This window comes from Euphorbia lathyris, chromosome 2 (assembly GCF_963576675.1).
Source record: "Euphorbia lathyris chromosome 2, ddEupLath1.1, whole genome shotgun sequence".
Lineage (NCBI taxonomy): Eukaryota > Viridiplantae > Streptophyta > Magnoliopsida > Malpighiales > Euphorbiaceae > Euphorbia > Euphorbia lathyris.
Genome location: NC_088911.1, coordinates 8717623 through 8789711, shown reverse-complemented (window position 1 = coordinate 8789711; position 72089 = coordinate 8717623). Strand labels below are relative to the sequence as shown.

The following is a 72089-nucleotide window of genomic DNA, read 5'->3' as shown; positions in this document are numbered from 1 at the left end:
GCTTACCTTTACATGAGCAAAACCAGTCCCAAACAGCGTGTGAACCATATATTTTTGTCAAAATCAACCATCAAGACAAGTCAATACCGCACGTCACCCATCCACACATCGTGTGACCCCCTAAATTTAGCACTTCTTGTGTGAACGAATGTAAGATGAATGTAATTTATGATTGTGCCCCGAGCTTGCTTTTTGTGTAAATAGGGGTGTTTGTCACCTAATTAGATATTCAGATTTTATGCAATAAAAGCACTACACCGAGATCTTGGTTATATCAAAATTCCTCCATCATCCTAACAAAGTTAAGGTTCCATCCTCTTTCCCCAAGCTTGAAAGTTCCACCTCTGAATCTAAAGAAACGACTTTGAGTTTGGTTAGCTAGTTCTAAGGGCTAAATCTTCTTCCCTTTTACCTTGTTAACTAGTTTGTACTTTTTCTATGTGCTAGATCCGGCTGTATTCCGCTTAAACTCTTTTCATATTTTCAATATATAATTTACGATTTTCATTTTCATTATACTCGTTGATATTTATTCCTTGCTTTGATTCTCATAATTGATTATTGTGCAGGTTGATTACAAACTTTGAAATCCATTAAGATTCATATAGGTGTTGCCTCACTGGAACCCTAAAACCGCAGGAATTGACAAGCCATGTCACTTACAGGCCATAGTTTATGAATTTATTAGAATTAGCTTCGCCTTAAGAGGGAATCACGATCTAAGTACTTACTGGAGTTGGTCGATTTATTCATAATCGTCTTTGCAAGAGTAAAATATTACTTATGTATAATCTGAATTATTGTCTGTTATGTATCTTAACTTAACATAATCTGTATCATCCCATAAGGGCTTGTACGCTAAAATTTGTCTCACATGTAGCGAGAAGTAGTTTATAATAATTACAACACACCATACTAAAGTAATCACCGCCTAGATAATGTTGTATACCCGAATAGTTTGATAGTTGTGTGTATAAATCATGTACATTCGATACCTGGACGTAACCAGATTTATTGCTTGATTAACGATGGGGTACACTTATCCATTGGTTGAGCGTCTTGAGATATAGCTCGGGACTTCTCTCATTAGTTAAGAGAGAGACTAATGAATATTGTCTTTTTTAAGAGATAGAGATTAGAGAATGTAATTTGTAGTCAATCGAAAGATTGATTGTGATTGATATCAATAAAATCTCATTATGCCACTTGATCGATTCACTATGATGTTATTTGACTTGTAGCTGTTGAAACACAATTTCCATGAGTTTTTGATTCTGAAAAGATAAGTTATAAGGAAATTAGATCCCCAAAATATTTAATTCAAGAATTAAATTAAGTTTAATTTAGGCTAATGAGTTTGTTGATGATGATTATGACTTTAGCATTTAAATTAAACACAAGGAAAAAAGACCTTAGAAAGATAAAGGCCCAAGCCTTAAATCCGGCGTAGAAATCAGAAGCCCAAATCCAGAAGTCCATAAGCACTTGTGGAACAAAATAGGTATTGACATTGAGTCACATCACGTCGTTCCCAATATGGCAAAAAGGACAAGCTACATAAGCCATGTCCCCTCAACGACTCTCTTTTGTTACCAGAAGTAGAAAGTTTGCAGACCGTAAGTCTGCCACATCAGAAGATAGAAGAATGCAGCTCAAGATAAAGAGCCCATCATTCGACAACAGTAACCTTTTTGGACTGCAAGCACAGAAGTCAGAAGCGGATGTTCACAAAAGTCGTTTCCCTTGTTGAGCGATTTCCGCAAGTGCACGGTATACGCTTGTAGTAATAAAAGATATCGATCCCACAGGGAACGTTTTTCAAACAAAACTTATTTATAATCGGTTAAATTTACTTTTAAGGTTTATAATATGGAAAATCGTTTAATCGGTTTTGGTTTTGAAATTGCTAGAATGAGAATTAGATTAAAGTATGAAAATGTTAGAAAATATTCTGATTTAAGAATGAATTTGCAAGACAGGAACATTTAGTACTTTTTAGAAAAGTAAACAAATGTATTTGTTTGCATTAAGCAAAGAAAACAACTTTAAACTTTGTATGAATTATAAAGATGAAATAAATGACGGAACCTCTAATTATTAGGCTTTGAACATGACAAAACCCTATCCGGGATAATTGCCCTTAATCAAATTAAAACTCTTTCGAGATAATAATTTGCCTAAGTGTTCAACAAAGTTTCCTTGTAAAGATTTTGAATTAAATACGTTTTAATGAAAACACCAGCATCCACTTCGGATCCTTTACCAAAGTGCTGCATAAAAATCTATCGAATAGAACAGACTTTATTAGATGAAATATAAATTGATACAAGTTTACAGAGAACATGGAGCATGGAAACATTCGACGGCTTGCAAGTGAACGGGTTGTCAATCCTTTCCTTGGGTTTCGTTAGAGTTTGTCAGGCTCAGGGGCGGATCCTCTACTCAATCTTCTCGTTGAATCTTCGTAATAGAGACGTCGGTCTACTACCAAAATGAAAACTAAATTGGAACAATGTCTAAACGCTACTAAACTTGTTATTATTGAATAAACAATGTGTGTACATCATATTGTTTTGAACAAAAATGAAATCTAATCTCTAACTCATTTCTGAGTCAGAGTTTCTGCATGAACTCTGCACTAATCTTCTCTTCTAACTCTTTCATCATTCATGTTTCAACTCTCAATCAACTCTTTATTTATAAATGTTGAAGAGTCGTGATTGAAGTGTCATGTCCGTTGCGAAGAGACGTTCCTATCCACCCGAACGAACGCGTTTCTTGGATTTTAAACATGTGTTTATTGTGCTTGGCAGAATTTCTGCTCTTACCGAGAATGGAAATTCTCTGCCGAGAATGGGGAATTGATTTTTCAGCCTTCGGACGAAAGGGGGAAGGTGACTGGCGACGCGTGTCGCGACCGAGAATTTGGGATTCTCGGTCGCGGCCCCAAATTCTCTACCGAGAATTTTGGATTTTTCTCTGTTTCTGACTTCGTCTTTGTCCTCGTTTTGGTGTAATTGATCTTTGTCTTTTTTGACTCCTTTTGTAGAGTTTTTCTTCTGTTTTTGAGCTCTTTTTGTTCCTATTTGGATTTTACCAAATATTTATGTACCTTGCATAAAAGAAACATATTCGAGAGTAAAAGCTTTCTAAACAGATATAAATAGCACAAATTCGTAGCAATATTGATGTAATTATTGATGATATTTTAGGTATATTTTAGGCTTAACAAATCTCCACACTTAATCTTTTGCTAGTCCCGAGCAAAATTTCTCTGAATTTATTCTTTAGCTAATCTCTTTATGAAAATAAAACATATATCTTGGTATTACCTTTTAAATTAGTTAAGCCGAAAAGACTAGCTTCGCATGGCAAATTTATACGCAAAATATCAAACTACCTTAGTATAATATACAATATATCATTCATCTTGTATTTCCAATTTTGAATTGAAGCATTCGGGACGATATAAGCACGCATGTTATTGAGTCTTTCGTCTCAAGGCATTTCAAAGCACAAAATTTCCTTTCCCAAACCTAAACTAATATATGAGATATATTAAATGAGTAAGTACTTGGGTTAATCTTATTTGCTTAGTTACGCTCGAGATAAGGGTGGTCTTGATCGTAACTTATACGTATGTTATTGCTTAGTGTTTACTTAAGAGGTACCGACTATGCCATGTGTGGACGCAATCGTTACTTTATACTTAAACACGCTTATTTTTTGCTTTTAACGTTCCTTCCATACCGCAATTGTGATAAGGTTGGTCTCAATCGTGGCCAAAAGTAAACGGTACTTAATTTTCTTCCCTTTCATACCTCGATTGTGATAAGGTTGGTCTCAATCGTGGCCAAAAGTTAAGAATTCAACTAATTGATTAATTAATATGAATTTAAAATTAAAATTGGGAAAAAGAAAGATAGCACATTCATCCTATATTGACTTAAAATTCAACATGTATTATGGCTAAAGTTTTCTTAAAAACTTCAATTGGTGTTAATGTAAGACGAAATCAAACCGAGCGAAAAATTTGTTAGTTCAATTTAATGCCTATAAACCTAATTGAAAATTTAAAATAAGATTTATTGTATCATGAATTTCATGATATAAAATAGAGATTTAAAATAAAGAATTTATTACTTAAATACATTCACTCGAGACAATTTTACTTAAAATCGTATCGAAGATTTGTGAAAAATTTGAAAAACTATGCCCGTATAGAAATATTATTTCTAACGATAATGATAACCTAAAAAAATAATCATTTAAACATATAAAAATGTAACGTTATGAAAAATAATGTTTAATAAATTGTGTTGCAATATATGTTGCATTTGCATAAAATAAGTGTTGCATTTATAAATATTGCTTAAAAATTATTCGTTGCATTTATTCGTACTAAAAATAAAATGATATATGTAATATCTCCTCCCACACTTAAATTGGACCATGTCCTCATTGGTGCAAAAATTGATAAAACACGAAAAATTTGTACGAAATAAAGCAAAATTGTACGAAAAGAGATGAATATGAAATGGATTGTTGCCAACATAAATAAAAATTGGAAGTGGACCAAACTTAATCAAAAATAACATAAAAATAAATGAGTTGAGAAAAGATAAGATAAAACCTATTCTTGTGAAGGGAACCCGGTGGAGATGGTGCGGTCACTACGTTTTGATGACGGAAAAATGATAATAACTGGCGGCATGGTGATGTGTGCTCGCTTCTCAAAGTATGGATATTGGCATCCACCGCGTAAATTCTAGAACTCATTTCTTGATTGTTTTCAACAATATCATCTAACCGCAAATTCATTTGACGGTTTGGTGCATTCATATGGTTCAAAATTTGTTCGCAAATGAACTTGATCAACACTGTGCTCATCACCAACATGTCCTTGTGCTTGTGTGTGTGGCTCAACATGCTCCGCTTCCTCACCTGCTTCATCCTTTTCATCCTCATGCCCACCAAAATGTGTGTGCGCATGATCATCCTTATGAATATCATTACCATGTGAACTTGAAGTACCAACATCGAACTTGCAAAACTAGCCAACAGTGGCTAACCACCGTAATCAAAGTACGCAAATGAACGTGCTTATTGGTGGAAACGGAAACATGGACTCAATTGTCAAAAGGTAATCCAATTTAATCTATCACTAAAACCAACGATCTTTAATAAGTGTGCTAGTAGCATTCTTGGGATTAAATCCATCCAAACTAGTCAAAGTATGTCCAAACCGGATTGGATGGAAAATGGATAGCTTAACAATAAATTATTTTTGTATGATATCCAAACCAAATACTCATCTTGTCATCCCCAACTTCATAAAATCAACCGAAATCCTAAATGTAATCCGCTCATTCTTTTTAGAGTAGGAAAGAGTAACCAATACAATAATGTCTGTTTCACTACGCACTATGTCCATAATAGTGCTTGTATCACTACCCGTCCCCATCTGAAATAATGTTGAATGGAGGTAGAGGAAACCTGATGAGTAACCTTCTTATGTTTAGCCATGGTGTGGAAAAAGGGTTAGGATATGGAGGTGGTGTAAGGTTTGTGTAAGGATTAGGTATATATAGGCATGAATATAGGTGTTTAGGAGTTTATTGTAGGAATAGAAAAAGGTTGGAAAATTGGATAAATTTGTGCCTATACCCGTCCTACAGGGCGCGTGTCGCGAATAAAAACTCCGTTTTGATAAAATTCATGTGCAAATATGTCCTATAAATGAAAACATGTATACCTGAAACTTAAAAACACAAAATAAAACATTAAATGCAAGGAAAACCAAAGGTTTAGCCTTGATAAATACTGAATTGACGAATCAATTAATGACCGAACTGAATTAAATGAATCATAAATGATCATTAACACTGTTAGTGAATTGAACTTAAACATGAATGTGCATTAATTCACATAAGTTTAAATGAAGAAGCAGTGAATGGAAATTAATCTTCTAAGAGATAATGAACGTAAGTATATGTAGGTATTTATTCATGCTTAAAACTTAATCATGAAACTTATTCAAATTAAATCAGCAGTCAAATAATGAAACATTAACTGTATTTTATCTGATACAGATTCATATGAAAAATTTGTAGGCTTTATTTTAATAAGTTCATACTGATATATTAAACAATCAACATGATAAAAGTTCATAATTTCATAATTAAAATTAAACTCAATGATTGCATGAAAATGAAAATTGATTATCATGTTTAATAGTTAATAATGATTATAACTTATTAGCATTGAAGATATATATGAACAGATTCATTTGCGAATAGTTTATAAATTTTAACAGACATAAACCAGAGCATAAGATTAAAGTATGAAATGAATTTGAATTCTTATTGCATAACACATATTTGTATGAATGAAAATTAACATATTTACAAGAAAAATTAAAAATGATCCTATATACAAAAACAAACAAATGAATAATTAAACAAATCAAATTATTAATCACTTATTCACAAATGAACAAGAACATAAATGAACAAGGAACGTTTAGGCAAATCTGAATGCTTCAGATTAATGAAATGATAGACAGATTCATGTTAACATCATATACACATTTATGGTGAAGGTTATACTGTTCCATATGAACATATATATAGATTCATTCTAATAACTTGCACAGATAACATTTACTAATAAAAAATAAACAAAGAATCAAACTTGATATGCTATCAAAATTTAAAAACATATGTACAGAATAAAACTTAGAATTATCATATAAAATGTATGTTCATGAACTTGTTTCAATGGTTATTAATGATTATACTGTATTAGTATGTAATATATATGAAAAGTCAGATGTTTAGAAACATTTCTGAAATGAATACAGAGTCATTAAAAATAATTACAGATTCATGTTAAAAGTTAAACTATTTCATGTAAACTTAGATTCAGATGTATTCGTATAACTTGTATGGTTAACGTATGTTTAAGCAAAAAGAATCAAAGAATTAAACTTGATAGTGTTATTAAAATTATAAGACATATATACAAGTTACAGAAAGAACAGACACAAAACAAACCTATATACAGACTATACAACAAATAGTTTTATAATATCTTCGTTCTTCATTATGTGTGTAAATGGGAAAAGGTGCATCATAGCATTCTGAAAAATCAGGACGCTTGTTGCGTGCAGCAGTAATCTTCTTGGAAGATTGATGCTTGGTAGTCATGTGTTTGGGTTTAGAAGAAAAAGTTTCTGTAACTTTTTGAAAGGTTGAATAATTGGAGAAGAATATCAGATTTTGTCTGAAAGAGATGAAAAGTATTGAAATCTGATCTTCTCTAATTATTTATAATGATGTTAGGATGAAATAAAGAGAAATCAGATTCTGTCTGATAGAGATGAATAAAAAAATGTAAGAACAGAAGTCTGAACTTTGTCAATTACTTTATAATCAATCCAGGACAATTCAAGGTGTCTGTTGGGATTAAAAAGGTGTAAATTCACACCATTTGAACATGAAGAAGCTTAATTTTTCGAAATGGTGCATGAACTGAAGAAGAAAGAAAAGATAAAGGTCTGATAGACGCCCGTGTCGCGACCGTGAATGGCGATTCGCGGTCGTGGCAAAGTTTTTTTTTTTTAAACTCGCTGAAGTTACCGAGAATTTTAAATTCTCGGCAGAGAATTTCGATTCTCGGTAAGTTCAGAAATTTTTTTTTTCTTCCTTTCCCTTGAAATTTTGAAAATTCTGAATTCTCTGCTGAGAATTCACATTCTCAGTAAGTTCAGAAATTTATAAGGCAGAGAAAGTAAAATTCTCAACTGATTCTCAGTAAGTTCAGAAATTTTCAAAACATCAAACAAAAGTTACAGTAGAGATTTTAATTATGAAACTTAAATTTTGTGTAACTTTTAATTCAATATCGTTTAATGATCACAAATTTTTTATTTCTAATCTCACCATTATTACTAAACTAAAGACTAATGTATAAACTGAACTAAAATGACATGTAAGAATTAAAAATATGAAAAACTAAAAACTAAAAAATGTGATAATCTTTAAGAATTTTCAAGGAGAATCAAAATCATGGACATAATCAATTACTTAGACCGGTTTTAAATAATGGTCCTGTCCATTTAACTTACCTGGAACAAGATGTTTTTTTTTAACGTTTTCTCAATTTAAGGATCTACTGATTGCGGTTGAATGCCCGAACTTCTAGTTTTGTGCACGAACTGGAACTACGCACATGAACCGAAACTTTCAAAACTATATTAAAAGTATACAATTCCTTCTTGGCGGATAAAGTAATTTCATCCTACTTCTGATATATCTTGTCTGAGAAGATGTAGGCGTTTAAGGTAGAGATAAAAAATGGAAATTATTTGGGTTTAGTGTAGGAATTGGATAAATTGTTTTTACAAAGAGATATGATGTTTTGGCGAAGGGTTAAGTGTATAGAAAAGATTTAAAGTTGTTTCGGAAGAGATTATTCGAATTTCCCTTCTATGATGTATCTGCTAGCTGAATTTCTTTTCTGTAGACTCCTTCTGTGAATTTCATTGATAATCAAATCTCCAGGTTATCTGTGAAAAAACTTGAAATTTTTTATCTGCAAACATCTAATTGCAAACGTTAAATAACAAAGAGGATTTAGTCCTAGTGACCATCCTCAATAAATAAAATAAAACTAGAAAATAAATAAATAAATGTATTATAAACCAAGGTTCGAAATAAAACAAGAAAAATCTAAGTTTTTGTTAAAAAATTTGGCGTTCCCCGGCAACTGTCACGACCCAAACCAGGCCATGACCGGCGCATAAATTAAGTAATCTTTAATCTATGCTAGCCTTAATTCTGAACTAATAAAAAATTCCAAAATTTACTAACAGAATATCAAAGTCACCTCAATTACATCAATAAACCTTAAAAGAATCAAACTATTCAAGTCAAATCTTAATCATCAAAAGTCTCCAAAAATAAGATAAAGCTAAATCATTAAGCAGTCTCCTTCAACATCAATCCAAGGGTTACCTCACGAACATGGACCTTAATCTGAAAAAGAAATATTCAACGTGGTATGAGATTTTCGTCTATACGAGCGAAAACCTCAGTGAGCAGTAGCTATAGCACACAGCAGAAGGGAACAGGCAGACAGGCTGATACTTTTTAAATTTTGACAAATATAGTTTCAAATATAGTATTCAAAATCAGTTAAACAAAATGGTCAATATTAGATAATCAAATCAAAGTACTGGAAATCAATTGTCAAAAATAATACTGAAGCCTTTCAAAATATCAGCTATTAGAATAATCAGAAAATAAGACAAAAGCTTTAAAACACATGGTACAGTGTAACAGAGTGGTAATACTGCACACCACCAGGGCCAGATAAATGGTAAGTGCTACCAATAACAGATACAGATAACAGATAATCGCCTTCACCGATCTTATGCATGATTCTAATGCTGACACAACTGACGACAAACTCACAACTGACAACCTGACTCAAAGACAAATGCAAGGACCTAATGTTATGAAGATCGGTGAGAGGCCAGATAACAGATACAGATATACTGAGCACTTGTACCAGTTTGAAAACATATAATATACATATATAGGTCAGAAAATCATAACTAATTGAACAAATTATCAGATTTCTAAAATAAAAGTAATAGTTGCGATCAATCGCGTATCAAAAAGTACAGATCATATCAAATCAAATTTTAATATTTTCATTGTAACTGATAATAGAACAAATAAAATATAAGGGCCTGTTCCAAGAATGTAGGCTCTAATACTAAGGATATTTAGCAAATCGAAGGTTCAAAATCTACACTTTTACAAAAGGAAACATATAATCAAATATCAATTTTCGTAAACAGTTTAAAGTCTAATATTTCAATCAAATAGCGTCGTGTACTATAATTACCACTCACCTTATGTTTAGGCAATGCTAAGTCTAAAATATCTCGACAGCTCACAACGCTCTATCACCCGGAGGAACACTGTTATCTCCTATTAAATTAAGTAGGAGAAAAATGTTAATAATTGATCTAATGCTAGAACTAAAACTTAGTTAATCCGAATTAATCAATGGTCTAAGAATATATCAAAGCATTAATAAAAAAAAATGCCAAGTATAGTAATTAGAAAAACTAATGTTGATTAAGGAAAATAGAAAAATTTAGATCAACAGCACCTAAAATGGTGTGAACCCAAGTTTTTGAATTTCACATTTTTTTCCCATCCATTTTTAATCAAAATGAATCAAAATTAACCTTTGAACTTAACGGGTAATCAATTAACATATGGGACAAAAACAGGGGAAGGAAAACAAAAGGATAGTAAAACTCAATTTCTATCTAGAAGCTACGAATTCCAAGTGGGTATTTACAAAGAAAACAAATTTTGTACAGATTAAGCAATGATGTCCATAATTAATAGCATCTATGGCTAAAAGAAATGAAATAAGTAGGTGATCTGTTACCTGGTTTTCAAGAACGAAAATCTATATGGACGAAGGTTTGCGATCGACGTTGTGGAAGAAAGAAGTTTGCGGCTGACCCAAATACAGTTTTGTTTTTCTTTTAATAATATATATATATATATATATATATTAGGTATTCTCAAATAATAAGTTATTATAAAATCACTTAAAGAAAAATTATATATATTTAAGATAGAATAATATTATATAACAAATAATATTTCAAAGTACTTGTAAAAATATTGGTTTAACGCATAATACCAGCGAAAATAGTAAAAGACGATAAATTTGAGGGTAAAAATAATTAGGGATATTACATTCTTCCCCCCTAAAAGAAATTCGGTCCCCGAATTTAAGTATTAGATACTAACCTGGCACATCAAATAAATGAGGATATCTAACTCGCATCTCGGATTCCGTCTCCCAAGTGGCTTCCCTACTAGAGTGGTTTTGCCAAAGAACTTTAACTAACGGAATTTCTTTTGAACGTAGCTTCCGAACTTGGTTGTCTAAGATGCCAATGGGTTGCTCTTCATAGGTCAGATCATCTCTAACTTGTATAGTTTGAGGTTGCAAAACATGGGAAGCATCGAGAATGTATTTCCTAAGCATCGATATATGGAATACAGGGTGAACCTTAGAGAAATCGGGTGGAAGAGCTAACCGATATGCAACTGCACCAATCCTTTCAAGAATCTCGAATGGACCTACATAACGCGGACTCAATTTTCCTTTTTTGCCAAACCGCATGATTCCTTTCATCGGAGAGACCTTCAAGAACACATGATCGCCAATCTGAAATTCTACATGCTTGCGCCTTGGATCAACATAACTCTTTTGCCTACTTTGAGCTGTCAGTAGTCTTTCACGGATAACTCGAACTTTGTCTGAAGTCAACTGTATCAACTCGGGTCTAGTGAGTCTCCTTTCTCCGACCTCATCCCAACAAATTGGCGACCGACACTTACGACCATACAAGGCTTCATAAGGTGCCATCTCAATGCTAGCTTGATAGCTGTTGTTATAGGCAAATTCTACCAAAGGCAAATGATAATCCCAATTTTGGCCAAAATCAAAGATACAAGCTCGAAGCATATCCTCTAAAGTCTGAATAGTCCTCTCCGACTGTCCGTCTGTCTGAGGATGAAAAGCTGTGCTAAACTGAAGTCTTGTACCTAGTGCTTCTTGAAATTTCTTCCAGAAGCGAGAAGTGAATTGAGTACCACGATCTGAAACAATAGAGACTGGAACTCCATGAAGTCTAACGATCTCATCAATGTATAACTGGGCAAGCTTAGAGAAATCATAAGTTATCTTCACAGGAAGAAAATGAGCAGACTTAGTTAAACGGTCGACTATCACCCAAATGGAATCGTACCCTCCTCTAGTGCGAGGCAATCCTACCACGAAGTCCATAGCAATATTCTCCCACTTCCACTCAGGAATGGGTAATGGTTGGAGCAAACCAGACGGTCTCTGATGTTCTGCCTTGACTTGTTGACAAGTAAGGCATTTAGCAACAAAGTCTGCAACATCTCTCTTTATTCCACTCCACCAGTATAACTCCCTTAAATCTCTATACATCTTAGTGGAACCAGGATGAACTGTATAAGCTGAACAGTGTGCTTCCTCCAAAATTTCCCTTTTTAAATCATCAACATCAGGAACACAGAGTCTAGTCCCATAACGAAGAACTCCATCATCGCCAATCACGAAGTCCTGAACCTTACCCTGACAAACACCATCCCTAACTTTACACAATTGAGGATCTTCTTGTTGGGCTGCCTTGATTCTATCTAATAGAATAGGTCTAACACGAAAATGAGCTACCAACGCTTCAGATGTTGCCTTAAATTTTACTCCTTGATCAATCAATTCATGAATGTCACTAATCAAAGGTCTCCTCACTACGGAAAGATGAGCTAGGCTACCCAGAGATTTCCTACTTAAAGCATCTGCTACAACATTTGCTTTTCCTGGATGGTACTGAATTGTGCAATCATAATCCTTGAGAAACTCCACCCATCTTCTCTGCCTCAAATTCAAATCACGCTGATCAAAGATGTATTTGAGACTTTTATGGTCAGTGAAAATCTCACATGTCTCCCCATATAAGTAATGTCTCCATATCTTCAGGGCAAAGATCACTGCTGCCATTTCCAAATCATGAGTTGGATAATTCTGTTCATGTTGCTTTAATTGGCGAGAAGCATACGCAATCACATGACCGTGTTGCATCAATACACAACCCAGACCAACCCTTGAAGCATCACAAAATACTGTGTAGCCCCCCGATCCAGATGGAAGGGCTAACACTGGTGCTGAAGTCAAACGAACTTTCAATTCTTCAAAACTCTTCTCACATGCTTCTGACCACTGAAACTTCGCATTCTTCTGGGTTAACTTGGTTAAAGGAGAAGCTATTCGAGAAAAGTCTTGCACAAAACGTCGATAGTAACCTACTAACCCAAGAAAACTTCGAATCTCCGACACTGAACTAGGCCTTGGCCAATGAAGAACAGCATCAACCTTCTTTTGGTCAACACTCACCCCATCTTTGGATACCACATGCCCTAAGAATGCGACACTATCCAACCAGAATTCACATTTTAAGAACTTGGCATACAACTGGTTCTCTCTTAGGGTCTGAAGAACAAGCCTCAAATGTTGCTCATGTTCTTCCTTACTTTTAGAATACACCAGAATGTCATCTATGAACACTATCACAAAACGATCAAGGAAAGGCTTAAACACCCTATTCATTAGATCCATAAAAGCTGCAGGAGCATTAGTGAGACCAAAAGGCATCACCAGAAATTCATAGTGACCATACCTAGTCCTGAAAGCTGTTTTAGGTATGTCAACATTTTTAACCCTCAACTGATGATAACCGGACCTCAGATCGATTTTAGAAAAGTACTTTGCACCCTCGAGCTGATCAAATAGATCATCAATTCGAGGAAGAGGGTATTTGTTACGTATTGTGACCTTGTTCAACTGTCGATAATCAATGCACAATCTCATTGATCCATCCTTCTTCTTCACAAACAACAAAGGAGCACCCCAAGGAGAGACACTAGGGCAGATGAACCCCTTGTCAAGCAAGTCTTGCAGTTGTTCCTTCAACTCCTTTAGTTCAGCAGGAGCCATTCGGTAAGGAGGCATAGATATGGGTCTTATTTCGGGTGCTAAGTCAACACAGAAATCGATTACTCTTTCAGGTGGCAAACCTGCCAAATCTTCAGGAAAAACATCAGCAAACTCATTCACCACATCAACATTCTCCAACTCGACACCCTCTGCTTGAGTATCCTTAACATAAGCTAGAAACCCTTCACAGTTCTTATACAACATTTTTCTTGTAGCAATAGCAGAAATAAGGCTATAAGGAGCCATGCTACGATCTCCTTGAAATTGAAATTCTATCTCCCCAGGAATTTTGAAAGTTACTAACTTGCTATAACAGTTTAAAGAGGCATGATATGAGGCTAACCAATCCATTCCCAAAAGCACATCAAAATCTAACATTTCAAGTAATACAAGATCAGCTAAGAGTTCCCGTTCCCCTACTTTTACTAAGCAATTCTTAAAAGTTAGATTTATGTCAAGGACATCTCCTATAGGTGTTGCCACAGATAAAGGACAATCTAACATAGTGGGTGGTACACCAAATTTCATAGAAAAACAAGGAGAAACAAAGGAATGTGTAGCATCAGGATCAATCAAAACTCTAGCATCAAATGAACATACAGAAATGGTACCTGTCACCACTGCATTAGATGCCTGGGCATCCTGATGTGTCAGAGCAACGGCTCTAGACTGGCCTCGACCCGCTGTTGCATGATTAGGAGCTGAATTGGGACCTCGACCACCCTGACCTCGACCTCTTGAACTCTGGCCTCTACCACCATACTGAGAAGATGGCTGAGTACCGATAAAAGGAGCAGAAACCGTATCCTGACTCACAGCTAGTGTTGTGTTACTGCTTGGGCAATCTTTTCTTCTATGTCCCACCTGACCACAACCAAAACAAGCCCCAGTTGCTCGATAGCATGGAGAGTTACCATGGAATTTACCGCAAAGCTGACAAGTAGGGAATGACGATCTAGAGGAACTTTGACTATTTTGAGTACTAGTGGACTGAGCTCTCTGACCATATCTCTGATTATTCTTGGAGTATTGCCCTCCTTGACCAGGTAAGGAATGGGACCCATGAGATCCTGAATAGTTACTTCCCCTACTATGCTGACCACTCTGGTTGTCATATCGCGCACGCTTGTTCTGATCACGAGTCCTACGCTGATCATCAAACATCTCCATCTGCCTGGATCGGTCCACCACTTCCTCAAAGCTAGACAATCGTAGAGGAGCAATTCGGTCTAACAGTCTGTCCCGAAGTCCCCTTTCAAACCTCCTTGCCTTCCTCTCTTCAGTTGGAATAAGATGCTCTCCAAAACGAGCAAGTCGAGTGAATTTCATTTCATATTCACTCATAGTCATACCACCCTGCTTCAGCACTTCAAACTCTAAAGCTTTAGCTTCCTTAACACTAGGAGGAAGGAATCTCTCTAAGAAAGACTCACGGAACTGTGGCCAAAGGAAAGCGTTATCAAGTCCATTCCCTCTCTTGGAAAGATACCAACTACGTGCCACTCCTTGTAACTGATTCCCTGCTAACAATACCATCCTAGCACTGGTGCACCCCAAGACCTCATAACATCTGTCCATAGCATCCAGAAAATCCATAGGATCTGTTACAGAATCCTCACCTGAAAACTTTGGAGGTTGTAACCTTAAGAAGTCACTGAGATCTTGTAATTGAGCTCTATCATTAGGTATAGCAGATCCTGTAGTTCTTGGTTGTCTGTTTTCACCTACCACATTTGTTAGTCTTTCAACTGCTTGAAAGACCCCTTGCAATCCAGCAGTCAAATCAGTTTTAGATATTTGAGCAGGCTGAGAGGCTGAAGCTGTATGAGTGGGCTGAGATGACCCTCCAACTGGTTGGAATATTGGTTCAGATGCTGGAGCTGCTCCTCCATTAGGGTGTGAAGCTCCCCCATCAAGTTGGGATGAATTCTCAACGGTCACCCTACTCCTAGTACTAACATTAACCATATTCTTGCCTCTTTTTCTTCCTTTAGGAGGCATGATCACCTATCCATGCAGCACAATTAGACACTTTAGCAATGAGGTACTGAAAATGAGTAAATAGGAAGACCCAGATAGATATGCAAGATAAGGGATACGAACAGAACATGTGAATCCTATACAGTAAGTCCATAAGAACCTAAACCTAGGCTCTGATACCACCTTTGTCACGACCCAAACCAGGCCATGACCGGCGCATAAATTAAGTAATCTTTAATCTATGCTAGCCTTAATTCTGAACTAATAAAAAATTCCAAAATTTACTAACAGAATATCAAAGTCACCTCAATTACATCAATAAACCTTAAAAGAATCAAACTATTCAAGTCAAATCTTAATCATCAAAAGTCTCCAAAAATAAGATAAAGCTAAATCATTAAGCAGTCTCCTTCAACATCAATCCAAGGGTTACCTCACGAACATGGACCTTAATCTGAAAAAGAAATATTCAACGTGGTATGAGATTTTCGTCTATACGAGCGAAAACCTCAGTGAGCAGTAGCTATAGCACACAGCAGAAGGGAACAGGCAGACAGGCTGATACTTTTTAAATTTTGACAAATATAGTTTCAAATATAGTATTCAAAATCAGTTAAACAAAATGGTCAATATTAGATAATCAAATCAAAGTACTGGAAATCAATTGTCAAAAATAATACTGAAGCCTTTCAAAATATCAGCTATTAGAATAATCAGAAAATAAGACAAAAGCTTTAAAACACATGGTACAGTGTAACAGAGTGGTGATACTGCACACCACCAGGGCCAGATAAATGGTAAGCGCTACCAATAACAGATACAGATAACAGATAATCGCCTTCACCGATCTTATGCATGATTCTAATGCTGACACAACTGACGACAAACTCACAGCTGACAACCTGACTCAAAGACAAATGCAAGGACCTAATGTTATGAACATCGGTGAGAGGCCAGATAACAGATACAGATATACTGAGCACTTGTACCAGTTTGAAAACATATAATATACATATATAGGTCAGAAAATCATAACTAATTGAACAAATTCTCAGATTTCTAAAATAAAAGTAATAGCTGCGATCAATCGCGTATCAAAAAGTACAGATCATATCAAATCAAATTTTAATATTTTCATTGTAACTGATAATAGAACAAATAAAATATAAGGGCCTGTTCCAAGAATGTAGGCTCTAATACTAAGGATATTTAGCAAATCGAAGGTTCAAAATCTACACTTTTACAAAAGGAAACATATAATCAAATATCAATTTTCGTAAACAGTTTAAAGTCTAATATTTCAATCAAATAGCGTCGTGTACTATAATTACCACTCACCTTATGTTTAGGCAATGCTAAGTCTAAAATATCTCGACAGCTCACAACGCTCTATCACCCGGAGGAACACTGTTATCTCCTATTAAATTAAGTAGGAGAAAAATGTTAATAATTGATCTAATGCTAGAACTAAAACTTAGTTAATCCGAATTAATCAATGGTCTAAGAATATATCAAAGCATTAATAAAAAAAAATGCCAAGTATAGTAATTAGAAAAACTAATGTTGATTAAGGAAAATAGAAAAATTTAGATCAACAGCACCTAAAATGGTGTGAACCCAAGTTTTTGAATTTCACATTTTTTTCCCATCCATTTTTAATCAAAATGAATCAAAATTAACCTTTGAACTTAACGGGTAATCAATTAACATATGGGACAAAAACAGGGGAAGGAAAACAAAAGGATAGTAAAACTCAATTTCTATCTAGAAGCTACGAATTCCAAGTGGGTATTTACAAAGAAAACAAATTTTGTACAGATTAAGCAATGATGTCCATAATTAATAGCATCTATGGCTAAAAGAAATGAAATAAGTAGGTGATCTGTTACCTGGTTTTCAAGAACGAAAATCTATATGGACGAAGGTTTGCGATCGACGTTGTGGAAGAAAGAAGTTTGCGGCTGACCCAAATACAGTTTTGTTTTTCTTTTAATAATATATATATATATATATATATTAGGTATTCTCAAATAATAAGTTATTATAAAATCACTTAAAGAAAAATTATATATATTTAAGATAGAATAATATTATATAACAAATAATATTTCAAAGTACTTGTAAAAATATTGGTTTAACGCATAATACCAGCGAAAATAGTAAAAGACGATAAATTTGAGGGTAAAAATAATTAGGGATATTACAGCAACGAGGCCAAAAACTTGTTGAGCGATTTCCGCATGTGCACGGTATACGCTTGTAGTAATAAAAGATATCGATCCCACATGGAACGTTTTTCAAACAAAACTTATTTGTAATCGGTTAAATTTACTTTTAAGGTTTATAATATGGAAAATCGTTTAATCGGTTTTGGTTTTGAAATTGCTAGAATGAGAATTAGATTATAGTATGAAAATGTTAGAAAATATTCTGATTTAAGAATGAATTTGCAAGACAGGAACGTTTAGTACATTTTAGAAAAGTAAACAAATGTATTTATTTGCATTAAGCAAAGAAAACAACTTTAAACTTTGTATGAATTATAAAGATGAAATAAATGACGGAACCTCTAATTATTAGGCTTTGAACATGACAAAACCATATCCGGGATAATTGCCCTTAATCAAATTAAAACTCTTTCGAGATAATAATTTGCCTAAGTGTTTAACAAAGTTTCCTTGTAAAGATTTTGAATTAAATACGTTTTAATGAAAACACCAGCATCCACTTCGGATCCTTTACCAAAGTGCTGCATAAAAATCTATCGAATAGAACAGACTTTATTAGATGAAATATAAATTGATACAAGTTTACAGAGAACATGGAGCATGGAAACATTCGACGGCTTGCAAGTGAACGGGTTGTCAATCCTTTCCTTGGGTTTCGTTAGAGTTTGTCAGGCTCAGGGACGGATCCTCTACTCAATCTTCTCATTGAATCTTCATAATAGAGACTGGGCCGGTCTACTACCAAAATGAAAACTAAATTGGAACAATGTCTAAACGCTACTAAACTTGTTATTATTGAATAAACAATGTGTGTACATCATATTGTTTTGAACAAAAATGAAATCTAATCTCTGACTCATTTCTGAGTCAGAGTTTCTGCATGAACTCTGCACTAATCTTCTCTTCTAACTCTCTCATCATTCATGTTTCAACTCTCAATCAACTCTTTATTTATAGATGTTGAAGAGTCGTGATTGAAGTGTCGTGTCCGTTGCGAAGAGACGTTCCTATCCACCCGAACGAACACGTTTCTTGGATTTTAAACATGTGTTTATTGTGCTTGGCAGAATTTCTGCTCTTACCGAGAATGGAAATTCTCTGCCGAGAATGGGGAATTGATTTTTCAGCCTTCGGACGAAAGGGGGAAGGTGACTGGCGACGCGTGTCGCGACCGAGAATTTGAGATTCTCGATCACGGCCCCAAATTCTCTACCGAGAATTTTGGATTTTTCTCTGTTTCTGACTTCATCTTTGTCCTCGTTTTGGTGTAATTGATCTTTGTCGTTTTTGACTCCTTTTGTAGAGTTTTTCTTCTGTTTTTGAGCTCTTTTTGTTCCTATTTGGATTTTACCAAATATTTATGTACCTTGCATAAAAGAAACATATTCGAGAGTAAAAGCTTTCTAAACAGATATAAATAGCACAAATTCGTAGCAATATTGATGTAATTATTGATGATATTTTAGGTATATTTTGGGCTTAACATCCCTCCAAACAGCTAGTTTGAATTTCAAACAGATCTTCTGCCAAAGCTTCCACGATAAATATAGTGCAAAGCTCATTATGAAGTTGATGAATTTTACATGCCGAAAAGAGATAGAAAAACTTTCAAGTGAAATTAGAGCAATATTATTTATTACACATTCAATTTAATATTTGTGTAAAGTTGGTGAATTTTACACGCTGAAAAGAGATAGAAAAGCTTTCAAGTGAAATTAAAGCAACATTATTTATTACACATTATGTAAAGTCCAATAGAGAGATAGTATTTCATCAGTGTTCTAGATGAGAACAAATCATTTATTGTAAAAAGATCAGAAGGTCTTTTGTTTGCTTTGGTTATAAGTAAACATCAAGAGAGATAGATAGTTGAGTGTGAATTATAAAGGAAGGTACTTTACAGAACCTTTGTATCTATTGTAAAGGTTTGTGCTCTACTGGTAAAGAGTTCAGTAGTGGATTAAAACTCAGAAGAAGGTATTCTAAGGACTTGATGTAGACAGGAGGTCAAACCAGTATAAATCACTGAGTAACTCTCTTCTAACTCTGCCTTTACTTACTTTTGATATCGCATGCTCTAAACTGATTATCTAATATATAAGCTTCGACTATTGTGCATCAATAGATCGCTAACCTTAAAGTCTATACAGAAGCCCTTATGTGTGAGCTTTCTTTCACAAGCAAAAGTTAGAAGCAGAATCAAGCTTTGTCGACTAATTACCTCAGTAAACGAAACTTGCCTCTGATTCCAAAATATCGCGTCTGTGTTGTGCTATTGAATTTTAAGTGAGATAAATTATAAAAGTTAAAATTAACCAATAGTTCCATTCACCCTCCTTTGGAACTAATCTAACCTCACAGGGGACCAACAGTAGCCGCAATCACAAATTTCAAATTGGTTGGCTAATCATAAAGATGACTTAGGGCAATAAACTTCTCGAATGAATCCTGCCTTTAACAACTTCATAATTTCCTTTTGCTTTTCCCTTGCATGATTGTGCTTTTTCTACTTAATATGAACCTTGTTTGGATCAAAGTTTAACTTAAGAATCATGTGTTCGGGTAGAATGCATTCAATCTCTGATGGGCTGCAAGCAAACATGTTAATATATTAATGACGTAAGATGTTATGTATCGACCTTTTTAATGATTTTGAGAGCTGGACACCTAGCTAGAGTTGTCAATCAACATCCAATCAAAAGGTTTCCACTGCTTCTAAAGGTTGTGGGTCATACCTTCTCATCTCATTAGGTGCTTGTAGCATTTTTATAACCAAAGAATGTATGGGTCTGAAAGCTGCCAATGAATCTTTCGAGATTCTTGCATGTTTCTAGAGATAATAATAACTCCCTTATTACACGAAAAATATATTGTGATCTTTTGTATTTTAATTTTAGCAGCTATTTCGGTGAGTAAAGGTCGCTGGACCATGACGTTGTAGTCCAATGCAATTTCTACCACCACAAATTATGTTTGGATGACTCATTGTATTTTATGATTTTCGAACATAATAGGAAGTGTTAAAGTTCCAATAGTAGTTACTTCAATGTTCGACAACCCCACCAGGAAAGGTACATTCATGCAAGTGCTTTCTAGATATCTTCATTTGTTTTAAGACTCGAACAATTAGCAAATTCTTCAAACTTCCCATATCTACCATGATAATGTGCACCAAGAAATCATTGATAATCACCGACATAAGTAGGGCTTCTCTATGCGGAGTCAAAGGTGGAGGTTTTATAGAGAAAGCCTATTGCGCGATTTTTGCAAGTGCACGGTATCTCTTGTAGTAATAAAAAGATATCGATCCCATAGAGAATGTTTTGATAATAAAAACTACAATTCTGATTAAATTAGTTTTCTCGAGGTTAATAGAAAAATCGTTAAATGGTTAAATTGGTTTCTAATTCTAATTTTGGTTATAGTTAAGATTACAATTTATAGAAATTATATTTAGATTAAAGTTCATTTCAAGACTAATTTATACTAAGCGAAAACACAACTTATAACTTTGATTTGTTTAGAAGGATATAATAAATTATCAATTTACTCAATTTAAAAGCATTGAAACGTAATCAATCTTTCTTTTTCACTTTTGATTGATTACCTTAATCAAATGTGGTGTTTATATCCGATTAATCGATCTCTCGTAATGACCAAATATAAATCCGAATTTGCTTAAGTGCCCAACAAGTTAGCATGAAAAATACCAAGATCTTTATAAATACTTTGCATGAAACACCCGTTAGAACTACTTAAAGAATGTCGCTAGATCAAACTTTAGAATGAAACAACAGTAAAGATGGAATTGAATTAGAAGATATTCATTAGTTTGAATTGAAACATCTCAAGTTAACAGAAAAGAAGAAGTTTGAATGGCATTTGACTAGGAAAAGTTCCGGGTTGTCAATCCTTTACTCAACTTTATAGGTTTGTCAAACCGTGGGTTGCCCCCAACATCAGTTCTTCTCGCTGAATCCTCGAAATAGCAATCTTCCAATTGTCTACGAAGCATAAACTCGACTTGAGTAAGCTCTAATGTAAACAATAAAATTTGTATCTTGTATCTATAACTATTTGTACAACTTGTAACTTTTGTAACTTTGTATAACAAGTTTGTATCCAACATTTGAATTCTAAATTCTTCCTCTATTTATAATTATCCAAGAGGTGTGCTAAAGAGACGTGTCCGTTGGTGAAGGATTGCCTCTATCCGGATGAAAGGGTGCGTCGTTTGGAGAAATAAACATGTTAAATGTGCTAAATATCTTCACTGTCACTGTAGAGAATTCAAGAATCTCGTACGTGATTTAGGGAAGAGGAAGGAATGGAAGGAAGGTGCAAGATTCTGGCCTCCTTTAGCGTGTCGCGGTCGAGATTATGGGAATCTCGGTCATGACATCAGCTTCTTCTTCTCTCACTTGTTTGTGTGCTGAATTCTCTTATGCTTCTGATTCTCGTACGTGATTTTCACTGAAAGCTTGATTTCTCACTCATTTCCACTCCATTTTTGCTCCTGTTTGGATTTTTCCAAATAATTAACACCTTGTACACAAATAACAAATACCAACGTGAAATCTTTCCAAAATAATATAATTAATGTATTTTTTTACATGAAATTTACATATTTATGCATGCTATTTTAGGTATATTTTGGGCTTATCAAGGCCTTACCTCCCTTTTTCCCCTTTTACTTAAGGAAGGACTGGTCGGGGAATGAATTCTTTGGTGAATAACATTTATTTCACCTTGATGTCTTTAGTGCTTAGAATCATATGTGCGCTGCTCATGAGTCATCAAGCTTTAATGTTCCTCCTCGTGTGGTGTATGCCCAGATCTTGGCATCGACCCTTGAATAAGAAGGCAGTCAAATACTCTATTTAAATTATTGCATTAATCTATCGTGAGCCCTGTTTTTTTTTGTGAAATTTTCATATGCTCTCTTTGTAACAGGCTCGAATGCTTCTCGGTGTTGTCCTAAATTTTTCTATTTGTTCATTGCCCACTACCTCGAATTATCAGTACTTTACACATATGTATGATGGGAATTTGGGAAAATGAAGTGTTTTCACCTTTATGTTGAGCCTCTCATTTGAGTCTTTTATACCAAAATAATAAGGCAGATGAGGATTTTTGTAATTCTGTATTGGCGTATCAATTATCCACAATAAAAGGGGAGTATGGAAGGAAATTGATACCCAACCATTCATTCGAGCACCCGCTTATCCAAAAAAGGTTGGAAAAGAACTTTCCAAGATTCATCTGTTAAATCCTTCTCCAAGTTGTCATAAGCATAAGTAGTATGAGGAACCTCTTGATCCTTCTTTCTTCGAGCATTATGTTTGTGATGCTGAGTGTTAGTGGTGACAGTTTGAGCAAGGCTCTTAGGCACATTTTGACCCGTCTTTTTTGTGTTCAAAGGAAAGAGTTTCATCTTTGGCCAATTAATCCCACAACTACTAGTTCTCGTGCTATAACTACAACCAAGTTTTCACAATTTGCGCTTGAGTTTCTTGAGATTTTTTTCAATGTGGCTATTAGCACTACATTATAGGTTTCATCTAAAGTAATGTCCCCGGGGCTCGAGGTTTCAACGTTATGTTCATCATTATGAGGGAGGTTCACTTCCACTCCTGTCAAATTTAGCTAGGAGTTGGGAATTACTTCCAGAATCTATTATGAGGGTTCCCTGACCAGATTTTAGGTAATTTTTCTTCCTTGTTGTGTAGGGTTACTTTGAGCAAAGAAATTGAGAGGAAAAGGTCATGGAGTAGGTTCCACGATCACCGCACCAAAAGTTTGGTCCGATCCGAGTTCTGAATGGTTGACCATGCTTGATAATCATTGACTTGCGGTGGGGTAGGCCCTCTAGGTACACTCCGATGTTTAAGTATAAAAGTGAGAAATTGAAAGTTAAAATAATAGCCAACTAGATACACTTCGATGTTTAAGTATAAGAGTGAGAAATTGAAATTTAAAATAATAAGGGGGAGAGAGAGAGAGAGAGAGAGAGAGAGAGTTTACCTATTTATAAACTCGAGTTATATGGAAGTACAGTTTTGCCCTTAGTCATGACAGTGGAGAGGTTTCATTTTGAGGTTTTCTTATTGAAATAAGCTATCAGAAATGTAATATGCATTTGAAACATTGTGAGCCTCTTGTTGACATTAGTGTGAAACATATATTATAAATATATAGAAAATTTTAATTTATCCATAAATATTTATATTTAATTTTCAAATTAATTTTTTTTTAAAACATCACGTATTTTTTTAGTTTTTTTAATTGAATTTAAATTTTGAATATTTCTCTTTGATATTTAGTAATTATATATTAATTTTAAAGTGAATAATTATAAAAAAATTTATGAGAAGTTATTCCTAATTAATTAATGTCTAAAATGTAGATTAATCGATTCTAATTAAAGAATTACTAATTGTTTTGTTAACAATTTGGTTAACCGTCTATTTGCACTCTTAAGTAAATATGTTCATAGATTTAGTTACCATCCCGCCTGATATCTTTAGATCAAAATTTAACAAGTCAAGCTCGGAAATGAAAAAATAATGTTAGGTCCAACCAAACCCAAATCTATCTATTTTTAGCAGATTTGTGATTTATAAACATAGGACAAACCGTCCCGATCCATAAAAGTATAAATTTTAATTTTTATTATTAAAATATTTTTTCAAGTGTATTTCATGTAGATGAAATAGCGAAATGGTGCGTGCCTATATTAAACGTTTTTTAAATGTAATTAAGGGCACAGGGGCATTGGAGCACCCTTAATCTCCGGAAACCTCCCCTAAGAGAGGTGGTTCAGCCTTTCTATCTCCATAAAAGGGGTTGCTCGGAGTGCAAATTTCTTAACTTTAATTTGCACTTCTAGCTTTCGTAATCTATATTTGTTGATACAATCCCATCAAATTCGACTTAATCCGACCAATAAATAGATCTATCTCTAACCATTAACTATGTGATATTCATTGACCTGCGTTGGGCAGGCCCTCTGGATACACTTCGATGTTTAAGTATAAGAGTTAGAAATTGAAAGTTACAATAACAAGGGGAGAGATATCTATAGAGAGTTTACCTATCTATAGACTCGAGTTATATGGAAGTATGGTTTTGTCCCTAGTCATGGACTCATGGCGGTGATACAGTTTCATTTTGAGACTTTCTTACTGGAATAAGTTATCAGAAATGTAATGCGCCTTTGAAACATTGTGGGCCTCTTGTTGACATTAGTCTGAAACATATATTATAAAAATATAGAGAATTTTATTTATCCATATATATTTATATTTAATTTTTAAATTAAAATTTTTAAAAACTTCAAACGTATTTTTTTAGTTTTTCTAATTGAATTACTGATTGTTTTGTTAACAAATTGGTTAACCGTGTATTTGCACCCTTAAGTAGATATATTCACGGACTCAGATATCCATCCTGCTCGATATCTTTAGACCCAAATTTAACAAGTCAAGCTCGAAAATGAGAAAATAACATTAGGTCTGATTAGACCAAAAACTATTTATTTTTTAGCCGACTTGTGATTTATAAACATAGGACGATCCGTCCCGATCCATCTAAGTATAAATTTTAATTTTTTTTATTAAAATATTTTTTTACGTGTATTATATATATATGAAATAGCGAAATGGTGTGTGTCTATATTAAACGTTTTTTTAGATGTAATCAAGAGCACAGAAGCATTAGAGCACCCTTAACCTTCGGAAACATTTCTTGACAGGGATGGTTCAGTCCTTCTATCTCCATGAAAGGGTTGCTCGGAATGCAAATTTCTTAACATTAATTTGCACTTCTAGTCTTCATAAACTATATTCGTCGGCACAATCCCATTAAATTCGACTCAATACGATCAATGAATAGGTTTATCTCTAACTATTACTTACGTCCTTGTGGGCCTCTTGTTGACATTAGTCTGAAACATATATCATAAATAAATATATATATATATATATATATATATATATTTTAATTATCCATATTTATTTATATATTTTATTTTTAAAAAAGCTTCAAACGTATATTTTAGGTTTTTCTAATTGAATTTAAATTTGAATATTTAGCAATTATATATTAATTTTAAAATAAATAATTATAGACTTTTTATGAGAAGTTATTCGTAGTTAATTAATGTCTAAAATGTAGATTAATTCGATTCTAATGAATTACTAATTATTTTATTAACAAGTGGTTTAACTGTTTATTTGCACCCTTAAGTAGATATGTTCACGGACTCAGTTATCTATCATGTTCGATATCTTTAGACCCAAATTTAACAAGTCAAGCTCGGAAATGAGAAAACAACATTAGGTCCGACCAAACCCAAATCTATCTATTTTTTTAGCAGATTTGTGATTTATAAACATAAAACGATTTGTCTCGATTCGTCTAAGGATAAATTTTAATTTTTATTATTAAAATATCTTTTCAAGTGTATTTTATTTATGTAGATGAAATAGTGAAATGGTTCGTCCATATATTAAACATTTTTTTAGATGTAATCAAGGGCACAGAGGCATTGGAGCACCCTTAATCTCCGGAAACCTTCTTTGAGAAGGATGGTACACCACTTCTATCTTCATAAAAGGGGTTGCTCGGAATGCAATTTTTTTTAACTTTAATTTGCACTTCTAGCTTTCATAATATGTATTCGTCAATACAGTCCCGTTAAATTCGACTCAATCCGATCAATAAATAGGCTTATCTCTAACCATTATCTATGTTATTGTGAGTCTCTTGTTAACATTAGTCTGAAACATATATTATAAATATATATAGAATTTTAATTATCCATATTTATTTATATATTTTATTTTTAAATTAAAATTTTTAAAAACTTCAAACGTATTTTTTTAGTTTTTGTAATTGAATTTAAATTTGAATGTTTCTATTTGATATTTAGCAATTATATATTAATTTTAAAATGAATAATTATAAATTTTTTATGAGAAGTTATTCATAGTTAATTAATGTATAAAATGTAGATTAATCAATTCTAATGGATTACTAATTGTTTTGTTAACAAATTGGTTAACTGTCTATTTGTATTCTTAAGTAGATATGTTCACAGACTCAATTATCAATCCCACCTGATATTTTTAGACCCAAATTTTACAAGTCAAGCTCGAAAATGAGAAAATAACATTAAGTCTGATTAGACTTAAATCTATCTATTTTTAAACAAACTTGTGATTTATAAATATAGGATTACCCGTCCTGGTCCATCTAAATATAAACTTTAATTTTTATTATTAAAATATTTTTTCAAATGTATTTTATGTAGATGAAATAGTGAAATGATACACGCCTATATTAAACGTTTTTTTAGATGTAATCAAGGACACAAGGACATTGAAGCACCCTTAATCTTCGGAAACCTCTTCTGAGAGAAGTGATTCAGCCCTTCTATCTCCATAAAAAGGGTTGCTCGGAATGCAAATTTCTTAACTTTAATTTGCACTTCTAGCCTTCGTAATCCGTATTCGCCGATACAATCCTGTTAAATCCGACTCAATCCGACTAATAAATATGTCTATCTCTAACCATTACCTATATCATTGTGGGCCTCTTGTTGACATTGGTCTGAAGCATATATTATAAGTATATATATATATATATATATATATATATATATATATATATATATATATATATATATATATTTTAATTATTCATATTTATTTATATATTTCATTTTTAAATTAAATTTTTTAAAAACTTCAAACGTATTTTTTTTAGTTTTTCTAATTGAAAAATTGGGAAAATTACATAGAAATTCATCTTTTAAAAACTATTTACAACTATGTCAAATCATAGTTTTGGATTATGTCAAACTAGTTAAAATCAGTACTTTTAATATATTCAAGGATTAGAATTTATAAATTAGAAGTCTAGAATATATTGTCTACGGTTTACGGTTTATGAATTGGAGTCTAGAATCTTTAAATTATGATGTAAAATCATAATATATAGAAAATAATGACATATTAAGAATTAAGTTTGATGATATGACTTAGTTGTAATTTTGTACTTAATTATGATATTCATGTAATTGACCCATTTAAATTTGAATGTTTCTATAGATTTTTATTTTATTTTATGAGAAGCTATATTCTTAGTTAATTAATATCTAAAATGTAGATTAATCAATTCTAATGAATTACTAATTGTTTTATTAACAATTTCGTTAACTGTCTATTTGCATTCTTAAGTAGATATGTTCACGGATTCAGTTATCCATCCCACCTGATATTTTTACACCTAAATTTAACAAGTCAAGCTCGAAAATGAGAAAATAACATTAAGTCCGACCAGATCCAAATCTATCTATTTTTTTAGCAGACTTGTGATTTATAAACATAGGACGACCCGTCCCAATCCATCTAAGTATAAATTTAATTTTTATTATTAAAATATATTTTCAGATGTATTTTATATATATGAAATAGTAAAATGGTACGTGTCTATATCAAACGTTTTTAGATGTAATCAAGGGTACATGGCATTGGAGCCCCTTAATCTCTGGAAACCTCCCCTGATAGTATACCTGTCCACGGGACCGGGTATCCGTCCGGCCCACCCAGACCCGTATCCTTGGACCGGGCATGGACAATGAAAATTGATCATAGGTCCAGGCCCGCTAAAGACCGTCTATTTTATGGGCGGGCTTGAGATTGATTAAAATAGCACGAGTCGATCCAGCCCGGCCCGTCTATTAATATTAATTATTAATTTATATATTAAATTTTAAATATAAATTTATTTTTTATAATTAAAATTTATATATATATATTTAGGTGAGTTTGTATGGATTGAGCTTGAAATTTGATTTTTAAGTCCGAGTCCGTCTAAATTAATACTGGGCTGGCCTAGATTTGGATTGTGTATATTTACATAAAAGCCCGATAGACCCGGCCCAGGGATCGGTCTACCTGAGACGGGTGGTTCAACCCTTCTATCTTCATAAAAGGGGTTGCTCGGAATGCAAATTTCTTAACTTTAATTTGCACTTCTAGCTTCCATAATCTGTATTCGTCAATACAATCCCGTTAATTCGACTCCATCTGACCGACAACTAGGTCGGTCTCTAACCATTACCTTATGTCACTACCGGATAAGCAATAATAATTGGCCATAAATCAAAACCATCAACCAAGCAGTGGTTTTTGTACAAAGTTAGTTCAGTATACACGTAAGCTAATTGCAGGTCCATGTGTGATAGGTCATTCTTTCTATCTCCATTTCCTAGCAACTTGCTTGGAACACATGCTACATTTTAACAATATTTTCCATGAAAATAAATGTCAACAATCTAATCCACTTCTTGTTTTCTTCTACCCACTTGCTAGTTTGTTAGCTTAATAATTTTAAAAAATAATGAAACATTAAATATATATATATATATATATATATATATATATATAGACGTGAAATAAACGTAACAAACTACTGAATCATTTGAAATAAATATAAATATAAATATAAATATACCTGACTATTCTGAGAGTCCAAAAGTTCTATAAGACTTTCTTGATAAAAAAATATGTGAATGAATTGAATTGGATCCATAGATCGAAGAAACTGTGAGAGTTCTTGATCTCTGTGGCTCTCGATATGGTGAGCGTGTATATATATACACGAAATACGATAAATTTAAAGTGTAACAAACTATTGAATCATATAAAGAATTGAAATAACTATATCTGACTACTCTAAATATGGGAGTCCAAAAGTTTTATAAGACCTCTTGATGAAAAATATATGAATGAAAGATCCTCCTGAATTGAATTGGATCCATGAATCGAAGAAATTGTGAGAGTTCTTGATCTCTATGGCCCTCGATATGGCGAGTGTGTGTGTATATATACATACATACATACATGAAATATGATAAATTTAAATTGTAACAAACTACTGAATTATATAAAGAATTGAAATAACTATATCTGACTGCTCTAAATATGGGAGTCCAAAAGTTTTATAAGACGTTCTTGATGAAAAAATATGTGGATATGAGATCCCACTGAATTGAATTGACTCCATGAATCGAAGAAATCATGAGAATTCTTGATCTCTTTGGCTCTCGATATGGCGAGCGTGGTGAATACTGTCTCGCAACTTACCCATCAACCTTGCCAATAGGTTATTCGTATAAGGGTTGGTTAACTGCCTATAATATAAGTATGAAACGATATGATTCCTACCTCTATCTATTTCGAGATCTGACTACTCCAAATATGGGGGTCCAAGAGTTTTATAAAACATTCTGGATAGAAAAAAAAAACGTGAATGAAAGATCCCACTGAATTGAATTGGGTCCATGAATCGAAGAAATAGTGAGAATTTTTTCATCTCTCTAGCCCTCGATATGGTGGACGTGGTAAATATTGTCTCACAACTTACCCATCAACTTTTCCAATAAGTTTTTCGTAGAAGGGTTGGTTAACTGTCTATAATATAAATATGAAGCGGTAAATTCCAACCTCTATCTATTTGGAGAGTACTTGAATTAAAGATTCCATGTTTTAGCATATTATAGGTGTTACTCATGTGGTAGGAGATCAACGGATCTCATATAGTTCTATCTCAATCCAAATATAATTAAGTTAAAAATATAATAAAAAATTAATTATATTTCCCATCTCTATAGAAAAGAAAATATTAATAAAATTTGAAATAATTAGATAAATAATGTTAAGCATCCTATACTGACTAGCTATAAAAGTAACCAGACATTTATAAGTATAAGACAATCACCTTATTTCAAAGTGCATTTTGGAGATGAGTTAATTAGGTTATTCATAGAAGAGGTGGTTAACTAACTATAATATACGTATGAAACAGTAGGATTCCAGCCTCTATATATTTCGAAAGTACTTGGGTCAAATGTTTCACCGTTTAGCAAATTATAAGTGCTACTCACGTGTCAGGGGATCAATAGATCTCATATAGTTCTATCTTAATCCAAATATGATTTAGTTAAAAGTATATTAATAAGAGAAATTAATTATATTTCCATCTCTATAGAAAAGAAAATACTAATAAAAATTGAAATAATTACATAAATAATGTTAAGTATCGACTAGTAATAAAGGTAATGGATAAATGTATAGGATAATCGCTTACTTCAAAGTGCATTTTGGGAGTGTTAGACCAAGTTAAGGATGATACGAGAGCCTCCTAGTCCAATGTTGGGACAATCATTGTTGGATCCATTGGACAGAAGGAAGTTTAAACACCCACTAGTTGTTGTTAGAAAACTTCATTAAATCTGTATATGAAGCTTTAGTATTTTTAGGCTAAACCACGGCAAATGACAAAAATAACCATATATATATATATAAATTAAGTATTAAAATGGTAACTAAATTCGGTAGTAAAAATCAATTTAATCCAAATTGAATTTTAGAAAATAAATTCAGTTTTCATGTTCTTAAATTTTGACAAATTATCCTAAATTCTATATATTTTAGTTATTAAAACTAGTTGTATTTAGAATAAGGGTTAATTTCAAATAAATTCTATGTGGTTTTATTTTATTTTTCAGATTGGTACCTGTGGTTTTTTTTTTTTTGTTACAAATCGATCTTTGTGATTTATAAATTTTTTATTTTTGTTAGTTTTGCCAAATTTGATTGATAACAACCCCAAAATAAAAAATTTCAACAATTAAATAATATTTTAAGCAACTTTAATTTTTTAACTTTTTAGGTTTGAGATCATTTAGGTGTCGTTTTTTTTATGAGAGAGAAAATTAATGTTTAGAGAAAGAAAACTCCAAAAATAATGATTTTGAAAAATAAAACATGTGGTTCCATAGTAAATATGATACTAAACAATTTTAATTCTTGGAAAATTTTCATTTTAAGTTCATTATCGGTCAGATTTGGCAAAGTTAATAAAAAAATGAAAATTTTACAAACCACAAGGTTCGGTTTATAACAAAAAAATCACAGATATCAATTTGAAAAAACGTGGAACCATAGGGAATTTAATTGAAATTAACCCTTAGAATAATTCATCAAAATTTGTCATCTTCAAAAGATTGAGTTGATACATAAAATTTGATTTAACTTGAATTGATCTTGCAATGTCAATTTTAAGAGTAATTTTGACCCTTAATTCATATAACGTTGATATCTATTGAACACTCACTGGCAATGAATCTTGAGTCTAGTACTTATTGAGTCACATGCAGATATCTAGTCTTACAAACTTTAGACTCCAAGTGTCAATCTCTTACACTATTACTGGTTGAATCACTTGCAGATATCCGGTCCTACAAATTTTAGGCATAAGATGTCCATCTTTAGAGGTGCACATTAGGTGATTTTTGGGATGAGTCACCCGCAAATATCTACTCTTACAAACTTTATGCTCCAAATGTCGATCTTTTAGACTGTTACTTATTGAATCACGGGTAAATATCTAATCTTACAAACTTTAGACTCTAGACCTCCATCTTTAGAGGTGTACATTAGGTGATTTTTAGGATAAGTTAGATTGATTTTTGAGATGAGTCACCCAGAGATATCTAGTATTACAAACTTTAGGCTCCAAATGTCAATCTTTTAGACTGTTACTGGTTGAATAACCCGCAAATATCTAGTTTTACAAACTTTAGACTCCAAATGTTCATCTTTTAGATGTGCACATTAGGTGATTTTTTGGATAAATTAAACTAAATTTTTGGATGAATCACCAGCAGATATCTATAGTCTTACAAACTTTAGGCTCCAAATGTCAATCTTTTAGACTGTTACTAGTTGAGTCACCCGTAAATATCTAGTCTTACAAACTTTAGGCTCCAGATGTCCATCTTTAGAGGTGCACATTAGGTGATGTTTGGGATGAGTCACCCGCAAATATCTAGTGTTACAAACTTTAACCTCCAAATCTCCCTCTTTAGAGGTGCACATTATGTGATTTTTAGGATGAGTCACCCATAAATATCTAGTGTTACAAACTTAGACTCCATCCATCTTTAGAGGCGCACATTAGGTGATTTTTAGGATGAGTCACCCGTAAATATCTAGTGTCACAAACTTTAGGCTCCAAATGTCCATCTTTAGAGATGCACACATTAGGAGATTTTTAGGATAAATCACCCGCAAATATCTAGTGTTACAAATTTTAGACTTCAAATGTCCATCTTTAGAGGTATACATTAGGTGATTTTTAGGATGAGTCACCCGTAAATATCTAATCTTACAAACTTTAGGCTCCAAATGTCAATCTTTTAGACTGTTATTGGTTAAGTCACCTGCAAATATCCCGTATTACAAACTTTAGGCTCCAAATGGCAATCTTCTAAACTATTATTAATTGAGTCACCCGTATTTATCTAGTGTACAAACTTTAGACTACACATGTTGATCTTTAAACCTACATTTGGGATAAAGTTAGAAATAATTTATAAGAAAATATGATGAATAAGCATTAATAATATTATTACTATTTGGTCAAAACAATACTCATATAATAATAATATTATTGTTACTATTACATCAGATTAGTTAGTTTAGTCATGTAAATAATAACCATAAAATCTGAAATTTTCACACTTGCCAGTTGGCTCCACGTAGATATAGCTAGATAAAGCATGCAAGTTGTTCTAACTATATATAGAGTGTATAGCATTGCTTCTTTAACGTTAACAACTCCATGATTCTCTGCTATTTCTCTCTTTGGGTGTTACCAGGCAAGTCTTGAAACTCTTTTCATGTACTTTCACATTCATGTGAAACTGCTTGAAAACGAAACGTTTAATCGATGTTTATACATTGTTGTTTTAATTTCTTGTTAAAATGAACAATGAACTGCATTCTTTTGAGCTCCAGGAGCCTCAAAATGAATTGTCGTGTCATAATAATCGTATATATACTCTAAAAGATGATGACCGTCTCACGCGGTTTGATAGTCTCGTAAGGGAGTAAGTGGTTCATTAGTTGATTTAATTTCTTGTTATAACGATGGGTGTTTACTGCATTCTTTCAAGTTCCCGGAGACGGTTGTATGATCGTAGTAGCGTTAAAACGGGTTATCGTGTCATAATATGTGTTCGATATATACTCTAATTAGTTATATATGATATAAATGTAATGAAATGATAATCGTGTCAGACGGTTTGATAGTTCTATGGAAGTATTTGAGCTAATGCAAGACATTGGTTGCTTATAGTTGAGTTTTCTCCTAAATGTATTTATCAATTTTTTTTTAGTCTTGCATATATATAGGAAATGTGATTGGATGAGTTATTGTAAATTCTTTAATTAGATTAGTAGAAGAATTTAATAATTGGATGGAATATAAATACTTATATTACTTGAAATCGGTGGCGGGAAAAGAGGGTGCATAAGGTTTAGTGCGTTCTCGATTACTATAATCTAGTTATTTTGGTAGGAACAGTTTCATGGGAAAAAGGGTCTGACAATTGTATCTGGGACCCTCTTTCTTTTCTCTACCGTTGTTTGTATTAATATATGCTTAAAGTGACAATTATATTATGATTCAGGTTTAGTAGTGCATTCCCAAGTACTATAACTCTGGTAGGAACGGTTCTATAGAAAAGAGGGTCTAACAATTGTATTAGGGCCTCTTTCTTTGCTCCACTGTTTGCATTAGTATACACCTAAAGAGACAATTATATTATGGATGAGGTTCGGTGCATTCCCCAGTACTATAATCTAGCTACTCTGGTATGAATGGTTACATAGGAAAGAGGGTCCGGCAATTGTATCTAGGACCTCTCTCTTTGCTCTGCCACTGTTTGCATTAGTATACACCTAAAGTGACAATTGTATCTGGGACCCTCTTTCTTTGCTCTGCCACTGTTTGTATTAGTATACACCTAAAGTGACAATTATATTATGATTGAAAATACAAATAGACGTTGAACTTAGAGAGATGTGTATGGTCATTCTGTCTATTTGTCTTTGTAATATCTTAATTTAATTTTTATCTATTTTGTAGCATGCGTGGAGGATATTATTGATTTTCAACCAGAGTTCAAATGTAGTAGATGAGAATATACAACTGTAATTAAATACTTGGTGGAAGAGTTTTACCTACCCGATGGACGTATGCTCGGCTTTAGGCTGTCAGCCTATGAGTCTAGAATACTAGATTATGCGAGGGGAAAAACAGAGTTTATATTCCCCCTCGTGATCACGTTTTAGTTGTATTATAAATAATTAATAATCTCCGATAGAAATTTTGGCACAAAAAATCCATTTGTGACTCCGATCAATAAGATCTTTCAGCGGACTTTTCAAAGAGAAGTGTTCTCTATAGACTTAATTTAGTAGTGGAAGACGTTTACCTATATAGGCTTCTAAGAAAGAATAAAATTAGACGGTGATCGTAAGAATCAATTATTATAAAAATTCCAACAATTAGTTAAGGAGTAGATCATTCACTTTAGTATTTTATTGAATCAAAATATATAGTGGAGAAAGAAAATTTGTTGTCTTCAATTTTCTATCTAATGTATGTTTCTTATTTAATTTATGACACGTAATATATTTATTTTTATTTTTACGCTATTATTTAATTTATGACACGTAATATATTTATTTTTACTTTTACGTAATTAACGTTGATTAAAAAACAGTTAAGAGTTGGAGTTATAAATATGTGTTATAAATAGAGAGAGAATTGGGATAAACCCTTCATTAATTATCCAAATTATCCAAAAGAGATTTGATAAAAAAAAATTTTGACAAAATAATTTTATTTTTTAAAATTGGGGACAAAATATTTTTTTCCCTTCATTAATTATCAAAAAGAGATTTTATAATTTTGTTTTTTAAAATCGAGTATTTGTCTCTGTGATAGAGACAAATAGCAATCATTACTACGTAATATAAATATATTCAATATTCAAAGATTAAAAAAAAATTATAATAACAGGTTTTATAAGACTATAATTTTAAAATAATTTTAAAATGAAGATAAGTTTTGAAAAATTCATAAAAATCACAATTTGATATGCAAATTATATGCTAAACTGTTGCCCCTTAGAACAAAACTGATACAACGATATGTTATTATTACAAATAATTATTTATTATACTTATCGGAAATTGAACATCGTTGGTATTTATTCTCTATTGGTAGTTTCGAAAAAGTAGAGGATCCATTTCCTAACCGAACGACCGATATTAAGTGGGATCGTGTAAATCTTATTGACGCCTTTTATTAACTAATTAGTTGGCAAATTGAAAGTCTCCACTTTCCACTAAGGCGTTTAGCGAAAAGTGAAAACTTTCAATTTGCCAGCTAATCGGTTAATAGAAGACATCAATGAAATTTACACGGTCTCATGTAATATCGGTCGTCTGATTAGGAAATGGAATCTCTGCTCTTTCAAAACAACTAATAGAAAATAAAGACCAACTATGTTCAATATCCGATGAGTATATAAATAATTACTCGAACTGATAACCTATCTTTATACCATGTCTAAGAGACAACAGTTTAACACATAATTTCTACGGCAAATTGTGATTTTTAGGAATTTTCCAAAGCTTATATTCATTTTAAAATTATGTATTACTCATTCATATATATATATTAAATTTAATGAACTGTTAATTTAATTATTGGGGCAGAAAAATACAAATTTTCTACTCATATTTCACTGTTACAAAAAAAAATCAATATTTATAGATTTTTAAATATTTTTCATTATTTTTTTAAAGGAAACCGTTTATTATTAGTAAATAATAAAGGTACGAAGGTAAATTCAGCAGTGTTCACATGAATCCTAATGATAAAATGAATTTGATTATTCACCGCTAGATCTAAACTTATTAAACTTAAGTCTTAAGATGCTTTAAATCTTCACCTTAAGATTCTAATAGATTTAGATCTAACAGTAAATTATCAAATACTACATGGTCACTAAGGTCTATGTGATCAAAACCGATAAATTAAAAGGGTCAATTGGAAATTCGAAACGTTCAGTGAAAAGTGGAAACTTTTCGATTTGCCAGCTAATCAGTTAATACTAGGCATTCATGAGATTTACACGGTCCCACGTAATATCGGTCATTCGATTAGGAAATGGAATCTCAATAGAGAATAAAGCCCAACCATGTTCAATATCTAATGAACATAATAAACAATTACTCGAAATAATAACCTACCGTTGCATCAGTCTCGGTCTAAAAGGCAACATTTTAGCATATAATTTCATATAAACAATTTAATTTTATCTGGAATATGAAGGCTCCATATTCGACTACAGCCCGCACTAGTCAAGTTCCTCATACGTGTATCTTCGAGCAAATGATAACCAGATTTAGACGAGTATAAACCATTTTTAGAAAAATACCAAATGAGCTTATCATCTCTAACTGCCGCAACACAGCACCATATTAGAAATAATGTTGACTTGTCGAGGTGAGAACCATTCAACCAACCTACTCTAATTCCAAATGTAAGTTCCTGGTATAAAAAAAGATAAAAAAAAACCCATCACATCTTTGTTTTCATTTGTACAAATAGAGGTGATGTGACGTCCTTCTTCATTTATTTACCACGGATCATGTCATACTGAAACTAAGTCTCCTCTGCCAATCCTCCAACGAATACCCTTTTAGATAACTTTAATCGAACTTCATACGCTCCTCTAAACAAACCCGGATTATTATCTAATTTAGAGAAAAGGAAAGACCCACGATCATAGTATTTAGCTTTGAACAATCTGCTAACCAACGTAAGTTTCCAAACTTGTTTTCTCAGTAGTACCAAATTAAAGTCCTATAAATTTAAAATTCTCCGAGCTCCATTCTCCTCTGTACCTCACCAGAAAGAATTTATTATTTTTCTACAGTTCATCACAGATTGATTTTGGAAGCAGAAAAGTACTCATACAGAAAGTGGGGACAACTTGTGTTACTAACTTCAGTAACACTTCATTCCCTGCAACAGATAGAAACTGAAAGGCTCAACTATTAAAACGTTTTGCATCCCAAAAATATCATTTTTACACCTACGATTTAAAGATGGAAGTCCCAGATACCTACTCGTATCCAAAGGAGAGTAAGTATTATAGGAAATTATTGAGTGTTTTCTACTCATTATAATTCATTACATAAATATAATATATTCTTTCTAATTGTTATTATCCATTATATGTCATTATTAATTAGAAATTTCTTAATATAATAATAATTATAATCAAGAATAAAATTCAATGTCTAATTATTAATATAATAATTAATTTAATTAGTAATTAATTAATATTAATATACTTTTATAATATTTTTAGTATAAGATGAAATTTAAATGAATTAATAAAAAAAGGACACCAATAGTAATATTATATGGAATTGTGTAAATTTTGTCGACGACTCGTATTAACTAATTAGTTGGTAAATTGATTTTCAATCGAAAGACTGATTGTGATTGATATCAATAAAATCTTATTATGCACTTGATCGATTCACTGTGATGTTATTTGACTTGTAGCCGCAATCGTAAATTTCAAATCGAGTGGCTAACTTTCCTTGTTCTTGATACTTTGGGGGAAATTGTGAAGTTTTGTCGTATGTATGATTTTCCATAAGCAAACAGCTGAATTGTATGTGTATTTTCATTTTATTCAGTTCGATTTACTGATTTCTGAGAAAATTAGTTGCTACGATTCTGTAATCATTTTCGTTGTTTGCATAATTACAGAGTGTATGATACTAGCGATTTTGTAGAATGATAGAATGAACTAGTAAATTTATCTTTTGGTTTTATTCCAAAAAGTTGAAGTGAAATGGAATGTTGAATGTGATTGTAGACAAGTCTAGTTTAAAATGTTTGGATCTGGGATTGATGCATAATAATCTGATCTAATTATCATTTATGGGAGCACTTTGTGTTAATTATGAAATTTGATAACTGTTCTATATATACTACGATACATGATCGATTTGCTCGAATTGGCTTGTTATTTTTGAAGGATCGGGCTTTATGAATCAGTTATTTCTTATTTTGATCATATTGTTGGTTGGCCAAGTAGATTGGTTTTTGAAAAGGAAATATTTATCATATTTATATTAAAAGATGATGGATATACCATTCCATGTAAAGCTACATCTAGTAAGTGCTAACTATATACAACATATCATGCTCTGGCCTTAATGTCTTAAAGGAACTTTTAAGGAAATTATGAAGATGTTATATCCTGTTGCTAATTGTGAAGATGATATCATGTTGTGACAAAGAAGCGTAATGGCTTACATAAGCAATGCAATTATGCAACTCTATATGAAACTCCATATTAATTTTGATTGTTTTCCTGATTCAAATTAATGCTCATGTTCGAGATGAATATGAGTGAAATGCTGAGTTTAATTCCAGCTATTAAATAGAATATAGATTAAAGAAGTTGTTGAATGTTGGGAAAAATCAATTAAATGGTAGTATTTTTGGACATTTCATCGACATATCTGAAGTTCTTTCTGATAGGGTTTAGAATATAGTATGCTTGCTTTACACTGCTCTGGTATGTCTAAAATGTAATTGATGGTATCAGAGAATGGAACATAACAAGCACGTTATTGTACCTTTTTTTTTAATATATGTTTAAATTATAAGCAGCAATCATTTTGGCAGAAATGAATAAAAGAAAGTAGTAATTTTATTCAGTTCATGCTTCTTCAAAGTACATGATATAGGGACTGTTACTTTAATCTAAGCATGCTTAAACAAACTGGCAAACTTTATAATATGCTAAAACAAAGATAGATAATCTTCATTACTCTTCTGCACCATTTCATCATGGTTCTCTTTTCAGTGTGTTGACGAACCTTGGTTTTCGTATATCATTACCTGAAATAAAATCAAGAAAATCACTGAAACTGAATGCTTTGTCGGAGTCTGGGTGTTGTTCATCTACTAGCTCACTTACTGGTTTCACTTTCTTGTTTAGAGCTAGACTGTGAAGACCTGCTATGGAAAACCTCTTTTTCTCGGAGTTAACAGTTACTCGATGGATCACACTCTTATATTGGTTGGCCATTGCTCATTACTTATAGCTGATCTCCTAATTGAACAATCAGAGCTCCATCAGTTTCTGGTACTTAGAACCAATTATTGCTCTTGTCCATCATTTGCAGACCAGAGCATCTCTGGAGTAAGATTGTCAGTGACCCATAGTTTGAATGTTGTGGCATCCTAATGCAAGCTCTGGTTCAAGACATGTTGGGTAGCAATTGACAGTCATCACTTGTGAACCGTCTTCAATTTCATCATGTAAGTAATTAGGGCTCAACCCCAAGCTTTCCATAATTACCCACATAAGCTCTTTTTGTAAAGTGTGAAGAGCTTCTGTATAGTCTACCATCTTCTCCCTGTCCAGTTAGCATATTATTACAGAAGGCTCGAAAAAATAAGTCTCGCAAGATTTTTTTGACATCATTTAATTGTACAACATCTTATTTATTTGCATATTTTATTCTTTTTTTCATTATCCTGATCGTTACTATCGTTATTACCACTACTTTGTATAGTCTCCTCTATAAAAACTGTAAGCATGATTTCAAACACTCTGCTTAAACTTTTCAATGAAATGCCATTTACAACCTTTTAATGCTACATATGACTTTGATTTCGAAAACTGGCCCTATAGTGGTAGTTGCTTCCATTTCATCAAATGTTTTACGAACTCTGAATTAACATATGATTTTCTTACCTGTAACTTTGAGGATTTGCAGGCCACAGATGAATCCATTATGAGGTGGGATGGGAGTAATGCTTGATAAAGTCCCTCCAAAAAAGAACTTTGTCCACTCTATGATTTAAACTGGTGCCATACCTGAGAGGGTCATGGACATTGTCTGACAGTAGTTGCACCTTCTTCTCAAGATGCAAGTCAAAGAACTCTTCTGCAGCTTTTAAAGCATATGTCACTGTTGGAAGAGGAATCCCATGATTTATTACATGAAAAAACATGAATTTTTGATGAAATAAATTGGTCACGTGTGATCATTAGTAAAACGGTGTAGTATTAATGTTTAGTGAAACGGGGTCGTTTTGTATAACGGTTTAATTGCTGGTGTGTTGCCAGCTGACTTGAGTTTTCTGTTATTGTTTCAAACGGTATATAACCGGTTGTAATCCCTCTCTTTCTTTTCAATGAATCTGGAAAATATCTTCTCCCAAATATTCAATTCTCTCTACTTTAAGATGGTATCAGAGAATCTATGGTGATGATCCTATAGATTGAAGCTCGAAATCGATGCGATCAAAGAGATTGAGGAGAACTAGATCATTCGCAGATGTCGTTCGAGCTGAGGAAGAAGGAGCAGAAGAAGATTGTTCTGTAGAATCAGAAAATAGCTTCATCGATCGATCTTCAGATCAATTTACAGATCTAGAAGAAAGTTTGGTGAGAAACGAAGAAGTAAGTATGAATTCCGTAGCTAATCATGATAATCCTAGTCTAGTCTTAGTTACTACTGTATTAGATGGAGCTAATTACATTCCTTGGAGTAGATCGATGTTATTAGCTATAAATGCGAAGCATAAGACTAGGTTTATATTGAATGATGAACAACCAGTAGGTTTGGAGTCTGAGGAGTATAGAAAGTGGAAAGAAATCGATGATTTGGTGTTTTCATGGATTTTGAATGCATTGTCTAAAGAGTTAGGGAGTGTGTTCATGTATGCTACAACATCTAGGCAATTATGGGAGAATTTGAAGGAGATGTATGGACAGAGCAATGGTCCACTTATTTTCCAGTTAAGAAGGGAGATTTGTAGCATTACACAGGGGAATTCCACTTTAGTTGAGTTTTTCAATAGAATTAAGAGAAAATGGGATGAGTATTCCATTATTAAGCCTATATCCACTTGCAATTGTGTTGATGCTATTAAAAAGGCACAAATTCATATAGAAGAAGAGAAGGTGATGCAGCTTCTTGCTGGATTACATCCTGATTATGATCATATAAGGGATCAGATTTTGATCACTGACCCTTTGCCATCAGTTAGCAAAGCTTATTCTATGTTGATGAGTGTGGAGTCTCAAAGAAATGCAGGAAGTGAATTGAATGCAGAATTTGCCAATGCAACTATGGCAGGAGGAAGTACTAGGGGACAAACAAGCAGAAATGGTGGTCAAAATAGGGCATCAGGTGGAGGCTATAACCAGCATAGAAGCAACAATGGCAGTGGAAAGGGTGGATATCAGGCTGGCTCTCAAAATGACAACAAAGAAGACAAATTCTGCACTCATTGCAGAAGAGGTGGACATGAGAAGAGTGGATGTTTCAAAATCATTGGATATCCAGAGTGGTTCAGAGGAGGCAGGAAAGGCAAATTTGGAGGGAATACAAACAACAATGGCAGCAGATTTCAGGCCAACATGACTAGAGATCAGATGTCACCTATTGATGAAAGTGAGACAGATGAAGGAGATGCCAGTAATACACAACAACAGGAGAATATGCAAATACTCATACAGAAAGAAGTGCAAAGGGAGATGCAGAAGATGATGAAGGGAAAGCAAGCTCAAGACAGCAGTAGTAGAGCTAATGCATATGATTTTTCAGCTTTTGCTGGAATGTGTGCAGGGCATGATCATCACAACAAATCTTTTGCATCTTGGATTGTTGATTCTGGAGCATCTGTACACATGACATACAGGCTTGAATGTATGCAAAATGTGAGGAAGATACCTGGTATGAGAAAGGTGTACTTGCCTACAGGAGAGTCACAAATTGTGTAGAGGCAGGGAGATGTTGTTTTAAGTTCAGAACTGACATTATATAATGTGCTACATGTGCCATAGTTTAAGTACAATTTACTTTCTGTGAGTAAAATGTTACATGACCAGGGTGTCTCAGTCACTTTCTTGACTCATCATTGTGTACTGCAAAGACTGAAGGGAGAAGAGCCTGTTGCAGTGGGAGTCATGAAGGAGGGATTATACTATTTGACTGATATTTCATTTCACAAGGTGATGTTTGAAAATGTGAATGATTTACAGCACAAATATGTAGAAAAAATGAAGAATTTAGTGTTTGCTGTCAAAGATAAGAATGAAGTTGAAGCTGTGTTGTGGCATAGAAGGCTGGGACATCTCTCAGCAGAAAGAATGAAACATATCAGTGGCATGGAGATACAGCAGTCATGTGAGAAGAAGCATTTTGTGCACTGTGATGTATGCCTCCGAAGCAAGCAAACAAAGATGCCTTTTCCTCTCAGTGTGAGTAAATCATTACACTTGTTTGATTTAATTCATGTAGATGTATGGGGTCCCTATAAACAGGTTTCTTTGAGCGGGGATAGATTTGTGCTGACTATTGTAGATGATTTTTCAAGAGTCATGTGGACTATCTTGTTTAGGACTAAAGATCAGGTGCCTAGCTTACTTGAGCATTTTTTGCAGATGATTCATACTCAGTTTTCTGTAATAGTTAAAACCATTAGAACAGATAATGGTACAGAATTCACAGGGCAGAAAACTCAAGCTGTTCTCAAACATTTTGGGATACTTCATCAAAGGACTTGCATTCACACTCCTCAACAGAATGGTGTGGTGGAAAGGAGGCACAGAAGTCTTACCACTGTGGCAAGAGCATTGTTGAAAGAAGGTCACTTGTCCATTCAGTTTTGGGGTGAAGCTATGTTGCAGGCAACTGTTCTCATTAATGCTTCTCCAACAAAAGTTTTGGAGTGGAAAACACCTTATGAGGTGTTACATGGTCATTCTCCAAAGTATGACATGTTTAAAGTGTTTGGCTGCAATGCTTATATGATTAACAATGATGTTAACAGGAGCAAGTTTGATGACAGATCCCAGCTATGTGTATATCTGGGAAATTCTACAGGACAGAAAGGGTGGAAACTATACAATCTTAGCACTAGAAAGGTGTGTGTTTCAAGAGATGTTCACTTTGTTGAAGATAGTTTTAATTTTCAGAACGATGGAGCTGTAGATCACTCAGAAGTTGGCCTTATACCTCAACTTGATTTGCAAGAAGATAGTGCCACTCTCAGGGAGGCAGACAGTGATGAGAGTGACAGAGATGAAGCAAATGAGCACACAGAGGTTGAGAATCAAAATGGCAATGAAGAAGAGAATAGAGTTGAAGTTCAGCCTGCTGTAGTCCAGTCCACACTCAGGGGATCAGGGAGAGTTCCAAAACCACCACATTGGACATCAGATTTTGTTGTGAACAATGCTCATGAAGTTGATTATAGTATACATCACTATGCTTTTATGAGTGAACTTGCAAGAAACAAGTGCAAAGTTGAGTAATGATGAGTCCTATAGGAGAACAATTGGAAAGTTGCTGTATTTAGGATTCACAAGGCCAGATATATGCTATATCACTCAACAACTGAGCCAATTTCTGCAAGAACCAACAGAAATTCATATGTCAGCAGCTATGCACATATTGAAGTATCTGAAGGGGACAGCAATGCTGGGATTGTTTTATCCAAGTATGAATCAGTTAGAGTTGAAGGCCTACTGCAACAATGATTATGATCAGAAGGGAGTAGTTGCAGTCACAGCTTTTAGTGATGCAGATTGGGCCAGGTGTACAGAAACAAGAAGATCTGTAGGTGGCTATTGTGTGTTTCTGGGGAAGTCACTGATTTCTTGGAAGGCAAAGAAACAGGCGACTGTGAGCAAATCTTCTGCAGAAGCAGAATACAGAGACATGGCAAGCACTTCGTGCGAGGTGAAATGGCTAACATATCTACTGGAAGAGTTCAAAGTTGAAGTAAAAAGGCCAATCCCACTTTATTGTGATAATAAGGCAGCTATTCATATAGCTGAGAATCCTGTGTTTCATGAGAGGACGAAGCACTTAGACATAGATTGTCATATTGTTCGAGCTCACATTCAGAGTGGACTTTTGACAACACCATTTGTGAAATCTTCAACTCAATTGGCTGATATCTTTACAAAGCCTTTATCTTATGTTCAGATGTCAGCGGCATTGAAGGAAATGGGAGTAGTGCTGTTACCAGTCACAGCTTGAAGAATGTTGAAAGTGCAGAAGAATAAAGTGAAGAAGAAGAAGATGTTCATCACGTGAGGAGGGGGTGATGAAATAAATTGGTCACGTGTGATCATTAGTAAAACGGTGTAGTATTAATGTTTAGTGAAACGGGGTCGTTTTGTATAACGGTTTAATTGCTGGTGTGTTGCCAGCTGACTTGAGTTTTCTGTTATTGTTTCAAACGGTATATAACCGGTTGTAATCCCTCTCTTTCTTTTCAATGAATCTGGAAAATATCTTCTCCCAAATATTCAATTCTCTCTAGTTTAAGAATTTTCACGTAAATTATATACTAACTAATACTCAGATATATGTGCATGCATGTTTTGATAGAATAAGTAAAAGATAGATACTACTGCTTGATGAGTCATCTCATCTATTCTTTGTGCTTCTCCTAGTTGGCAGACAAGTTGCTTGAATTATGATAGTTAAAACTATTGTCACTTTCTGGCTGTTGAGACAAAGTGAAAACGACATTGCACATGGTAGGAAACTTCATGCAATTTGTATGAACTAAGACAATATGCTTGTACGGATAATAGTGTAAATTGAATTCTTAATTTGGTAAGTTCAAACTAATTTCCAAATTACAATCTTTTAGTCTAATACGAATTGAAATACCTCGATCGAAAAACAAGAATCATATCTATCTTAACCCGTCTAAACATGCACATTAACGTGTACTTAATTGAGCGAAAATTATACCTAAAAAGATCCAGTTTGCTTACATGGACTTTTTATCTGGTCGATGAGACCATACCTCAAAGAAGGATGGTGAAAAGAGGAAAGATCAATTATGGGAAGAGTGATTGATATTAATAAAATCTCATTATGCACTTGATCGATTCACTCTTATGTTATTTGATTTGTAGCCGCAATCATAAATATCAAATCGGCTGGCTAATTTTTCTTGTTCTTGATACTTTGGAGGAAATTTTAAAGTTTTGTCGTATGTATGCTTTTCCAATAGAAAACAGCTGAATTATATGTTTATTTTCATTCTATTCAGTTGGATTTACTGATTTCTGAGAAAATTAGTTGCTATGATTCTGTAATCAAATTATTTACTACGATTTTGTAATCATTTTCGCTTATTTTCATAATGACAGCGATTTTGTAGAATGATAGAATGAACTAGTAAATTTATCTTTTGGTTTTATTCCAAAAGGTTGAAGTGAAATGGAATGTTTATTAATTGAAGTTGCACAAGCATGTTAATAAATGAGTGCTAATAATGCTATTAATTTTTATGGAGGTGGCTACTAGTTCATTGTTAGACGAGTAAGCACATAATGAGAGGAATAAACAGCTTTCATGAACAATCTATAAGCTAAGCTTAATCTTATCGTACAATTTCTATTGTAGTATATTTGGAATGTGATTGTAGACAAGTCTAGTTTAAAATGTTTGGACCTGGAATTGATACATAATAATCTGATCTAATTATCATTTATGGGAGCACTTTGTGTTAATTATGAATTTTGTAATTTGATAATTGTTCTATATATACTAAGATACATGTTCGATTTGCTCGAATTTGCTTGTTATTTTTGAAGGATCGGGTTTTATGAATCAGTTGTTTCTTATTTTGATCATATTGTTGGTTGGCCAAGTAGATTGGTTTTTTAGAAGGAAATATATACCATTCCATGTAAAGATACATATAATAAGTGCTAACTGTATAATGCTCTGGTCCTAATGTCTTAAAGGAACTTATAAGGAAATTATGAAGATGATATATCATGTTGTTAATTGTGAAGATGATATCATGTTGTGACGAAGAAGCGTAATGGCTTACGTAAGCGATGCAATTATGCAATTCTATATGAAACTCCAGATTAATTTTTATTATTTCCCTGATTCAATGAATTAATGCACATGTTTGAGATGAATATGAGTGAAACTTTGAGTTTAATGCCAGCTATTAAATAGAATATAGATTAAAAAAGTTGTTGAATGTTGGGAAAAATCAATTAAATGGTAATATTTTTGGACAAGTTCATCGACTTACCTGCAGTTCTTTCTGCTAGGGTTTAGAATATAGTATGATTTTTTTACACTTCTCTGGTATGTCTAAAATGTAATTGCTGGTCTTAGAGAATGGAATAGAGGAAACGCGTTATTGTACCTTTTTTTCAATATATGTTTAAATTATAAGCAACAATCATTTTGGCAGAAATGAATAAAAGGGAGTAGTAATTTTATTCAGTTCACGCACTTCTTCTAAGTACATGATATAGGGACTGTTATTTTAATCTAAGCACGCTTAAATAAACTAGCAAACATTATAATATGCTAAACAAAGATAGATAATCTTCATTACTCTTCTGCACCTTTTCATCATTGTTCTCTTTTCAGTGTGTTGATGAACCTTGCTTTTCGTATATCATTACCTGAAATAAAATCAAGAAAATCCCTGAAACTGAATGCTTTGTAGGAGTCTGGGTGTTGTGCATCTACTAGCTCACTTGCTGGTTTCACTTTCTTGTCTAGAGCGAGACTGTGAAGACCTGCTATGGAAAACCTCTTTTTCTCGGAGTTAACAGTTACTCGATGGATCACACTCTTATATTGGCCATTGCTCATTACTTCCAGCTGGTCTCCTAATTGAACAATCAGAGCTCCTTCAGTCTCTGGTACTGAGAACCAATTATTGCTCTTGTCCATCATTTGTAGACCAGGGCAGCTCTGGAGTAAGATTGTCAGTGATCCATAGTCTGAATGTGGCGGCATCCCTAATGCAAGCTCTGGTTCAGGACATGCTGGGTAGCAATTTACAGTCATCACTTGTGACCCTTCTTCAATTTCATCATATAAGTAATTAGGGTTCAATCCCAAGCTTTCCATAATTACCCTCATAAGCTCTTTTTGTAAAGTGTGAAGAGCTTCTGTATAGTCTCCCATCTTCTCCCTGTCCAGTTAGTATATTATTACAGAAGGCTCGAAAAAATAATTCTGACAAGATTTTTTGACATCGTTTAATTGTACAACATCCTCGTTTATTTGCATCTTTTTTTTCATTATCGTTATTGTTACTATCGTTATTACGACTACTTTGTACGGTCTCCTCAATAAAAACTGTATGCATGATTTCAAACCCTCTGCTTAAACTTTTCAATGAAATGCCATTTACAACCATTTAATGCTACGTATGACATTGATTTCAAAAACTGGCACTATAGTGGTAGTTGCTTCCATTTCATCAAACATTTTACGAACTCTGAATTAACATATAATTTTCTTACCTGTAACTTGGAGGATCTGCAGGCCACAGATGAATCCATTCCGAGGTGGGATGGGAGTAATGCTTGATGAAGTCCCTCCAAAAAAGAACTTTGTCCACTCTATGATTTAAACTGGTGCCATACCTGACAGGGTCATGCACATTGTCTGACATTAGTTGCACCTTCTTCTCGAGAGGCAAGTCAAAGAACTCTTCTGCAGCTTCTAAAGCATCTGTCATTGTTGGAAGAGGAATCCCATGATTTATTACCTGAAAAAGCATGAATTTTCACGTAAATTATATACTAAATATTACTCATATAATTGTGCATGCATGTTTTGATAGAATAGGCGAAAGATAGACTGCTTGATGAGTCATCTCATCTATTCTTTATGCTTCTCCTAGGTGGTAGACAAGTTGCCTGAATTATGATATTTAAAACTAGAAAAAAAATACAAAAATAAATCTTGTGGTTACACTTGTTTTCAATTGACACTCTTATGGTTTAAAAATTTACAAACTGATATTATTCCGTTAGCAAACATATACCAAATTGCATTAATATTTATCCTTTTTGAGGCATAAATTAATATAATAGGGAACTCCATCGCCAATGTAATCAATTATGCTTCCCTCCTCCTTTACTCGTTTTTCTTCAATTTTTTATTCATCTTTTCAACAACTTGATCATTGTCAAATATTTATATAATTTATGAACAAGATAGAGCCATTGCACAGTATGAACCTCAAGAGAGATGGAAAATTAACTATAAAAGGGGTTAATTTATAAACTAATTAACTATAAGGGCAAAATTAACTTTGCTAACGGAATGAACCTCAAGGTACCAGTTTGTAATTTTTTAAATCAAAAGGGTACCGATCGAAAACAGATGTAACCACAAGATTTATTCTGTTGAGACAAAGTGAAAACAACATAGTATTACATCAAAGAGAAAGGAAACCCCTCAACCCACCACACCCCAATGTGATTCGAACCCATGACCTCTAAAGTCATAGGTAAGCTCTCAACCAACAGGGTAAGAGCTTCACCACAGAATCAATATTTATCTTAACCTGTCTAAACATGCACATTAGCGTAGACTTAATTGAGCGAAAATTATACCTGAAAAGATCCAGTTTGCTTACAGGCACTTCTTATCTGATTGATGAGACCTGACCTCAGAGAAGGATGGTATAAAGAGGAAAGATCAATTATGGGAAGAGTGATATCGGAAGGGTTCAGACCAGTGTTTGGCCTATCTGATAGAGGAAGAACGTAACGTTTAGGTACATAAGTTGCTCTGGACTTGTTAAGGTTCATTGCAGTAGTAAATGGAGTTTGTGAGTTTTCTCCCCCTTCTCCCATTTTTACTCTTAATGTTTCAACTCAACTAGCTTCCCTATTTATAAGTTTCCAAAATTTACTACATTTCCACATGTCAAACTTCTGGTTGTGCACAAAAACTATTTCCCCGGATGAATGATCCTAGAGAATAAAGTACAGAATGTGCAGCATTTTTTTTTTTTTTTGGTCATGGAAAATTGAGTAACAGATATTTGAATGTTTTTAATAACTGATATTCAATTCCTTAAAGAGGATTGATGAGTAAATTATACCCATAGCCACTGAATTTTACCTATTTTCACATTATGGCCACTGAACTTTATTTCTTCCCGGTATGGCCATTGAACTTTACACTTTTCAACACCGGTAGCCACTTAATGCCTCAAAACGACCGTTGACGGCTAAAAATAAAAAATCTAAAACATTAATGATATTCTAAGGAACTTTAATTCTTGAAAATTTTCGTTTTGAGGTCATTTGGGTGTTGTTTGGGTAGGAGAGAGAAAGTGAATTTTTAGAGAGAGAAAGCTCCAAAAAATGTGATTTTCGAAAATAGAAAATGAGGTTTCATAGTAAATGTCGTTCTGAACAACTTTAATTCTTGAATATTTTCATTTTGAGGTTGTTAACGATCGTTAACGGTCATTTTAAGAAGTTAGTTAAAATTGAGTTGCTACCGGTGTTAAAAAATGTAATGTTCATTGGCTATACCGGGAAAAAATAAAGTTCAGTTGCCATAATGTGAAAATGTGTAAAGTTCAGTGGCCATTGATGTAATTTACCTGAGGATTGATTGAGAAAAATAAAAGATGAATGCAGTGGCGAATAAAGAATTGTTCGGTTGGGGGGCGAGGGGCCGATTTTCCACATGGTGTGTAAAAAAAAAAAGTTTTGTTAAATTGAACTTGTTCAATTTTTTTCTGTATATATACGTGTTATAATCAGAGTGGTCAAGAACCAATTTTTAAGTATTGATGTAAAACTTTTCAAAATTAAGCTATATTGTGTTTAAGATTCTTAAACATGTAAACAAAATTGTGTCTAATAGAAAAAATCGGATTTAGGAATAATAAGCTAACAAAATTAGAATTTTGGATTTAGAGATGACCTAACAGACTAAAAAAATTAGAATTTTGGATTTAAAGAGGTCCTAATAGGTAAAAAAAATTGGAATTTTGGATTTAGAGAGGTTCTAACTAGACCTTTACTAATTTTAAGGTGCTAATTCAACACCCCATCATTATTTTTTGGAAACAGAGGGCCGGAGCCACTATAGCCTAAAATTTCGTGGAAACAGAAGAGGCTGAAATTATTTATGTACATGGTGTGGCTAGAGGAGCCCGGACCCCTCCATGTCTCCGCCCGTGGATGAATGGTCAACTAGCTTGGTTAAAATTTCCTTACCACCAAGAGTCAGGTCAGGCTATATTCTTTTATGTTAAAAAACCAGAAATTGCTTAACGGATTTACACTAAATATAGTAAGTGTCAGAACTAGTGTATTTTCTTTAGATATTTATTTATATATATATATATTAATTTCCTCGTTGATAATTTACAAGATAAAGTACTAAAATAACCATAAGGTTTTTAGAGAAGTGCTAATTTAGCCTTAACGTACAAAATAAAACACTGATATGGATACGCGTATAAGTTAGTTTTTTAAAAATATGAGATACGGGTACGATGGGAATACACCAAACTATATATATATATATATATATATATAGGGGAGGGCTCTTGTGAGAACCCTTTTTTAGGTGAGGACACTTTCTTATGGTGAGAACACTCAAAACTACGTCGTTTTGAGTAGAAAAATTAAAAAAAAAAATCACTGCTGCTTGTGAGGTTCAAACATTGGACTCCTTACCTACACTCCACATTGCTTACCACTGAGACAATTGCTTTCCTTGTATATTATGTCGTGCGCTGCTTAATATACCATTGCCCTTTTAGCTTCTATTGTATAATATTTGATACATGCACTTATTAATATCGATTAAATGTGCATAATAATAAATTATTAATAGGAAAAAAAAGAAATGTGCATAATAATAAATTATTAATAGGAAAAAAAAGAAATGTGCATAATAATAAATTATTAATAGGAAAAAAAAGAAATGTGCATAATAATAAATTATTAATAGAAAAAAAATCCAAGAACATGCTCTAATTTTTTATTTATTTAATTCCTCTATATTTTTGTAATTTATATTTTAAAATGTTAAGGACGATGTTCTAAATATTGTTACATATGTTCTAAACTTTATAATTTGTGTTCTAAAAATTAAGTCTAATGTTTTTAAAAAATAGTAAATATATGGATCATTTTTGCATTTGTTCTATAATATAATTTATAACTCATATTCTGAATAACATAACGTATGTTCTAAAGTTTATATTTTGTGTTCCAAAAATTAAGTATAATGTTCTAAAAAATCAGTATATATCTCGATCGTTTTTTCATTTGTTCTATAATATAATTTATAACTCATGTTCGAAAAAACATAACACATGTTCTAAAAAACATAACGTATGTTCTAAAAAAATATGTCGTATGTTCTAAACTTCATAGTTCGTGTCTTAAAAGTTAAAATATTTGTTCTAACGTTTGTTTAAAAAATATATAGTTTGTGTTCCAAAATTTAAGTATAATATTCTAAAAAAATCAGTAGATATCTGAATCGTTTTTTCATTTGTTCTATAATATAATTTATAACTCATGTTTGAAAAAACATATCACATGTTCTAAAAAACATAAAGTATGTTCTAAAAAAATATGTCGTACGTTCTAAACTTCATAGTTCATATTTTAAAAGTTAAAATATATGTTCTAACGTATGTTTTAAAAAATAAATTTTTTATATAACATAAATTACAAAAATATAAAGGAATTGAATAAATAAGAAATTAGAGCATGTTCTTGGATTTTACAATCACAAATACATCACTCAAGTTTTCTTTACAAATTTATGTAATGAGCATTACATAAATAATAGAAATGAATCCCCATTACGACTAACTTTTGCATTTTGTTATTAATACTTATTATGCACAATTCTTAATAAACGATAAAAAAAAAAAACTAGAAAACATTAAAAATGAAAAAAACGTTAAAACTTGAAAATACGAAAAACGAAAAACTAAAAAAACGTGATGAAAAATTGCCATCACGTTTTTTTTTTTGTTTTTCGTCTTTTTACTGCATTTTTTTCAAGTTTTTCGTGTTTTTTGTTTTTCTCATTTTTCATTCTATTAATAATTCATTATTATGCACATTTCTTTTTTTTCTATTAATAATTCATTATTATGCACATTTTTTTATATTAATAATTCATTATTATGCATATTTAAGCGATATTAATAAGTGTATGTGTCAAATATTAAACAATAGAAGCTACTAGTACAATGTTATATTAAGCAGCGCGCGTGACATAATGAACAAGAGAAGTAATTGTCTTAGTGGTAAGTAGAGTGGAGTGTAGTTTAGAGTGCCTAGGTTTGAATCCCACAAGCAGCAATCAATGTTTTTATATATATATATATATATATAACCACAAATAAAATTCATAAGTCGTTATAAACAGGGACGGATCCAGGATATTGATTTAGTGGGGGCAAATTATATAGATTCATTAATAGTACAAATTTACAAATTCAAAACTCCAAATTTAACCTAACATTTGAAATGGTCCAAATTCAATCTTAATGTTTACAATCTTAATTTTGGATTAGCTAAAGGATAAAGATCAAATTTTACTTTAACGTTTTTTTGTGAAGTGCAAATTTTGCCTAACATTTGAAATGGTTCAAATTCAATTTTAATGTTTACAATCAAGATCAATTTTAGTCCTATATTACCGAAATTTCGGTAATATATGACAATTTGTACTTCACTTAACACATTAGGATCAAATTTTACCGTTATACTCTTAACTAATTTAACTCAACTCAAATATTAAATTGCAGCACTTTGAAAACTAATGAAAAATGAATGAAATTGCAAAGGAAACATACTCAGCAAGGAACTAAACAATCAATATATAAAGAAAAGGCATTACATTCATTTGGATCTCAAAACTAAAGCTTCAAAGTCAATTATGACTTTAAACTATTAAAATCATCAATTAGGTCCTTCAACTAAGCAAAAATCATCAATTGAGTCATCTTGCTATTCTAAAATCAGAAATTGTGACTATTTGATATAGACTGTAATAATTTATATGTTGGTTCAAAATGGGTTTAGGGAAGAGAGTTTAAAACTATTCAACCGAATGATTTTTGATGGGGTCTCAATTAAAGATTTTTGTTTAAAATGAGTTTGTTAGTTTAGGAACCTGATTGATGATTTTGATAGTTTGATGGGGTCATTATTTCATGGGTCCAACTTTGGAGAATTGAGGTTGGAATAGGTAGACGCAGCGCAACAGCTAATTCTAGGTTTTGTTTTATTTTTCAATATTTCATTAAACAAAACGATGCCGTCCAACTTAAGTGGAACGGCATCGTTTTGTTTGTAAAAAAGGAAAAAGATAAATAAAAAAAATGGTTAAGGTATTAAAATAGACCTAAGGTTTTTAGGAAAGTACTAATCTAGACTCAACGTTCAAAATAGCACCAATATAGGCTTAACGTTTACAACATAATATCAATTTAGGCTTAAAGTTTACAATATAGCATCAATTTAGACGTCACATGCAAAATAGTACCAATACAGACTTAACGTTTACAAAATAATACGAATTTAAGCTTAATGTTTACAAAATATATCAAACTTAAGTTAAACGTCACAATTAAATTAACCATATTATATTCTTTTCATATAAAGTTAATAGGAAAAAAATATAATATGGTTAATTTAATTGTGACGTTTAGCTTAAATTTGATATATTTTGTAAACGTTACTCTTAAATTCGTATTATTTTGTAAACGTTAAGCCTGTATTGGTGCTATTTTGTACGTGAGGCCTAAATTGATATTATATTGTAAACGTCAAGCCTAATTTGATATTATGTTGTAAACGTTAAGCCTATATTGGTGCTATTTTGAACGTTGAGCCTAAATTGGTCATTCCCAAAAACCTTAGATCTATTTTGGTACCTTATCCCTAAAAAAAACCTACCTCTTTCTTTCTTCAACCTAGCCCTACAGTAGCAGCCACCCCATTGTTAATGGGGGCAAATCTTTAAGCTTTCATATTGTACCAGGGAAGATAAAAAAAATTCCAAAACACAGTGGGGGCAAGTGCCCCCATTGCCCCCACTGTGAATCCATCCCTGGTTATAAAGCATAAATCACATTCATAAGTCATTATAAAACCATAAATAATATGTATAATAATTAATAAGTCATTAATTCATAAAAAAAAATATTTATTACTTCAAACTATTTAAACTAATAAATATAAAGACTATTTATGACATTTTCATGATTTTTATCTACAGACATTTAATACCTATTAGTTTTTCTTTTTCCCAAATAAAAGGGTGGGAGCGGACTGCGTTAGTTAATTATTTATATTAGAGATTTATATTTAAATTTTATATATATTAACTCCCATTTTTTTATAAAGTTATTTAAAAAACCTAAATTTGTACCTAATTAACTTTGAAACGTATTTCCGAAGTATCCCCATGGTTAAAAGAAAAAAAGGATACTTTGCACCGCCTCCAAATTACTTATCACCGTTCCCTTTTGGATATTCTTGTCCTTTTCATTTTTCCATTCAAAAATTTAATACCCTCTTTCTCCGAAGTCAAAAATTGGATTTATGAAAAATTGGATGAACTATCCGTTTCTGCCTACGCGGTTTATTTCTGCCTCCGTTTCCTCCTAGGAAGAAACGGGTGATCCACCCGTTTCCGTCTAGGCAGAATCCGTTTCTGCCTAGGCGGAATGGTGTGAATCACCCGTTTAGCACATTTTGGATTAATTTTGTCTTCGAATCCGGAGATAGAATTCGTGTTTTCGATTCGATTTTCAAATAAAAATACTTATCCAAGGAATCATTGGTCTTTTTCCTTTACGGTGTTTAAGTCCCATGAATATGGTTCGGGTTTTTGAATTTCGAAAAAATTTGAGAGAATTTCAGTTTTCGAGTTTAAAAAATGAAAAGACAAAAGTGTCCAAGAGAGGACGGTGATAAGTAATTTAGAGATGGAAAATAGCAATCCACTTTGTCAAATGGTACCAATTTAGTTCTGTTTAACGGAACTTGGGACTAAAACATTGAGTCTTCAAGTTCCGTTATCCAATACTAAATTTGTATTATTTTACAAACGTGGAAGTTAAAATGGTGTTATTTTGTATTTTGGGTTAAGTTGACATTTCCTAAAATAAAAAATGTGGAACTTATCCTCGTTTATATGCATGCAAAAATGATGTGTCACCCATTTAGGCTACTGTCTTTATTTTTTAATGTTAAAAATATAAAAACAAAAAAATAATAGAACCACTGAGTCCAGACAAACGAGTCTGATGTTTTTATACTTCAATTCCCGAGCTGTATTCGGCTACTTATTTCTAGATTTGTCCATGGGCCGGACTGGACCGGATTCGGACCGGGTTTGATGGGTTTTTAGGTAAAAATGCTCGTCCCAAACCCAGCTCAGTTCAATATTAATTTAGGCGGGTTCGGACCGGGCTGGGTAGAGCTCGGGCTTAAAAATTAAATCCCAAGCCCAATCCATATAAACCCATTTAAAAATATATATATAATTTTTAAGGTCAAATACATGAATAGCATAATTAAGTACAAAATTACAACTAAGTCATACCATCAAACTTAATTCTTAATATGTCATTATTCTCTATATATTATGATTTTATACCATAATTTAAGAGATCTAGACTCCAATTCATTAATCATAAACCCTAGAAAATATATTCTAGACTTCTAATTTATAAATTCGGATCCTTAAAATATATTAAAAGTACTGATTTTACTAGTTTGACATAATCCAAAATTATGACTTGACATAGTTGTAAATAGTTTTTGAAATATGAATTTCTGTGTAATTTTTCCTAATTTTTAATTATAAAAAATCAAATTTATACTTAAAATAAATATTTAATTATAAATATATAAATTTCCTAATTAATATTAATAAGGCGGGCCGGGTTGGACCGGTCCGTAATATTTTCATATGTTCCAAGCCCGCCCAAAAAATATGCGGGATTTAGCGGGCCTAGCCCGGACTGGACCTAAGAGTAAATTTCATTGTCCAAGCCCGGTCCAGGGGACACGGGCCTGGGCGGGCCGGGCGGATACCCGGACCCGTGGACAGGTCTACTTATGTCTAATTGGGACCAGACATGATACCAGCAGTAATTTTTCTTTTTTACTGTTGGCCCAAAATTAACTACCCTTTAGTTACTCTGTACATGGACAAGTAGAGCACAAGTAATTAGGGTTACAAATGAGCCAAGTCGCTCATGCGTGGCTCGATAAAAGTTCGGCTCGACTCAGCTCAATTTGTAAACGAACCGCTCGTGAGCATGATTTACTGGCTCGGTTCGTATGAGCAGGCCAAAGCTAGGCTCGAAAGCTCGTGAGCAGACTCGATTACAACATTTATGAACAAATTTTAGTTTTATATAGCTTTGTGTTAGTTCACAAATATCTAAACTTAATATTATTTAATTTGATATTAGATAAGTTCGTTCACAAACATAATAAAGGAGAATAAACAAACTATTTGTAAGCATCTTGTTTATTTATTCACGAACTTCGCTTGTAAGGTTGTTTATTTATTCATTGTTAAATAATTGTCTTAATGAATCAAGTTCAAAGAGGATTTTGGGCTCGAAGCTCGGTTCGAGCTCGTTTATTTTCTGATGAGCTAAGCCGAGCTTGAGCAAACCAAAGCTCGGTTCGGGCTCGAGCTCGTTAATTTTATAGCGAACAGAACTTGAGCAGGCCAAAACTCGGCTCGGCTCGGCTTGATTACAGCCCTACAAGTAATAGAAGAAGAAAGAAGGAAAACATTATTTCAACATAGCTTTTCACCTACATGACATGTGTTTCACCCTTTCCAGCAAATGTTGGAAAGATTCTGAAAACCGATAGAAAATGTTTTTGGGCATGTTTCCGTAATTATCCAAAATATGAAATGCAGTTTTTAAACGGTTTTTTATGTCTATTTCGGCTAAAATTGTGGAAATTCACTTCAATTCCTATTCACTCTAATATTAGGAAAACTGAAACTTTATATTCGACTAATAATTCCTTTCTTGCATCCTTCAATTTAAAGAACTTATCTATATTTCTTCTTCTATAATTCTTGTCTCTTGAATATGGATTAAGCTCGGATTTCTTCATCTTATTCTTCGTTCTTGTTTTTTTAAATATATCATTATATTTTTAAGGGATAATAAGGTACTAAAATAGGGTTATGTTTTTTTTGGGAAAGTATCAATTTAGGTTTCATGTACAAAATAAAGGTACCAATTTAGGCCTCGATAATGGAACGAGACACGTCATTGATATTACTCCGTTAAGTTCTGTTAATTGTACATGAGAAATCAGAAATTAACGGAGTAATAGGAAAGACGTGTCTAATCCGTTATCGAGACCTAAATTGATACTTTTTTAAACGTTAAGTCTATATTGATGCTATTTTGTACGTGGTGCCTGAATTGATACTTCCCCAAAAACCTATTTTAGTATCTTATCCCAATTTTTAATATTTATAAATATATTTCTATATTTTAAAATATATTTTTCATTTCCGTGCAACATAGCTGTTCACCATTAATGAAATAATTGAAGCTGCTACACTAGGCTTCAAAAAAAAAGTATTAGATAGTAAAAACTGAATTACTGTAAACTGACTCAATTTGGTGTTCCAGTTCGGTTTTTTTAGCTTTTTCGGTTCAGAATCGCATATAGTCGTAGGTATATTTCGGTTTGGTTCGGTATGATAAAATGTAAGAAAACCAAACTTAATTGTATTACTCATATGTAAGGTGCACATGGTCTGTTAGAGCATCTCCAACAGCTTCTTAATTTGGCTCTTAAGTTAAAATTTGAGGAAAGAGAGTTAAAAACCATCTCCAACAGCCTCTTAGTGGCTCATCAAATCACTAAGGCTCTGTTCTTTATCGTGGAAAAAAACTGAACTGAACTGAATTGAACTGAATGCTACTGAACTGAACTGTACTGAACTGAAGTGAATTGAACTGAACTGAACTGAACTGAACTGAACTGAACTGAATGCTACTGAATGCTACTGAATACTGAACTGAACTGAATTTAACTGAATGCTACTGAACTTAACTGAATTCTACCGAACTTAACAATAATGATGATATTAGACTTTAAAATAATTTTAATAATAATATTGGACATTAATAAGCTTATAATAATAATAATAATAATGGTTCTTTTTTTTGGTAAACATAATAATAATGGTTCTAATAATAATAATAATAATAATATCAATAATAAATAAATATATTATTAAAGATAAAACTAAATTGAATATAAAATAAAAGCTCGGCTTGATAAAAATCTAGGAAATTGAATAAAAATGAGTCTAATTTAAATTAAAAATACAAATTACATACAAACACAAATTTACATATAATTTAAAGCCTATGAAATTAAATACAAATTTTCATATGAATACAAACTCTTAACTTTTTTTTTTTTTACAATTAAGGGTTAAGATGTAAAAGTACCCCTAACGTTTTGGGTCAGGGGTAATTTTACCCCCAACGTCTAAAATGATGCAATTTTATCCCTAACATTGATAAATTGGGTAAATTTGAGAAATAATTCATAATATGGATGCAATTCCTAATTTTCAAATATGGATGCATTTAATATTATTTTTTTATTAAACGATATATACTTTAATAAACTATCATTTCTTAACTTTTATCTAATTTATAGATAATGATAAATAATAATAAATAATGATAAATTATAGATAAATAATAATAATAATGATAATAAATTATATATAAATAATTATAATTATAATAAATAATGATAAATTACTGAATGCTGAGATTAGATGTTGAAACTGAATGCTGAAACTGAATACTGAACTGAACTGAATTGAATTGAACTGGACTAAACTGGACTGAACTGATTGCTACTGAACTGAACTGAATTGAACTGAACTGATTGTTACTGAAATTAAGTAATAAAGAACATGGCATAAGAGTCTCTCCATCCTCTCTATTAATAGAGAATCTCTCTCCACCTCTTAGTGCCTCCTAACTTTATTTTTATTAATAATTTATTATTGAGATGTCTCTCTCCTCACACTATTGGTACATATAACAATAAATAATAATCTTAATAATATAAAATAATAAATAAGGAGTGGATATAGGGAGTATTATTGGAAATGATATATCTTAGTCACTCTTAAATCACTAAAATTCAATTATTTATATTATTTTTATAGAATGTACTAAGAGTCTCTTGGAGATGCTCTTAAATAACCAGACCATTAAATCAAATTCAGTAGATTACCAATTTTTTTGGTTTTTAGAAAACACTAATTTATATGCACATATTTTTTATTGGGAAAAGTACGAAAAAAATGTCTGTGGTTTGCCCATTTTGCAAACAGAGGTATGTGGTTTAAAAGTTTACAAATAAATGTATGTGATATGTTTTATTTACAAAGTATTACAATTACACAGTTAAGTTCTGATTACAACTAAAGACATTTTTATCTTAAAAAAAATTATTCTTACGTAGAGCAAAACATAACTCCCGAAAAAAACAACTTTCTAAATCGAAACAATAAATAATATGGTGGAATTTTACGTTTTTTATTAATCTGACAGTTTATGATCTAAATTGATATTTAAATTCATTTTGCATTGTTTCAATTTGATTTTGGATCTTCGTTTTGTCAATATATAAATATAATTGAAAAAAAATTAAAAAATGCGCTTATTGTCATCAATGACTTAAAAGTTTAATTTTCAATACTTTGTTTTGTAAAATAAGCATACCTCATATTTCTATTTGTAAACTTTTAAACCACAGACCTCTATTTGCAAATAAGGTAAACCACGAGCATTTTTTTCATACTTTGCCCTTTTTTATTTGACAAGTTTATGTTTTTTTATTGTTTTTGAGATAATAATCGATAATATAAATATTTTAAGTTTTTTTCGTTGAGCTAAATTAACTGAGGAAATATAATGATTTGTATTTGTTGTTTTTATATAAACTTGGTTTTTGGTTTAAAACTGTCACGGAACCAATTGAACTAAAAATTTAAACTGATACTTATTAATTAATATCTGACATACTCGCACGCAAATACCCACTAGGCTTGAAGTGGCTTAACGTGTAACACATACACCAATCTTACCAATATGAATTTTACCAGTCCTTGTAGCACGTTTTGGCAGATCAAATAATAGGTTACGTCTCTATATGCTTAGTTGGTTTTGCTTTGTTCGTTTAGGGATAACGTAACAAAATAGTTTTAAGGTTTTTAGAAAGAGCCAATTCTCCCACATGAATGTCTTTTTTTTAGTTGGCCTAATACATCATTTATTCTCTTAATTTGTCCAAAAAGCTTCTAAACTTTCAAATATAAAAAAAAAAGTAAGTTACATATAAAAGGTGTCTTATACGTGTCTTGAAAAAGTAAAACGACAAATGTCGGGTTATGCGGTTCTAATATTAGAAAAACCAAGTTTTACCGTTGAGTAAGTAAATTTTTTCTTTTTAATATGTTTTAATCTATTCTATAAATTATGTAATAACATTATTGTCATGTCCGTGTCTAAATTTCTAGAATTTATATTTTGATAAATTGTAATATAATGATATTTGGATAAATTGGAGACTCCTAAGTACTGATTATGATCTTTCTCTTTCACGCCCGATGCCGATTGAGGTCGTCTAGGGTCGGGTGTGACAATTATAATGCAGATGCAACACATCTTCTGCATGCAGCTTATTTTTTTATAACTGAGTATTTAATTACTTACATTTTAAGCAAGTTGAGGGTGTTATCGGAACAGTTTAAAAGTTCAGGAGGCCAATCAAACTTTTGGATAAGTTCAGGGTAAATAAATTTAATTCTAGTAACTGCAAAACCAAGAAATATTTTGGGGATAAGTAAAATATCGCGTGTTTGTAAGGACATCCAACTAGGGCTGGGCGCGGATCCTGGAGATACTGGACCGGACCGAATATCCGAGGAAAAAACTCCGGAATTGGACTGGACCGTTGACTTTTTTTGGAGAACCGAACTGGATTGGACCGTTGACTTTTTGTCAAAGAACTGGACCGAAATTTATGCAGGACTGGACCGATAACCGGATTGAATTGGATTGGATTGGACCGAACTGAAATAACCGAAAGTTTAACAATAATAAATTTATATTTCATACATTAACTTTATATAAAGAGAAATATTATATAATATATAGTTATATATTTTGTAAGGTTTGGTAAACTAATTACAATAATATAAATTTATAATTTATTAATAAGATATAACATTATAATATAGTCATAATAAGGTCTAAACTTTGATAAGTTTTCTAAACTCTGAACTTTTATATTTCAATTTCTAAACTCTATGTTGTGTACATGGTGTAGATTTGAAGTTTTATATGTTCTGTGTTATATTTGAAGTTTTATATGTTAGGGTATTAGATATAGTTCTTAATTAATTCACAGAAGCTTCCTCTCATGGAAAATCAATTAGGAAAATTTTCTTCACTTGGTTTTTCAGCCATGGAAAATTTTCTAGATAGCCACTCCCACCTTTTCCATCTCATCACCTCTTGTTCAATCGGGTATTATGGGGTCTTATAGCTAAAAAAGCTTTGCTTAATCTGCCAAGGGAGGACAACATCAATCTATGACTGAGATACCGACATTGATGAATTGAACCTATAGAAATGCAGCTATCTTTGCCTACCCCATCCGCCCTTAGTCAGATAACCAAGAATCAAAGAAATTTGATCATCCAAATCTTCAGTGAATAATTAGAAAGTGGACAACTTTTCTATGAAAAGCAGATTGTTGATCATTTGTTAAGAATTCATAATTGTCAATGACATTTTGTTCTTCAAGTGATTGTGAAATATCACTGAAGAAAAGAATAGAGATTACAATAAATATCATGAAAATCCTCATAAGAGATACCATTTTTTGTGTGTTTATATTATTTTGAAATAATGGGAATGGGGAAAAGGGATGCTAATGAGTTGGTGGCACAAGTCATAAAGATTATTATTGCATTGTTAGATGAGTATATAGTGCAAAATGTGCAAGAAAATGTGAACCTTGGAGCACATTCTTCTAGTTTGGATGAAGCAGATGATGACATTGATGATGAGATTGATGATTATTTTTTAAATATTGATAAAGATATGTCAATTGAGGGAGAATGGGAAATATATGTCAATGAGGTACCTGAAAAATATGTAATTGAGTTTGACCTTCTATTGTGGTGGAAGGTTAATGCTATGCGATATCCTACTTTATCCAAAGTTGTAAAAGATGTTTTTGCAATTCAATGCTCAACTGTGGCTTTTGAATCTACGTTTAGCACAGGTGGTAGAACTTTGGATCAATTTAGGAGTTCTTTAACTCCTGCTAGAGCTGCGGTTTTGATTTGTTGTCAAGATTGGTTAAAAACTTCAACTCAAGCTTTCAAGCATGAAGAAGAAGTTGAAGATCTTGATGCTATTGAAGAAGGTAATATTTACTTACCAATTATATTTCATAGTTTTATTTTAATTAAATATTTATGAATACTAACTATATAAATGTTATTTAATTTGTAGAAATTAGTTCTGATCCTGAAATTGCATCATCTCTTTTATCCATATTTCAATTGGATATCTAAGGTTTTTTTAACCGAATCAAATGCACTTTGGTAAGCATATTTTTTTCCCTTTTACTTTTTGTTAGTGTGTTGATTAGTTTTATTGAAGTGAAAGCTAATTAATTTAACATTTGTTGATTCACTAATATGGTAAATTTTATATGTTTAGGTTGATGTTTGGCTTTTACTGCCTTTGCTTTGGAAAATAAGGAATTTGTTGTGTTAAGAAGATTCAATTAGAAATTGGGATGATGATTAGAGAGATTTTGCTAATGAAGTGTTATCTTTTTTGAATTAAAGGTTGTTTGTTTTTATGGATTTGTTATTTTGTAACTTTGATTTTGTGGGTTTTTTTAGTTTTGTTGTCTACCGTAACTTTTAATACTTTGATTTTGTGGGGTTTTTTTTAGCCTAAATTTTGTAAATTAAATTTTTAATATATTGTTTAGGACTTAAACTATTAGATATTTATCCGAATCACCGAAAAATTATATTGGATTGGACCGGAACCGAATCTCCGAATCCCCGAACTGGACTGGACCGAAATTTTGGGGCAATTCAATTCTGGAGATTTATTCTTTCAATCCAATCCTGGAGATTTCCTTTTATTAATCTCCGAATTTCAATCCAATACTGGAGATTCATGAATCCCCGACTTGGACCGAAATGTGCCCAGCCCTACATCCAACAATTTCAAATTTGATATTCATCTATTGGGTAAATTACACATATGGCCACTGATTCAATTCTTAACGGTATGACCACTGAACTTTACACTTTTTAATACCGGTGGCCACTAAACACCTCAAAACGACCATTGACGGCTTTAAAATAAAAAAATTGAAGAGTTATTGATATTCTAAGAAATTTTAATTCTTGAAATTTTTTATTTTGAGGTCATTTAGGTATTGTTTGGTTAGGAGAGATAATGTGAACTTTTAGAGAGAGAAAGCTCCAAAAAATGTGATTTTGAAAAATAAGAAATTTGGTTTCATGGTAAATGTCGTTCTGAACAACTTTAATTTTTGAATATTTTTATTTTGAGATCGTTAACGGTCATCTTGAGGAGTTAGTTAAAATGGAGTTTCCACCGGTGTTAAAAAGTGTAAAGTTCTATGTGTTGAAACACCTTTCCACATGATTTTGATTTGACAAAATCATTTAAATTAATCCATGATTAAGGGACAATTAAATTTAAGTGCTTTGATTTAATTGTATTAATATGTTTGCTCAATGTTAAGTATATATGTATATATCAAAAAGTAAAGACAGGACGAAGTCAGCATAATATCACGGTACAAGCTGAGTGAAGTGGAGCTCAGCATTAAGAAAGATTCGGGATCGGCTAACATGAACCATCATATAAAACCGTGAAATCAAGTTGTCAGATCAAATTGGAATTGAAATTTTTTTAATATGCATATAAATTCTAAACATGTATTTCCTTCGTTCTTTTTAAGTAAATCATATCAATAAACTTAATTCTTAATATGTCATTATTTTCTATATATTATGATTTTACACCCTAATTTAAAAATTCTAGACTTCAATTCATGAATTATAAATCCTAAAAAATATATTCTAGACTTCTAATTTATAAATTTCAATCCTTAAAATATATTAAAAGTACTGATTTTACTAGTTTGATATAATAAAAAATTATAACTTGATATAATCGTAAATAGTTTTTAAAATATGAATTTCTGTGTAATTTTCCCTTAAAAGAACTTCTATTTTGATTGATTTTGAAAAACGAGTTTTTGCTTAAGAATGAATAAATGAAAGAATTAAATTATTCCTTTAAAAGTGACAACAATAAAAACCACAAGAGAACCAAATGTGGCCCAAGCCCAAAGATAATTGGTGTACAGATTATTTAATACATTTCAATTCATAGTTTAAGTTTCTATGGAAACAGCGTGGATAGGATGAAGAATAGCAATCCCACATCGGAAAGCTGAAGAATGACAAAGGCAAAAGTCTCTTATAAATAGACGCACTTAATCCCTAAGATTTATGATAGCCAGAGTCATTTCAGTTGTTTACTGTTATGCTCTGTTTTTAGTGGGTTAATGTTATTGATTCAAAAAATATATAAATGGATTGGATGTCTGGTTGATTTGGTGGTTGGACTGGCTGGTCTGATTTGGTCTTAAAAAAATTGTTTCAAATAAAAAAAATTCAAAATCAGTCGTTTAACGAGTTTTGAGCTTGAGCTGTTTGACGAGTTTTGAGCTCGAGCCGAACCCGTATTGAGCTCGAGCTGAGCTTCTAAATTCTTGAGCTTGAGCTGTTTGACGAGTTTTGAGCTCGAGCCGAACCCGTATTGAGCTCGAGCTGAGCTTCTAAATTCCAGGCTTGACGAGCTTTGAGCTCGAAACACTGAACTTTATCCATTTTAATCTTATGACCACTGAACTGTTAAAATGACCACTGAATATGTCAACAAAGCCTTAGTCCCGAAATGATTCGGGATCGGCTAACATGAACCATCATATAAAACCGTGAAATCAAGGCTTAAAACATGTATTTCCTTCGTTCTTTTTAATGTGCATATAAATTCTAAACAAACATGTATTTCCTTCGTTCTTTTTAAGTAAAACCAAGGCTTAAAACACTTTTTGGCCCTTGACTTATCTAAAATTTGTGCATTTGGCCCCTGATCTATTATTTGGTCACATTTGGCCCCTGACCTATCAAATTAGATAAAATTCAACCCATATTGAATGGAAAATTAACTTCGTTAGAAAATTAACAGCAGTCACCAATACAAAAACGACACATGACACATAAATAAAATTAATTTTCAACCAGAGATGGCAATAGTAACTATTTTACACAGTAAAAAAAATCCTAAAAACTTTTCTAGTGTTCCGATAGAGTGAAAATTAATTTTATTTATGTGTCATGTGTCATTTTTGTATTGGTTACTGCCGTTAATTTTCCAACACAGTTAATTTTTCATTCAATATGAGTTGGATTTTATCTAATTTGATAGGTTAGGGGCCAAATATGACCAAATAATAGGTCAGGGACCAAATGCACAAATTTTGGATAGGTCAGGGGCCAAAAAGTGATTTAAGCCTAAAACCAATGAAAGTATTAATTAGATTATTAAAATGATTAATTCACTCTTTATAGTTCTCTTCTAAAGTTCTACTTTTCATACAACAAACATTACGGCTTACAGTCCGGTTCAATTGGACCCTAATGATCAAATTGTATTTGGACCTTCACCGTTAGATTAATCTATAACATAATCCTACGGTGTTAAAATTTACAGACTAAATATTATTTAACTGAAATTTTTTCTTTTTTAATCCATTAATCTAATAAAGTATTCATGAAAATAAGCTAACTGTTTCGCTTGAGAGACAGAAACAACGATGGAGCTGGAGAGAGAGGAAGACTGCTTTAGAGAGAGAAACCACCGTTTTTCACCGCTTTTCTGGATTACAGTCCGGTTCCAATTAAAAGAATCTCACTTACAGCGATGGTTTCTCTCGAAAACTCTTCTGGAATTTCAAGACTTATTTTTGTCGTCAAATTGCCGGGGAATTATTCAATCTGTTAAGCGAAAATACCAGTCCTGCTGGAGAATTTTTTTTTTTCAGGAAAAACATCTGAATCCTCAGTCCCATTGGACGTTATTCTTCAACTTCAATCGGATTATTAGACAAAGTAATTAAGGCATGAAATTTTATTAAGCAGAGTAATACTGATACTGGGGGATTGAAGAACTGTGAAAAAATTGGAAGATTGAAGTTGCTGAAGCAGAGGGAACCAAGAAGGAGGTAGTCCGCTTATTGTTAGGAATACTTTATTAGATTAATGGATTAAAAAAGAAAAACAATCAGTTAAATAATATTTAATCTATAAATTTTAACACCATAGGATTATGTTATAGATTAATTTAATGGTGAAGGTCCAAATACAATTTGGTCATTAGGATCCAATTGAACGGGACTGTTACGGCTTAATTAGGATTGCTTACATTAATATTAAATCTCTTTCTTTATTATAAAATCTTTATTATAAATAAGGGTGAATGTAGTAAAAAAATATATTTTACCAAATATGTATTGGTTATGCAAAATTATATATAACTATAAAAGTGGAAGACTGGAACAGTAAAATTGGCAATTTTGTGCCAAACTTTTTCCAATGTTACCCTTACACCCTGAGTTGACCGTATTACCCCTATCATTCACCGAAAATTTCCAGCAACCTGGTAGCAAAACGATGTCGTATTACTTACCTTTCCTATCTAGGAATTTGTGCCATCTCTCTTCTTCCCTTCTCTACCTACTAGCTTTCCTATCTAGGAATTCGTGCCTTCTTCCTTTCTTCCCTTCTCTGTCTACCGAAGGAGCAGAATGAATCCCAATTGACAGTCTAAAACACATCGCACAGAAAAAAAGAGAAGATGTGCAAAACAGTAACGACAGCAAAAACACTTTTCTTCTCATCTTCTCAAAACCAAGCTTATTCTCTTCTAACAAGGTAAAGCTCTATTCTCTTCTTCTCTTTATTTTTCCAATTTCAATTTTTATTGTTTCGTTTTTCTTTATTTGAATTTATTCATTAATTTGGGAGCTGTTCTTAATTTTGGTTCTGTGTTCGCTAAGGGAGATGTTCACAGTAATTTCTTTTACTGTGTTTATGCCAGATCTTATAAGGTACACGTGTTTCCAATCTCTTCATCATTTGTTGAATTTCTAACGGTGCCCTTAAACTAATTTTAACAGTCAGATGACCATCAGATCTAAAATTTGAGGCTTGAAATATTATTTGAACTATCCAACCTGCAAACCACGAATTCTTTTTCATTCCTGCAACAAAACTCTATCAGTTTTTGGATCTTTAATCACATTCATTGTCTTAAGGTTTCTGAAGTTCTGTAGCTATTCAGTTTGTTTTCCCTCTACTGATTTGTGGGATTTTAAAGAGGTAAATTTCTCTAGCTTTGGAATTCTACATTTTATGCTCTCCTAATTTTACATTTTTTTAATTATTTTCTATGCTGGTTTGTTTTCCATATATTAATATTTAAAATATTGACAACTATATAATATGATTCTGCAGTATAAATTTATGATTATATAATTATGCAGTATAACATTTTCATCTGTGTTTTTCATGCCTTTTCTAATAAGAAATCCAAATAATATGCATACTTATAATTTTAATGGCATAAATTTATCTTTGTCTACTCTATTTAGTTGACCAAAAAGGAAATAAATTCCAAGTTATTTCAACTTTAACTCTTGAGGAATGAAAGAGTCCATTCATTTATGGTAAATAAGCTAAATGGAAGCAGTAGAGAAAATTGAGTGAATAAGAACAGTGGAAAATACAAGAGATAAATTGATACGACAATTTATCACATGGTTTTTTTTTTTTAACTTTCTTAATGCTTTGCCTTTTTTTCTATTATTTATTCACTTTTGAATAATTTGTATGGCATGCTAATTTTTATTTGTTAATAAAGTTTATGGTTGTGTTTTTTTGCTAAATTTTACTTACTTGCATGTTTAGTTATATGGATATTGTAGTCTAAATTTTTCTTTTTCTCAACTTTGATTGAAGGTTGAAAATGTGAATTCTCTGCTTGAGGTTGAGGTAAACTGTCTCTATTTTAGCAATCACTCTTTGTTTAATTGCCGAGAAAGTTGAGTAAAAGAAAATATTTTCTTTTATGAAAAAATAAATATTTTCTTCATAATATTTTTTTGTGTGTTTCAACAATGCAGGTGCCACTGGAGTTGGATAAATTGTCAATTACATGGCTGTTGATGCACATCAGCATCTCTGCCATGCTGCTACAGCTACACGCTATATAGCTGATGCCATTGCAAGTTGGTGGTGCTTTGGTGCTTCTATATAATGCCCTTAGGGTCTCAGACATTGCAACCTTAATTGGAATTATTCATGTCATGATCTTTGTTGTATTTGGCATAAGAAGGAAAAGCAGGTTTCAATTCAATAATCAGCCTTTATTCCTGACCAAGTTTTCAATTCACCACTCCCCTTGAAATTTAAGCCAAAGGGTGCAAATAGTTCACCACTCTTTTGTTTTTAAAATTTTGTTTTGTTTGTGAGGTTACCCTATCACTTTTGTAAAAAAAATTGTTTTGTTTTGTTTGTATTTGTTTTGTTTCAAATTCTTGGGATTGGAAAATTGGTATTGATATTTGTTATAATTTCATTTCAAGGTTTTGCTGGTGAGTTAAAGAATGCAAGGAGGATTGGATCGTTCAAGCAGTTCATAGTGGGAAGTAGTGAAGTCACATTTGTAGATGCCTTTGAAAATATGGAAATGATAATTAGAAACATAAGTGAATTTGGTTACATGGGAGAGGTTAGTTTGGCCATTTTCAGCTTTCTTTTGTTTTAGCTATATCAAGTAAAGTTAACAGTTATTATAGGAACTAATAATTTTTTGTACACAAATAATATTATTGTACAATGAAGTAACCAAAAAGAGTAATATGGATTCAAGATGTTACTAATGGACTAAACTAAGACCTCTCTTGATTTACAGAACAGTTACAAGTGGGCTAAACATGTTATAAAATGCACTAAAAGACATGCATTTTTATTCCTTTAGTTAAATTTTAGAGTGATTACTCAGTTGGTCATCACAATTAGTTCTCTGTATTTTCAGTTTCTACAGTTCCCTTTTTACATTTATGTTAAGGATCTGTTAATTTGCTTATTATATTGTTCCGTTTCTGTTTGCTACTTTGTTCCCTTTTTACAAGTTAAGGATTTGTTAATTTGCTTATTCTATTGTTCTGTTTCTTGATGCTTGAACGAGATCAGTGTTTGGTTTTTGTTGGGATAATTTGATTCTTATGGTGAAATTAATTTTTCTTAGTTTGTTTATAGTTTGGTTTTTGTTGAGTTTCTTATTATGGTCATTATATTGATGGATAAGCAATTTCACTAATTTGTAAATGCCAACAAATTAGCTACAAACTTAATAGACAACTAAGACAAGCATTGTTATTAATCCTATTGATGGGTAATTCTGCAGATATTTTTTCCATATCTATTATGCTTAAGCCTTAAAACTTGATTCTTTTCCCTGCACTTAACTTGATGGAATTATTATATCGTAATTAGTTTACCTTCTAAGTCAAAATATATTTGTTTAAATGCATTTAAATATTATTATTTTTCTTTCTTAAAAGAAATATTATTAAAAAATTAAGGGAATCCAATGGATTTTCATATGTCAAATTTTTGCTTTGAGATTCACTTTAACATTTCTTCATGTTTTCTTAGACAAAATGATCAAGTTATTATATATTTAAGATGCATAAAAGCCAATTATAGTTAGAAAATAAATAAATAATATAGATGATAATGACATGGTTAAAGAGTTACGTGTTTGTGTTTATATATATATATTTGATACATGGATATGAGCTGTTAAGTTATAACCAAATTTATGTTAAGTTGAAGTGTAGGTTGCTATTTCTTTGAATAGTTGCAGTAATATATATTTTTCCTTGGAAATGTCTAACAAAATGATTTTATATAATGTACTTCAATGATCATGTTTCAATTGCTTGATACTAATGATGGATATGATAAGTTTGGTTTTTGAACAGATTTGAGGACTCCTAACAAGGATAAGGACACAAACAAGATTACAGTACCAAATTGTTAATCCAAGACTTCTATAAAAAATGCGAGAGATTTAATATGTTCTTCCTTTAATAGCTTATATATATTTTTCAGACGCTTATTGTGTATAATTATAATTATAATATTATTTATATTGTGCTATTAATTATGATTACATTTAGTGATATAATATTAGAATATTGTATTTGAGTAAATAATACAGTAACATAGAATTTTAATACATTTTTCGTCCCGAAACGTAGTGAGGGTATCCATCTAGTATTTTATAAAAATGAACAAATTAAAGAACAAAAAAGACTTATTTTTAAAAATTTAATTTAATTTGTAATACATTTTTTGGACTTGTCTAATCTCGATTTAGAAAAGAAAGGCCTTGCCCAAATAAATTATGTAATACATTTTTTGGACTTGTATATTTCAAACTATACGAATTATATTTGTAGATTTGGGCTTGACCTCCCTTTATTTTGCAAGCCGTGTTCGTTTAGATAGCTTTATTCGTACCATTTCTTTTTATCATTTTGTGACCATTTGTCCGAGTAAACCATACTTTGTTTCGGTTCCCTTTTTTTGCATTTTTTTTGTTATATAACAGAATTAGAAACTTGAGCTATATCAGAGAACACGCCCCCTTTTTTTTAGAACGATACAAGGTCAAATATAAAAGCTCGTTTGCTCGATTCAACTTAGACAAACGAGACTTTTATCTATTCATGTCATCCCAACATGGTTAAAGAGTGAGTATAACGATATTCTTTCGACATCTATGTTCATTAAGAACGAGCTACATCCATCCTTATTATCAAACAGAACTCAATTAAACGTTCATGAGTTGGTTTATATGTACCTAAAGCATGCGTTTTGATAATAGTTGGTGCGACCAAATTATTAGGCTAGGGATTCAATTTAGTCAAAATTTAACTTTTATTGGTAGACAATTTGTAAATTCCACTATAAACTCTCCTCGAAGTCTATAATTTGCTGCCTTAGGAGTATGTAGGTCCAGGGACAGGCTGACGGAGAAGGGTTGGTCTAGCAGGCTGCGCCTCTTGCACTGTCATGGCTGGGAGCTCCCCACCCCACCAGCCATGGCATTTTTGGAAGAAAACGGTGGCTTGCCCCGCCCCTTATTTTTTGCGAAACAGGCAGCACTGAGGAAGAAGATAGA

The 72089-nt window shown here is 32.3% G+C and overlaps 1 protein-coding gene and 1 pseudogene across 1 annotated transcript; both read right to left on the bottom strand.

Moving 5' to 3' along the window:
• Nucleotides 1-39636: 39636 nt before the first annotated feature.
• Nucleotides 39637-47108, bottom strand: LOC136216648 (flavanone 3-dioxygenase 3-like; annotated as a pseudogene).
• Nucleotides 47109-47215: 107 nt separating this feature from the next.
• Nucleotides 47216-49464, bottom strand: LOC136216647 (flavanone 3-dioxygenase 3-like). Its single transcript, XM_066003197.1, has 3 exons — nucleotides 49222-49464; nucleotides 48121-48368; nucleotides 47216-47786 (listed from the first exon to the last, which is right to left on the bottom strand). The coding sequence occupies exons 1-3, from the start codon at nucleotides 49462-49464 to the stop codon at nucleotides 47216-47218; spliced, it is 1062 nt and encodes a 353-aa protein (XP_065859269.1).
• Nucleotides 49465-72089: the final 22625 nt, after the last annotated feature.

Excerpts from the sequence above, each read along its gene's own strand:
- LOC136216647 (XM_066003197.1), bottom strand. The coding sequence starts at position 49,464 with ATGGGAGAAGGGGGAGAAAACTCACAAACTCCATTTACTACTGCAATG. Across the intron at positions 48,369-49,221 it reads AGCAAACTGGATCTTTTCAG|GTAATAAATCATGGGATTCC; the intron begins GTATAATTTTCG and ends ATGCTTTTTCAG. Across the intron at positions 47,787-48,120 it reads GCAGATCCTCCAAGTTACAG|GGAGAAGATGGGAGACTATA; the intron begins GTAAGAAAATTA and ends CTAACTGGACAG.